Raw genomic sequence first — 72,089 nt, forward strand, 5'->3', positions numbered from 1 at the left:
AAACAATCAAATGATCAATAAAATAATAAGAATAAAGAACTGTGAGAAATTTTATATAGTTAAAAACAACAAATTATTATATTTTCTTAAATGTATTAAAACAAACATTTAGATTTTTTCCTCAGTACATATAATTTATAGTTTGAGAAAACACATGAAAGTGCTAATTGTTCAACTTGCAAAAAAAAAAGAGCAGTTTAAAATCAGATGAAAAGATGTGAAGCTTCTTTCAGCTTTTTGTATTTTTGGGGGTCACTCACAGGAACCACAGCACTAAATACACTGCAAGTTCTTAAGATGTTTTTATAAACACAAATCAGGTATATATACAGTATATTGTTCATGTTTTTACATATGAGGCAGCATAAAACACCTTTAACAAAATATATTGGCACTTTGTAATCTTCAGACAGTCGCCTACACAGAAACCAACCTCACTCCCATTGATCTGTTCATACCTCGCTCTACCAGGTGAGCTACGAGACTCGACACACAGCCTTCACAACTATCCGTAATTAGCCATGAAACTAAAACTATATTGATTCGATAAAAAAACAGTTCCTTCATAAATACAACACTCAGCTTGTTATAAACACAATATCGAGCAACTAAGAGAACTAGTTGCTTATTTAACTATGAAGAAATCAGTTCTCATTTTCCTACACATAAAATGTGTACAGCAGCAATAATGTGTAACAAGTTGGCATATAATTCGGTTAAATTCTATCTTGATTTTTCCTTGTTGTAGTTTGATGACATTGACATCAGGAGGGACTGAATCCTAAAAAGCCTGGTCATCTATTTGAAAGAAGACATTCAGAGTCATTTTTCAAGGAATATTTGGTATGTTTATTACAATTTACATGTACAGTATGTGCCAAGATATTATGCAAAATAGATATTCAAGATATTATCTCAATGACAGGATTCCAGTGAAAATTACACCATGTGTTGTTTACAAATTAGTGGTCAAAATTGTTATGTGTAATGTAATTGGAGAGATTAATCATTTACCAAAATATGCACTTTCACTAAATCTGTGCAATAAGAGTGAAAGCAATAGTTTCATAACATTATAACGGCATAAAAACTAGGTCCATACTTAGCCTGACCCCTCTCCTAGTACTATGAAGGAATTTATTGTTGGCCTGTTGTTTGTAAGCCCATGGCCGGAGAAAAGTCACAGAGGGGTGGTAGGGAGGTCCCTGATTGGTCTGTTGATGTATTCATTGTCAGATTAGATGAACAGTTATGTAAACTAGGCAATTTATGGAGGCTAAGCGTAAATGCTATGAGCAAGAAATAACATCTCAAAACTAGAATTGACAAGCTGGAGTCAGCGTATAAAAAACTGCAACAAAAGCATCCGACAAATTTGAAGGAGGAGAAACTAAAGTCAAATCAGGCTGTAGTTCCCTGTAAACCTACACCAACACCAGGTAGTCCAAAAATATATCCAGATTTGAGGGCTAGTGATAGTCAGGATAGTGAGTCAGGACCAGATTCTGATAATAATGAACCATCTTAAATGAAGTGCTCCATTGGTGAGGACAGTCACACATTTAGCCACAGGGGGAGGATGTGTAAAAGACCAACATATACCCCTTAGTTTAGAACAACTTGATAAATTAAGTAAGGATTTTAAACACCCTTGGGTTATGGGTACTCTTCCTTTCATTAGTATGTTGCATTGTAAAAAGACAATTATATAACTTGCATCCATTGGATGAGGTGTTATTTTATCTCAACATATTGCTGAGAGATACAATAATTGCACGATGAACTAGTTGCAGACGAAAACTCATAGATGAGCATAGAAAAGTAATTGAGGCTTTCATTAAGGATCATGGGTCAGATGTTGCTTCCTGAGCTACAATAGCTGAGTGCAAACAAGAAAAAGGTGAATCTGTACCTGCTTATACTACTCAATTTTGTGAATGTTTTCTGGCACATTCTGGGCTGACAGAATATGGGGATGATACTTTGGACAGAATTACAGGTCCCAGTCCATTACACCAATGTTTGTTTGATGGCTTAAGTAACACAATTAAACAACAGCTGCCCATTGCTTATAGAGACTGGAAAGTCAGGAATTTTAGAGACCTTGTGACCTTAATGTCAGATTTAGAGCATGACCTATCTAAGACCCATAAAGTGCATGCTAACCATACCAGGGCAACAGGTCATCGCTAAACAAGGTAATGTTGCAACACAATCCAATGCTCATAGGAGCTATTGTGGGGAAGTAGAACACTGACAGAAAGATTGTCATACAAAAAGCATGCTCAGGACCGTACTGTAATTATAACAAGAGCCAGAGCAAGGCCGCTGCTGTTTCTCCTGAGCAAGCAGGTGCAATCCTAAAATATGTACAACAGCATACCATACAGCCCACAGCTCCTCCAGCAGGGTCTTTAAACTAATAGACACTGTGCAACACAATTTGGGCACTCAGTTAAATGTTAATCCTTATAATGATCATTTATTTGTAACTTGACCATATGTGGCACAGGTGTTGATTTTTTGTTTGATACGGGTGCCCAAATATCCGTCTTACCCCTTAACACTGGCAAATTCATTAAAAATATCTTTGTCAAAAGAAGAAAGTTTAGCTTCTGGAGTTACTGGTCAGACTCAGTTACACCTGTGTGAAACATTAGAGATACAATGGGGTCCACATAAATTGTCAGTGCCTTTGTGGGTAAACTCATATTTTAGGTATGGATATAATTTCCCCAAATTCTGTGACTTGATTATTAGCTACAATTAGTTTGTCTACCATTAAAGAACACCCTATTTGGTCCAAATATCCCACAGATTGTGGCTTACTAAAAGTTGAACCTGTCAAACTGACTGGTATTCCTCCCCCATTGTGAAGCCAAAAAATGCATTACAAAACTTGCACCTATGGTAGCTAATCCATCCACTATTTTTAATGGATTGCATCCTGAGCATTGCGTTTTCCCTGTAATTGATATGACAAATGGATTTTGGTCAGTACCTTTGCATGAAAATTATCAACCATGGCTAGCTTTTACTGTAGGTTCCCAACAATACCAGTGGATCAGATTACCGCAAGGCCTTCATAATTCACCTACTATTTATCATCAAGCCCTACGTAAACAGCCTCATCTGATGCTCCAACAATAACTAGTATGGTTGTACAATATATAGACAACATTTTGATAACTTCCTCAAATGCAGAGGAACAAGAACGTGACTTGCTAGCTATGTTAGATTACCTACACTTGCTAGGACCCAAAGCTTCTTAAAAAGGCCCAGATTAACCAATCCTCTGTTCAGTATGTAGGACAGCTGTTTTCAGAGACTAAGAGCTCAGTTTTACCTGACCGATGTGCTGTGGTGCGTGCTATTTCACCACCTGTTATGTTAGCACAGCTAGGGTCTTTTCAGGGATTGTGCAATTACTGCCGGCTTTGGATTGAAGATTATGCAAAAAACTGCTCAACCACTATACAATCTAACTAAAACAGAAAATACGAAACCTGAGTTTCAGCTAAATGATGATCAGTTACAAGTTTTTTGTTCTCTTAAAACTGCTTCATGCCCCAGTCCTAGGCCTAGTGAACATGGAACTACCATTCACCCTGTATGTTCCAGAATCACAAGGGTTTGTGTCTAGCTCTTTAATGCAAAATCATGGTGACAGAGAGAGGCCTGTGTTTTATTACTCTGCTAAAGTAGACATGGTTGCACTTGCCTGAGAGCAATTCAGGCAACCTATCGGTTTGTTTTAGCTGTTGCTCCTATTGTTTTGCATAAGGTTCTCACTGTGGAATTTCCACAATCAGTTTCCTCTTTGTTCTCAAATGGCAGGATTGTTTCAGTGACAGCACAAAGGTGGAGTAACTGGCTTGCAATTGTAATAATATAGTGATCAAAAGGGCACCTGTAAATGCTATTTCAGATCATTTAGTGATATTGGAGTATGATTCAGCTGATCATGACTGTGAAACCCTGGTGTCTAGTTCTGTGCAAAGTACACTATATTGCCAAAAGTATTCACTCACCCATCCAAATCATTGAATTCAGGTGTTCCAATTACTTCCATGACCACAGGTGTATAAAACCGAGCACCTAGGCATGCAGACTGCTTCTACAAACATTTGTGAAAGAATGGGTCGCTCTCAGGAGCTAAGTGAATTCCAGCGTGGTACCGTGATAGGATGCCACCTGTGCAACAAGTCCAGCCGTGACATTTTGTGGCTACTAAATATTCCGCAGTCAACTGTCAGTGGTATTATAACAAAGTGGAAGCTATTGGGAACGACAGCAACTCAGCCACGAAGTGGTAGGCCACGTAAAATGACAGAGCGGGGTCAGCGGATGCTGAGGCGCATAGTGCGCAGAGGTCGCCAACTTTCTACAGAGTCAATTGCTACAGACCTCCAAACTTAACGTGGCCTTCAGATTAGCTCAAGAACAGTGTAGAGAGCTTTATGGAATGGGTTTCCATGGCCGAGCAGCTGCATCCAAGCCTTACATCACCAAGCGCAATGCAAAGCGTCGAATGCAGTGGTGTAAAGCGGCGCCACTGGACTCTAGAGCGGTGGAGACGTGTTCTCTGGAGTGACGAATCACACTTCTGCGTCTGGCAATCCGATGGACGAGTCTGGGTTTGGCGGTTGCCAGAAGAATGGTACTTGTTTGACTGCATTGTGTCAAGTGTAAAGTTCGGTGGAGGGTGGATTATGGTGTGGGGTTGTTTTTCAGGAGCTGGGCTCGGCCCCTTAGTTCCAGTAAAAGGAACTCTTAATGCTTCAGCAGACCAAGAGGTTTTGGACAATTTCATGCTCCCAACTTTGTGAGAACAGTTTGGGGATGGCCTCTTCCTGTTACAACATGACTGCACACCAGTGCACAAAGCAAGGTCCATAAAGACACGGATGAGCGAGTTTGGTGTGGAAGAACTTGACTGGCCTGCACAGAATCCTGAACTCAACCCAATAGGACACCTTTGGGATGAATTAGAGCAGAGACTGTGAGCCAGGCCTTCTCGTCCAACATCAGTGTCTGACCTCACAAATGTGATTCTGGAAGAATGGTCAAAAATTTCCATAAACACTCCTAAACCTTGTGGAAAGCCTTTCCAGAAGAGTTGAAGCTGTTATGGCTGCAAAGGTTGGGCTGACATCATATTAAACCCTATGGATTAAGATTGGGATGTCACTCAAGTTCATATGTGTGCGAAGGCAGACGAGTGAATACTTTTGGCAATATAGTGTATGTATTGTACGTATTGTACAATATAGTGTACTATTCAAAGTATGTCCACAGCATATGCTATGATGTTGGCTTGTTATGGAGGCAGAGACTTTTTTCGACAGCAAATGGAGCACCAGTGAAAAATGCTCAGCAGGTGGCAGACCTTATGGAAGCGCTTATCTTTCCAAAACAGGTTGCTATCATCATATATTCACACATAATAGCCCATTCTTCTGCCATGTCTTTTGAACACTAAGGCAACTGTTTACTTGAAAGTGCAGCAAAAAGGACTTATCTCTTGCTTGCTGAATATATCCTGTCACCCTGTCAACAATCTGTTGTTAACAATTTTGCTGATCTGCTTGCTTTATACCAACAGGCCCCGGGTTTGGAAGTTTGGACTTGGGTTGAGCGTGGTGCGTCACTTCACGATGTTATCTGGGTTAAGTGGGTAAATATGTGGCTCCTGATGCCCTGCTTCCCTATTTGGTGGCCACCATACATAGTCTAGGTCAGGACTTAGTCTTTGGACTTGTAGGGGGACTGGGGGGGGGGCAGTGGTCCGTAGAGGGCATGTCATGGCACTTTGTCATAAAGATCAGTGAGAAAAAAATTATTGACTTAACAGTAAGAAGAAATCTAAAATGTTTTCAGAAAGTTAATGACATATCAGCCCCACAAAAACAGTGTACAAAGGTAGCTTCACCAATTTTATTTGTCCTTTGCCTCTAAACACCTGACCTTTCAGTTGTCCACCAATATTCTGCTGATATTTTATGTTCACTGATACACATTACATCTTGGAAGGACAGGCATGCTCTGAGGAGGATCTGTGATATGTAGGTCATGAGAGTTAACATCAGAGTGAAGATTCCCTAATTCCTCTTTTGCGGCTAAAGCTCTCTGACTCCCACCAGAGGCCAGGACCCATGTTAGGTAGGGAAAAAAGGTATCCATTACAAGGGCTAAACCAAACCTTTACACAGCAGCACATGACACTGTTTGTGTACTAAGAATATGATGCTGCCGCTGTGGCTGTGTGTTTTGTTTTTAGGACATGCCCCGAGCAGACCTGAGACAGTGACGAATAAGCAGAACATCAGGCTGGTTCCTGATTGGTGGCCAAAGAACTAACATCAAAGCCTATCTTGGTACCCGGACTCTGCTCTGTAAGCTATTTGGACACATCAACCCCTTTTCCCTAGATGGTATAAGTGAAGATAACTGGCCATTGCCCATTGTTAGATGTCTGAAGTCAAATAGAGCCGCCTGTTACAATCCAAATGTTGATAGAACCCAGATTGTTGGCTGGTAGTATACCGTTAGTTGTCAATACTAATTACAAATTTATGGTTAATTAAAACCATCAAAACCCCAGTGCATACAGGGCTGAGCCCTGCCCCCCCCCTCGGCTACTCAGACCTCATTTCCGTGATGCTCATTCCAGTGTACAGACCGCTCATCAGATGCGCCAAACCGGACCAGAAGCAAGTCAGAACCTGGCTCCCCAGGAGCTATCTCAGCTCTTCAGGACCACTTTAAGCACACTGATTGGGAAATGTTTAGAGAAGCAGCAACTTTCAGTGACTCCATCAACCTGGAGGAGTATACAGAATCAGTGACTGGCTACATCAGCAACAGCATTGATGATGTTACTGTCTCCAAACTCATCACAACAAAACCTTAATCAGAAGTCATGGATGACTGCCAAAATGCACGTGCTGCTGAGAACCCGCAATAAGGCCTTCAGGTCAGGGAATAAGACAGGCCTCAGAACAGCAAGAGCCAAGCTTTCATGGGGCATCAGAGAGGCCAAGCGCACCTGCACAAAGAAAATCCATGAACATTTTCAAGACACTGCTGACACACAGCACATGTGGCTGGGCATCCAGGCCATCACCAACTACGAGACACCTCCACCTGCTTGTGACAGTGACGACTCCCTTCCAGATGTGCTGAATAACTTCTATGCTTGGTTTGAAGCACAAAATTACTTGACTGCGAGGAAGACAACACCTCCTCCAAATGAACAGATACTGTGTCTGTCCACTGCTAATGTGCGGAGAACTCCACACAAGAGTCAACCCACAAAAAGCCCCAGGATCTGACAGGGTACCTTGCAGAGTGCTCAGAGAATGCGCTGAACAGCTGGCAGATGTTCTCATGGACATCTTCTACATCTCTGAACACTGAAGTTGTTCCAATGTCCTTTAAGTCCACCACCATCATCCCTGTGCCGAAGAAGTCTCCAGTGTCCTACCTCAATGACTACCATCCCATTGCACTCACTCCCATCATCAGCTCCCCCCTTCACTGGACCCACTGTAGTTTGCATATCGCCCCAACCGCTCAACAGATGATGCCATCTCCACCACACTCCACTTGGCTCTCACCCACCTGGACAATAAAGATACCTACATCAGAATGCTGTTCAGAGACTTCATTTCAGCATTTAACACCATCATCCCTCAGCAGCTGATTGGAAAACTGAGCCTGCTGGGCCTGACGCCTCCCTCTGTAATTGGGTCCTGGATTTCCTGACTGAGAGACCTCAATTAGTCAGGATCGGTTACAACATTTACAGAACCACCATACTGAACACCAGTGCCACCCAGGGCTGTGTGCTTAGTCCACTGCTGTTCACTCTGCTGACTCACGACTGTACTGCAAAGTACTGCTCAAACCACATCATCAAGTTCAATGATGACACGACTGTGGTGAGTCTGATCAGCAAGAATGATGAGTCAGCATAGAGAGAGGAGATGCAGTGACTGATGGACTGGTGCAGAACCAACAACCTGTCTCTGAATGTGGACAAAACTATAACACCAGTTCCTTGGTGTTCACATCACAGAGAACCTCTTCTGGTCCCTCAACACCAACTCCATAGCCAAGAGAGCCCAGCAGCACCTCTACTTCCTGTGGAGAAGCTCATCTTCCCCCTCCCATTTTCACCATGTTCTACAGGGGCACTGTGGAGAGCATCTTGAGCAGCTGCATCATCGTCTGGTTTGGGAATTGCAATGCCCCTGACCGCAAGACCCTACAGCGAATAGTGAGGACAGCTGAGAAGATCATCGGGGTCTCTCTCCCCTCCATCATGGACATTTACACCACAAGCTGCATCCACAAAGCCACCAGCATTGTGGACGACCCCATCCATCCTTCACACTGAATTTTTTCACTGCTGCTGTCTGGCAGAAGGTACCGGAGCATCCGTGCCATCACTGCCAGGCTTTGCAACAGCTTTGTTCCGCAAGCATCTGGAATATTGCTGCTAATACTGTGTTCTATTCAAGTACTGCATATTCCTACCTCAGTAACTGCTCACGTATGTTATAATCTGACTGTGTATATCTGCATACCATAGCATGTCAGATATCTCTGCACCTTATCCTCACTACCTCATGCTCAGAAGTGAGTGCTGTGTTGGCACTGCACTGTCGTGTCTGTTTACTGTGTCAAATGTTTTATTTATTGTACTTATTTATTGTATTTATTGTATTGTTTCTAGTTTAATGTTTGCACACTTACCTCTGCACATTTGCACTTTGTACTGTATTATTTTTGTTCCATGTTGCACCTTGGTACTTTTACACAGATGGAATGGCAATAAAAGCCTCTTGACTCTTGGCTTGACTAGAAAATATAACTATAGCTCCTGATTTTTTTGATAAATCTATCTGGAATTATGGACTAGCTGATCCCATTCCTGTGTGAGCTTCCTGAGGCTGGGTTTGTATTGACAAACCTTGTAATCCAGAGGACAGGTATCTTGGTAACAGTACATGTTCTGTTTCAATCTCTGCCTTCTGTGAATGAATGGCACATTTTGGTGTAAGCATTCTACCACCACAAATAATAACCCATGTTATATTTGGATGAGTGAACCACTTCCTTTGGATTTCTGCTGGGTTTGTAGGAACAAGGCTTATCCATCACTCCCAGTTGATTCATGGTGCGGTTCATGTTACATGGCTGTAGTCATACCTCCTACAGTCTGTACCAATCCATCGATCACATACATGGACCTCTACGTCATATGAAAATAGAATTTGGCATTACCATAACAGGTAAACAAACATGGAATGGTCAGTTGTAAAGGACCCTTGGTATTCCCGCAGGTTCATCCCAACACCATTAATGTCATCCAAATAAGATGTTGTATAACAGTTACATGTATTTTATAAAAATGTTCAAATATTTATAGTGTAAATTTAATGTTACAATTAATAAACTGAATAAGCCCATGCTTATCGCTCCTAAAGATGAAGAGCCCTATCACAATATACCACACTGTATACCACACCATCACTGTATACCACAGTATATATTGACAATATATCATTCAGTCCTAACTCCAAAAATAGGGGATTCTAATAAGTGGCCAAGCAGTGTACCTCCAGCACTAAAACTATGATAACTAAAATTAATTTTATTTGTCCATCTGAAGATCTACTGAAGATCTAATGTGGTCAGCCCTAATCAATCATCAATAATCAAATATTAATCTGATGTATTAATGTAGATGTAACACTCACTGAGCTTTGTTGCAGACAGTCAAAGCTGGAATCAGTCTCCTATAACCCTCCACTCATGTGGTGTATTTCTTCAGGTCCAGCTCATCCAGAACCTCCTCTGAGGTCTGAATCATATAGGCTAGTGCCGAACTGTCCAAGAGAGAGTTTCTCCTCTGAGTGTCTCTCTGATTTTAGATACTCCTGAATCTCTCTGGAGAGAAACTGGTCTTTCATTTCAGACAGACAGAGGAACAGATTGATGGATCTCTCAGTGGAGATGGGATATTGTTTATCATCTTTGATTAATCTCTTGATGTGCTTTCTGCTTCTCTCTGAGCTGCTCTGTGTTGGTGTCAGTAGACCCTGTAGGAGTCTCTGATTGGACTCCAGTGCGATGCCCAGTAGGAAACGGAGGAAAAGATCCAGGTGTCCATTCTGACTCTTTACAGCTTCATCCACTGCTCTCTTCAGCACCTTACCCAGTGGAACAATCTCAGACCACTCACTGTATTGTGGTTTAAATATTTGCAGTTCCTCCATGTTTTTCTCATAGCAGTGAAACACTTAAACAGCAGCCAGGCACTCCTGAAAGCTCAGATGAACAAAGCAGTAGACCTTCCTCTGGTAAAGCACACATTCCTCCCTAAAGATCTCAGTGAAAATCCCAGAATACACTGAGGCCTCAGTGACATTAATGCTGCTTTCTCACAGGTCCTCTTCATAGAACATCACATTTCCCTTCATCAGCTGTTTGAAAGCCAGTTCAGCCACTTTCAGAAGAATAGTTCTGTTGGACTCCAGCAGGTTCTTTGTGTTTCTCTTTTTCTCCTCATACTTCTCGTTCTTCATGTTTGTCTGAGTAATCAGGAAGTGTGAGTACATTTCAGTCAGAGTTTTAGGGATTTCTGTATTACACTGTTTCATGATTTGCTGAAGAACAGTGGCTGAGATCCAGCAGAAGACTGGAATGTGGCACATGATGTGGAGGCTGTCTCGCTGTCTTCTCTAGGCTTGGTTTTCATCACTGATCCTCTTCCTGAAGTACTCCTCCTTCTGTGGGTCACTGAATCCCTGAATTTCTGTCACATGGTTGATGTATTGAGGAGGGATCTGATTGGCTGCTGCTGGTCGGGAGGTTATCCAGATCAGAGCAGAGGGAAGCAGCTCTCCTTTGATGAGGTTGGTCATCAACACACCCACTGATGATGTCATGGTGATGTCAGATACTTTCTCACACTGTTCAAAGTCCAGCTGAATTCTGCTTTCATCCAGACCATCAAATATAAACACAGCTTTGATCTGATCATAAATCTTTGGGTCCAGATCTTTGAGCTCAGGATGGAAGTCACACAGAAGTCCATGAAGACTGTATTGATCATCTCTAATCAGGTTCAGCTCCCGGAACAGAAGCACAAACATGAGCTCTACATCCTGATTGGCTTTTCCTTCAGCCCAGTCCAGAATGAACTTCTGCACAGAGACAGTTTTTCCAATTCCAGCGATGCCTTTAGTCAGAACAGCTCTGAGCTCTGGCTCTTCTGGTCTGTTATCTTCTTTTCTTTCTCTGTGTCTGAGTCTGTCAGCCTCCACAGCTCTAATGATCTCTTCTTGTGTTTCTCCTTCAGGACCTTGTAGAGGTTTAAAGATATCTAAGCAGTTGATTGGAGAGTCTTGTAAGCATCTCCTGGATGTTTTCTCCATCTGTAGAACCTCATGTTCTTCACTCACTCCTTCACTCTCATATTATAGAATTGGATGTTTATGGTTAAGGGTTCACTAACACACACTGTGATCTGAGCATCCCAGAGAGGCTGAGTCTTTCAGAAGTAAAGATGTGGAGGGGTTCTCATATAGTGCAACAATTTAAGAATAACTTTCTCAACATAAAATAGCAAAGAACTTTTGCTTTTCATCATCTACAGTACATAATAACATTAAAAGATTCAGAGAATCTGGAGAAATCTCTGTATGTAAGGGACAAGGCCAAAAAACAATACTTGCTGGCCGTGATCTTTGGGCCCTCAGGCCGCACTGCATTAAAATCCTTTAAATCCTTTAAAAATATGGTTTACATGATTTGCATATCATTGCAGCACTGCTGTGTCTGATCCACTTGTACCAGCACAATGCACACTAACACACCACCACCACGTCAGTGTTACTGCAGTGCTGAGAATGATCCACCACCCAAATAGTACCTCCTCTGTGAGGGTCCATGGGGGTCCTGACCACTGAAGAACAGGGTAAAATGGGGCTAACAAAGTATCAGAGAAACAGATGGACTACAGTCTGTAACTGTAGAACTACAAAGTGCACCTATATAGTAAGTGGAGCTGATAAAATGGACAATGAGCGTAGAAACAAGGAGGTGGTCATAATGTTATGCCTGATCTGTGTCTTTATTTACATTGTGCACAGCGTCCCAACTTTTTTGGAAATGGGGTGGTGGTATAAATGAACATTTAATAATAAATAATAAGAAATATCTAGAGAACATAAAACTTAGTAGGTTCATGTGTAGAGTGTATTCTCTGGATTTTTAAAAACAATTCTGTGGGATGATACATGCATGTGTTTCATGACACCACATACACATAACACCACTGGTTAAACAGACTCCAGGTTAAGAGCAGGTCATCCACCCTTTCCTGCCTGTGATACCCTGATGTCCTGCCAAAGCCCAGACAGCACGAATACATCCCTTTGGGACCCAGTTAAATACTAGCAAGACTCAAACTCAGACAGTCCTTTATCCAGAGTCCAGCGGTGTGTCTCTGAAGAGTTTCACTCACTGTGGGTCACATCACTTTTTATAGACACTCAGCTGGACACTGGAGAAACTGCTCTTTGGGTTTCACTCCTGCTGATATTAAATATGTGAGAAACTCCAGCCTTTATAAACTGATCTACAGCCCAGAGCTCAGAAACATGTTTACAGTGATTCACTATCAGAACTGCTGTTTACTGGTAGCAGTTATTTACCCTGAGTCAGAGGATCCTCTCCCTCCACTGGGCTGTGCTGGTAACATCATGGACTGGTCACTCTTTGTAGACACACAGCTGGGTTCTCCTCCTCCTCTGCTGAATTTAGGAGGGTCCACCATGGACCGGTCACTTTTCGTAGACACACAGCTGGATTCTCCTCCTTCTCTGCTGAATTTAGGAGGGTCCACCATGGATCGGTCACTTTTCATAGGCACACAGCTGGGTTCTCCTCCTCCTCTGCTGAATTTAGGAGGGTCCACCATGGATCGGTCACTCTTCATAGGCACACAGCTGGGTTCTCCTCCTCCTCTTCTGAATTTAGGAGCGTCCACCATGGACTGGTCACTCTTAATAGACACACAGCTGGGTTCAGCTCCTCCTCTGCTGAATTTAGGAAGGTCTATCATGGACTGGTCACTCTTCAAAGACACACAGTTGGGTTCTCCTCCTCCTCTTCTGAATTTAGGAGCATCCACCATGGACTGGTCACTCTTAATAGACACACAGCCGGGTTCAGCTCCTCCTCTGCTGAATTTAGAAAGGTCTATCATGGACCGGTCACTCTTCATAGACACATAGCTGGGTTCTCCTCCTCCTCTTCTGAATTTAGGAGGGTCCACCATGGACCAGTCACTCTAAATAGACACACAGCTGGGTTCTCCTCCTCCTCCTCTGCTGAATTTAGGAGGGTCCACGATGGACTGGTCACTCTTCATAGACACACAGCTGGGTTCTGGATATCCCGCATGCTTCACTCTGAGAAAAGTTCATCCGCAATAAGATTTGAGTGCTGATTAATCATGTTCTTTACTAAGACTCATTTAGTCTGATCATAAGTCATGATTTCCTTTTTCCTTTTAATCAGATTAAGAGCTGATATAAAGTTACTCACTTTGGGTCAGACGTTCTTCCTCCACTCCTGGAGTGATGAAGCTCCATCACTGAGGTTTTACTTTTCACACACAGCTGGACACTGGAGATGCTGCTCTCTATGAAGAGTTCATCCATACACATGTATAGTTAGTCTTTGTTGAGTTTTTTTGTTAAAACAGCATGAAATATTTTTTTAACTAATGTTTTTATTAAAATAATCCAGTCCATATCTGTCACTACAGAGGCGGTTGAAGCAGACACCAGAATCTACTGGCACCATCACATCTTCTGCTGCTCCAATCTTTATTAATCATAATCAATCATTATATGATATTAATCTGCAGTCAGTGAATGCTGTGTAGAGCTCATACTGTCCATCACACAGAACTGCACACCAGTTTCTAGTCAACTGATTACAATGTTGTGGTTGATTGTGTCAAATGCAGCACATTTTTAAGAATTTTGTAGGGATGGGGTCAAGGCAGGCAAGTTGAAGATTTGCTCTGTCTTACAATCTTACAGAGTTCTGCCTCAGAGATGGTATTAAAGTTGCTCATAATTGCTGTCCTATTACAGGGCACATCATATTAGTTACTGCTCTTTCTGACTATACCTGTGCTAATAGTTATTATTTTGCTGTTATAGAACTTAGCAAATTCTTCACATTTTGAGGCAGAAGCCTAAAAATGTCAGAGGCTGGAGCTGGACTTAATAATCTGTTAATAGTTGAGACCAATACCCTGGAATTGCCACAATTCTCAGCTATAATATTTGAAAAATGGGCTCTTCCCTCCGTGTTGGTAGCATTGTTATAGGTGGAGATATGCTCTTTCAAAATGCTATGGTGAATCTCTAGTTTTTCTCCAAGCCTGTTCAGCTGTTCTACACAATCTCTTAAGCTCGTGGATAGTATTATTTATCCATTGAGATATTTTGTCGTATGGCCCCTTTTTGATTTTGACTGGTGCAACACTGTCCAATGTGTCGCTTAAATTGCTATTTAAGGCATCAACCGTTTCATTTAATGAAGACTGTGCATTACAAAAATCAACAGACTTTGCAAGTTCAGAGAATTTCCATTCAGCTGTCGCATCAAAGTACCTTTTTTGAGTTATAAATTCTTTTTTGTTACTAGCTGTACTTAATAACACATCAAACAGGAATATCAGACACTGAAACATAGTTGATGCCTATTCCATGTGTTATTACTAGGTCAAGCATTATTACCCAGATGGCTAGCTTCAGTAACGTGCTGAATTAGTCCTAGACTGTCTAAGAGATTTAGGAATTCCCTGGCCTTCGAGTCAATGCTATTGTTAATATGAATATTCATGTCTCCAATGATATGAATTACCCAGTCATAACTAGTGAGAATAATGGACATAATTTCAGAGAATTCCAGCAGAAACACTGAGGATTGCTGAGGTGGTCTGTAGAGTGTTAAAATAATCATGTCCAATTCAGGCTTAAGAACAATGGCTAGATATTCAACAGATGAAAATTAAGTAAAGTCAGTCTGAGTACAACTGAACTGATTAGAGAAGATAGCAGCTATAACAGCCCCCTTTGTCCTGTCTGACTGACTGAAGAAACTTTTAGCTGGGAGGACAAGTCTCAATGAGAGTTGCGGTGCCATTCTGAAGCCAACATCGTTCTATATTTATAAATTAATCTTAGTAACTTTTTGGCATTTTTCTTTTTCATGTACTCTAAGGTAATAAAATAGTACATGAGCTCCTTGTGAAATATGTAAAAAGATGGTGTTTTCATATACCTTAGTTTATTTATGAAAAAGTTTTCCTAACAGTAAAATAACATTCATAATAATTTTAGAATCTGTGCCTTGGAGAGGCATTCCATATATAATATCTGTCTTTGCAAACTCACTTAAACCCCAAATCTTTGGATATAAACAATAATGTAAATCATCCCAAAATGTGTTAGTTTACTTACAGGAAACAAACAAATGCTCAGTTGTTTCTGTGTCTTATTTACAGAAAGGACAAACATTTTCATCCAAATTAAACCTCTGTCTTAGAAATTCTTTAGATGAATATATTTCATATATTATCTTGAAATGAACATCCTTAGCTTTTGGGGGACAGGAAATGTAATATACATAACTCTGAGTTTACGTATATAAACTTTTGGGGGAAAAGAAGAACTGAATTTCTGAAACAAACATTTGGGTGCATTAGAACAGACTGTTTGGGTGCATTAGAACAGACGGTCTCAGAGGTGAAGAGAACGCTCTGATTGATGGAGCGACACATCACTCCATCCTCTTCAACCATTAAAAACCTTTAGCATTTCTTCCTGTGGTGGAGAACTAATCCAGTCCAAACCAGTTTAGAGTGAAAGTGAAAGTGGAGCCGCGTCTGTTCAGAGAAGAGAAGATCATAAACAGAGGAAAGCTCAGAGGGAATTACTGAAGATCAACACACAGTTCACTGAGGAGAACAAGGAGAACCACACTGATCTGAGAGGAACAGCTGCTGGGTTCTGTTTTAGGTTCTGCTGAAAGGTTCTGTTTGATAAAGTCAGATAACTGGAGCTAAGCTAAGCTAATGCTCAGGTAACCAATAAACCCAGAGACATGTTGGAGCTTTTGAAGCATCAGAGCTTCTTTCTGCGAGGAGAACCTTTAATTTATGTAAATCACCACATTCTGGTTATAAATAGTTCAGTGTGTGAGCTGCTTACAGACTTCTATTCTGGGTAAAAGATGCTAACGGCTAACAGCTAAATGCTAACAGCTGGGTGACTCGTTTGTTCATTCGTGCTGTAGTTGAACTGTGGATGACTCATTTGTGCTGTAGTTGCGCTGTGGGTGACTCATTAGTTTGTGCTGTAGTTAAGCTGTGAATGACTCATTTGGTTGTGCTGTAGTTGAACTGTGGATGACTCATTTGTTTGTTCATGCTGTGGTTGAGCTGTGGATGACTCGTTCGTTTGTTTGTGCTGTAGTTGAGCTGTGGATGACTCGTTCATTTGTTAATGCTGTAGTTGAGCTGTGGATGACTCGTTTGTTATGCTGTAGTTGAGCTGTGTTTGTTCGTGCTGTGGTTGAGCTGTGGATGACACATTTGTTCGTTCGTGCTGTAGTTGAGCTGTGGATGACTCATTTGTTTGTTCGTGTTGTAGTTGAGCTGTGGATGACTCATTTGTTTGTTCGTGCTGTGGTTGAGCTGTGGATGACTCATTTGTTTGTTCGTGCTGTAGTTGAGCTGTGGATGACTCATTTGTTTGTTCGTGCTGTGGTTGAGCTGTGGATGACTCATTTGTTTGTTCGTGCTGTAGTTGAGCTGTGGATGACTCATTTGTTTGTTCATGCTGTAGTTGAGCTGTGGATGACTCATTTGTTCGTGCTGTAGTTGAGCTGTGGATGACTCATTTGTTTGTTAATGCTGTAGTTGAGCTGTGGATGACTTGTGTGTGTTTTGTACACACACACACACACACATACACACATACACACACACAAATCTATACAACAGAGATATTAATTGAAAAAAAAAACACTACGCTAACATCACTCTTTTTCTTTGTGTTTGTTTTGTTTTTTGTATTATCACTGTTACTTATTTTTTTAACATTTATATCATTATTTCTATTATTATTGTTGTTGTTATTACTACTATTATTTATTGTGGTGTTTTTTTCAGCCACTATTTTTCTATGTGCTGTATATTACCATTAACAAAGTCTCATTGGTCCTCCATAGAGTTGGGGAGGAGGGTGGCAGGCAGGGGTAAAAGAGATAAGAAAAAAATGAGAAAGACAAATGTTAGTGTTTGGTGTGAATGTCGTAAAAACACAAAAACATCTAAAATGGGAGATTTTTGAGCTTTCTTTAGGTTTTGGCAGTCTGTGTAAAGAAAAGGGAAGTGATTGAATCACTGCAATCCAAGGATTCGGCAGATTTAGCTGTGAAGAAAGTAGGCTAGCCAGCTTACAGTTCTCCAGATAAAGGTTGTAATAACATACAAATATATTTACCAACCTGTTCACACACAACCAGAATATTCCCTGGTGTCCTTAAGAGAGTTCACCTCAATAAACTCTAAAATATTACTGTATATAGGTTATAAACTCCACAGTGTGTATTATATATATTTTCTACCTGTATGAGTTCAGTATGATTTTCTTTCATTGTTCCGTTTCAGACTGATTCAGAGATAGAGACCAGACTCACTTGAACTCAGCTAAATGAAGAATTAGTGATCCACCATGAAGATCCAGAGAGGAGGACGGTTCTACTGAGGTAGAGAGAGTTTACAGTATGAATGGTGCAGTGAAGTTTTCCTCACTTCCAGCCTCACCTGATTAAACTCAGCAGGTAGAGCAGAGTAACCTGTGCAGTTCTGTCATTCTACACAACATGGAGAGAGGAGCTTTGGTTCCACACATGGAACTCCTTTCATCTAGATAACACCAAACCTCATTAATAGGAACAGTATGAGATTTTCATGTTATGACAACCATCTCAGAAAATATCACGGTATCATGGTATAAGGTAATGGAGAGATCTGAGCCTGTATAAGCTCTGAGTAGAGTGGTCATCTGTACACGGCTGAATTACAGCCGCTCAGAGTCAAGGACCATTTACTGAGAGATCAAATTACTGTTCCACTCCAACACCGTCCACCTGAGAATGACAGCACAGTTCTGGAACAGTAGTACACATTTTATTATTATGGTGCTCAGATGAAGCTGAAATATGATTTACGTCTCCACAATGTCAACGCTTATCCAACACTCTGTTTCCATCATCATGTATATATAACATTTAGGAGTTTTGATTTGGCTTTTACATTGAAGTTTTCTAATGCCCAATCTCAGAATTCATGTACAAAGTGATAAAACCCTCTAATGTGAAGTTCTGTGTGATGAACAGTATGAGCTCTACACAGCATTCACTGACAGCACATTAGAATCACATAATGACTGATTATGATTAATAAAGAATAGAGCAGCAGAAGATGTGATGGTGTCAGTAGACTTGTGTGTCTGCTTCAACCACCTCTCTAGTAGTAGATAGTATTGAATTATTAAAAAAAAACCCTCCACTGCCCAAAACAATTAGTTACCTAGCATCCCATAATATTTTAGTTTCATATGTCATAGTTATATTCATTATCCAAGTGTTATTTCATGCTACATTAATGAACTGTTCACAGAGAGCAGCATCTCCAGTGTCCAGCTGTGTGTGGAGAGTAAAACTTAAGTGATGGAGCTTCATCACTCCAGCAGTGGAGGAAGAACCTCTGATTCAAAGTGAGTAACTTTATTTCAGCTCTTAACCTGATTAAACAGAGGAAATCGTTACTTATGATCAGAATAAATGAGTTTTAGTAAGGAACATAATTACTCAGCACGGAAATCTCATTGTGGATGAACTTTTCTCAGAGTGAAGTGTGCAGGATCTCCAGAACCCATCTGTGTGTCTATGAAGAGTGACTCGTTTATGGTGGACCATCCTGTATTCAGCAGAGGCGGAAGAGGAGGAGAACACAGCTGTGTGTCTATGAAGAGTGACCGGTCCATGGTGGACCCTCCTAAATTCAGCAGAGGAGGAGGAGAATCCAGCTGTGTGTCTATGAAGAGTGACCGGTCCATGGTGGACCCTCCTAAATTCAGCAGTGGAGGAGGAGAATCCAGCTGTGTGTCTATGAAGAGTGACCGATCCATGGTGGACCCTCCTAAATTCAGCAGAGGAGGAGGAGAATCCAGCTGTGTGTCTATGAAGAGTGACCGGTCCATGGTGGACCCTCCTAAATTCAGCAGAGGAGGAGGAGAACCCAGCTGTGTGTCTATGAAGAGTGACCGGTCCATGGTGGACCCTCCTAAATTCAGAAGTGGAGGAGGAGAATCCAGCTGTGTGTCTATGAAGAGTGACCGATCCATGGTGGACCCTCCTAAATTCAGCAGAGGAGGAGGAGAATCCAGCTGTGTGTCTACAAAGAGTGACCAGTCCATGATGTTACCAGCACAGCCCAGTGGAGGGAGAGGATCCTCTGACTCAGGGTAAATAACTGCTACCAGTAAACAGCAGTTCTGATAGTGAATCACTGTAAACATGTTTCTGAGCTCTGGGCTGTAGATCAGTTTATAAAGGCTGGAGTTTCTCACATATTTAATATCAGCAGGAGTGAAACCCAAAGAGCAGTTTCTCCAGTGTCCAGCTGAGTGTCTATAAAGAGTGATGTGACTCACAGTGAGTGAAACTCTTCAGAGACACACCGCTGGACTCTGGATAAAGGACTGTCTGAGTTTGAGTCTTGCTAGAATTTAACTGGGTCCCAAAGGGATGTATTAGTGCTTTCTGGGCTTTGGCAGGACATCAGCGTATCACAGGCAGGAAAGGGTGGATGACCTGCTCTTAACCTGGAGTCTGTTTAACCAGTGGTGTTATGTGTATGTGGTGTCATGAAACACATGCATGTATCATCACACAGAATTGTTTTTAAAAAATACTGTGAATACACTCTACACATGAACCTACTAAGTTTTATGCTCTCTAAATATTTTTTTTCAAAATGTGCAATTATAAGTGATTTGGAGATCATTTATACCACAAGAATTGATGTTTGACTGAATGCTTTACAGTTAATACTGAGCCAAGAAATAAGTAACATACAGAGAAATGTGTAAAAATAGAGGTAATAGTTCCTTAAACCAGCACTAAATACTGTTTGATCTTTCGGGTCTATAAGAAAGACCAAACAGACCTGCTTTTGATTATAAAGGAAAGTGATTGGAAGTTGATAGCTTATGTCTGCAAACATCCAGAATATGGTGTTCATATGGTAAACAATAATTCATAACAATGTTAATTTAATCAAAAGTTCCAGTTTGATGATGTTTATTGCAACAAAAACAATTTAATATTAGAGACAGGAAATCACAGTACATAATTTCAGGTGACTAAAGACATTTTTATAAGCTTTGTTTGTCATGAATTCATTGCTTTTATAGTTTGCAGTTATTAATTAATGTATTAGCTTAATTTGATTTATGCTTTATTTTTTAATATATTGTTAAATAATAAGAATAATAATAATATCACATTCGACATGCTCACAAACATTTTGCTGAGCAAACAGGTTGGTTATTTTCACCACACACTGATTTTTGTCATTAAGATGCCTGCGCAAGCACAATAGAGACCCAAACACTGCCAGGCGCCTCAGTACAGGTTAGATTCTGACTAACTGCTACTCAGCTCATAACTTAGTGAAATTTAATTATAAATAACCAATTCTTTAATATTTAAAACCAAGTTTAACCTCAATTAATGTTACATGTTTACGTTATATTACTACATTATTGCCTGTTAATATTTATAATTGTTCAGAACTGGGAATTTGAGGTAAACCAAAAAAATAACATTTTTAAATAAATAGCTCAAATCTAATGAAATATATGGTTAGAAGATTATTATGGGTATTTGTGTTAATGACGTTTGTGTTACTGTGTTTGGCCCTTATTAGGCAGCACTCCACACAAACAGCACTGCAGACAAACACTCTGGCAGATATTTACCAACCAGGTAAAATTCACAGAATTTTAGAGAAACACAAAACCAGCATGAGGAACGAGTACGAGAGCTTATTTGAGGGAATCAAAACAGAAGAGAATAAAACCCTCCTGAACAGGATTTATACACAGCTCTACATCATAGAGGGAGAGAGTGAAAGAGTGAATGAAGAACATGAGGTTCTACAGATGGAGAAAACATCCAGGAGACACTTACAAGACTCTCCAATCAACTGCTTAGATATCTTTAAACCTCTACAAGGTGCTGAAGGAGAAACACGAGAAGAGAACATTAGAGCTGAGAAGGCTGACAGACTCAGAAAAAGAAAAGATAACAGACCAAAAGAGCCAAAGCTCAGAGCTGTTCTGACTAAAGGCATCGCTGGAATTGGAAAAACTGTCTCTGTGCAGAAGTTCATTCTGGACTGGGCTGAAGGAAAAGCCAATCAGGATGTAGCGCTCATGTTTGTGCTTCCGTTCCGGGAGCTGAACCTGATTAGAGATGATCAATACAGTCTTCATGGACTTCTGTGTGACTTCCATCCTGAGCTCAAAGATCTGGACCCAGAGATTTATGATCAGATCAAAGCTGTGTTTATATTTGATGGTCTGGATGAAAGCAGAATTCAGCTGGACTTTGAACAGTGTGAGAAAGTATCTGACATCACCATGACATCATCAGTGGGTGTGTTGATGACCAACCTCATCAAAGGAGAGCTGCTTCCCTCTGCTCTGATCTGGATAACCTCCCGACCAGCAGCAGCCAATCAGATCCCTCCAAAATACATCAACCGTGTGACAGAAATTCAGGGGTTCAGTGACCCACAGAAGGAGGAGTACTTCAGGAAGAGGATCAGTGATGAAGACCAAGCCAAGAGAATCATCTCCCACATGAAGACAGCGAGGAGCCTCCACATCATGTGCCACATTCCAGTCTTCTGCTGGATCTCAGCCACTGTTCTTCAGCAAATCATGAAACAGCGTAATACAGAAATCCCTAAAACTCTGACTGAAATGTACTCACACTTCCTGATCACTCAGACAAACATGAAAAACGAGAAGTATGAGGAGAAAAATGAGAGAGACCCAGAGAACCTGCTGGAGTCCAACAGAACCATTCTTCTGAAACTGGCTGAACTGGCTTTCAAACAGCTGATAAAGGGCAATGTGATGTTCTATGAAGAGGACCTGAGAGAGAGCAGCATCGATGTCACTGAGGCCTCAGTGTATTCTGGGATTTTCACTGAGATCTTTAGGGAGGAATGTGTGCTTTACCAGAGGAAGGTCTACTGCTTTGTTCATCTGAGCTTTCAGGAGTTCCTGGCTGCTGTTTATGTGTTTCACTGCTATGAGAGCAAAAACATGGAGGACCTGCAGATATTTAAACCACAATACAGTGAGTGGTCTGAGGATGTGCCACTGGGGTTTTCCCACCCACAGTACAGAAAGTGGTCTGAGAATGTTCCTCTAGATGAGCTGCTGATTGGAACAGTGGATGAAGCTGTAAAGAGTCAGAATGGACACCTGGATCTTTTCCTCCGTTTCCTACTGGGCATCTCACTGGAGCCCAATCAGAGACTCCTACAGGGTCTACTGACACCAACACAGAGCAGCTCAGAGGAAACCAGAAAGCACATCAAGAGATTAATTAAAGGAAATGATTATCAATATCCCATCTCAACTGAGAGATCCATCATCTCCACCGAGAGATCCATCATCTCCACTGAGCGATCCATCAATCTGTTCCTCTGTCTGTTTGAAATGAAAGACCAGTCTCTCTCCAGAGAGATTCAAGAGTTTCTACACTCAGAGAAACACTCAGAGGTGAAACTCTCTCCTGGACAGTGTTCAGCACTAGCCTGCATGCTTCTGACCTCAGAGGAGGTTCTGGATGAGCTGGACCTGAAGAAATACAACACATCAGAAGAGGGTTATAGGAGACTGATTCCAGCTCTGACTGTCTGCAAAAAAGCTCGGTGAGTGTTACATCTACATTAAAACAGCAGAATAATATTTAATTATTGATTGAATAAGGCTGACGACATGTTAGTTAGACAATTAAAAATAGTTTTAGTTACTATAAAGGGCTGCAGATACACTGCTTGGCCGCTTTATTAGAAACCCATAATTTAGGAGTTAGGACTGAATGGAACAGGAAAATTGGAGTAGGAAACTAACTTCAGCTTTATATTTGTCACAATGAAACTGCTGCTGCACAATTTAGGGTGGAAAGGGAAAAGTAGAAAAAAAAGCTTGCAAATAGGACGCAGACTTCAGCTTCATATTTGCCAAGTGTAACTGCAGCACCATTCAAGGTGGAACAGGGGAATTCAAATAGAAAGCTGACTTCAGTATGATTTGTAACTGCTGCAATGCTAAGTATGGCTCTAGTTTTATAGCGTTATAGTGTTAGGGGAGGGGTCACGCTAAGTATGGTTCCCCTCTGGTCACACTAAGTGTGGCTCTAGTTTTATAGCGTTATAGTGTCAGGGGAGGGGTCACGCTAAGTATGGCTCTAGATTTTGCAGCGTTATAGTGTTAGGGGAGGGGTCACGCTAAGTGTGGCTCTAGTTTTATAGCGTTATAGTGTTAGGGGAGGGGTCACGCTAAGTGTGGCTCTAGTTTTATAGCGTTATAGTGTTAGGGAAGGGGTCACGCTAAGTGTGGCTCTAGTTTTATAGCGTTATAGTGTTAGGGGAGGGGTCACGCTAAGTATGGCTCTAGATTTTGTAGCGTTATAGTGTTAGGGGAGGGGTCACGCTAAGTGTGGCTCTAGTTTTATAGCGTTATAGTGTTAGGGAAGGAGTCACGCTAAGTGTGGCTCTAGTTTTATAGCGTTATAGTGTTAGGGAAGGGGTCACGCTAAGTGTGGCTCTAGTTTTATAGCGTTATAGTGTCAGGGGAGGGGTCACGCTAAGTATGGCTCTAGATTTTGTAGCGTTATAGTGTTAGGGGAGGAGTCACGCTAAGTGTGGCTCTAGTTTTATAGCGTTATAGTGTTAGGGGAGGAGTCACGCTAAGTGTGGCTCTAGTTTTATAGCGTTATAGTAGTAGGGAAGGGGTCACGCTAAGTGTGGCTCTAGTTTTATAGCGTTATAGTGTCAGGGGAGGGGTCACGCTAAGTATGGCTCTAGATTTTGTAGCGTTATAGTGTTAGAGGAGGAGTCACGCTAAGTGTGGCTCTAGTTTTATAGCATTATAGTGTTAGGGGAGGGGTCACGCTAAGTGTGGCTCTAGTTTTATAGCGTTATAGTGTTAGGGGAGGGGTCACGCTAAGTGTGGCTCTAGTTTTATAGCGTTATAGTGTTAGGGGAGGGGTCACGCTAAGTGTGGCTCTAGTTTTATAGCGTTATAGTGTTAGGGGAGGGGTCACGCTAAGTATGGTTCCCCTCTGGTCACGCTAAGTGTGGCTCTAGTTTTATAGCGTTATAGTGTTAGGGAAGGGGTCACGCTAAGTGTGGCTCTAGTTTTATAGCGTTATAGTGTCAGGGGAGGGGTCACGCTAAGTATGGCTCTAGATTTTGTAGCGTTATAGTGTTAGGGGAGGGGTCACGCTAAGTGTGGCTCTAGTTTTATAGCGTTATAGTGTTAGGGAAGGGGTCACGCTAAGTGTGGCTCTAGTTTTATAGCGTTATAGTGTTAGGGGAGGGGTCACGCTAAGTATGGCTCTAGATTTTGTAGCGTTATAGTGTTAGGGGAGGAGTCACGCTAAGTGTGGCTCTAGTTTTATAGCGTTATAGTGTCAGCGGAGGGGTCACGCTAAGTATGGCTCTAGATTTTGTAGCGTTATAGTGTTAGGGGAGGAGTCACGCTAAGTGTGGCTCTAGTTTCATAGCGTTATAGTGTAAGGGAAGGGGTCACGCTAAGTGTGGCTCTAGTTTCATAGCGTTATAGTGTTAGGGGAGGGGTCACGCTAAGTGTGGCTCTAGTTTTATAGCGTTATAGTGTTAGGGGAGGGGTCACGCTAAGTGTGGCTCTAGTTTTATAGCGTTATAGTGTTAGGGAAGGGGTCACGCTAAGTGTGGCTCTAGTTTCATAGCGTTATAGTGTTAGGGGAGGGGTCACGCTAAGTGTGGCTCTAGTTTCATAGCGTTATAGTGTTAGGGGAGGGGTCACGCTAAGTGTGGCTCTAGTTTCATAGCGTTATAGTGTTAGGGGAGGGGTCACGCTAAGTGTGGCTCTAGTTTCATAGCGTTATAGTGTTAGGGGAGGGGTCACGCTAAGTGTGGCTCTAGTTTCATAGCGTTATAGTGTTAGGGGAGGGGTCACGCTAAGTGTGGCTCTAGTTTTATAGCGTTATAGTGTTAGGGGAGGGGTCACGCTAAGTGTGGCTCTAGTTTTATAGCGTTATAGTGTTAGGGGAGGGGTCACGCTAAGTGTGGCTCTAGTTTCATAGCGTTATAGTGTTAGGGGAGGGGTCACGCTAAGTGTGGCTCTAGTTTTATAGCGTTATAGTGTTAGGGAAGGGGTCACGCTAAGTGTGGCTCTAGTTTTATAGCGTTATAGTGTTAGGGGAGGGGTCACGCTAAGTGTGCCTCTAGTTTTATAGCGTTATAGTGTTAGGGGAGGGGTCACGCTAAGTGTGGCTCTAGTTTTATAGCGTTATAGTGTTAGGGGAGGGGTCACGCTAAGTGTGGCTCTAGTTTTATAGCGTTATAGTGTTAGGGGAGGGGTCACGCTAAGTATGGCTCTAGTTTTATAGCATTATAGTGTTAGGAGAGGGGTCACGCTAAGTATGGCTCTAGTTTTATAGCGTTATAGTGTTAGGGGAGGGGTCATTTTAAGAATGGCTCTAGTTTTTATGAGATGAGTAAGGCAACTATCGAGGTAAATAAAAATAGGGTGCATGAAAACTGATATTAAATGAATGAAATGAGATGTACAGCTTGCAGTATTATCGCCATTGCAAAGAGATTCAATTCAAGTCATATTTTCCTGTGTTTTCTGCTCCTAACCTCAAAAAAGATACTTTAACTTGAACTATGAGCTCACAAATTAGCTAACGATGTCACTGCCCTGTCTGCCGCTGCTCCGCTCAGCTGCGTAGGTCAGCTTAAGATTCAGTTTAACTAGTAACTTTAGCCTGCTTTTGCCTGTTTCATTTTAATTAAGAGCTGTTTTGGGTTCAGCTGTAAGTTAGCTTTGTCTCCCTCACTGTTCACCAGCTTCGATAAGCTAATCCATGATTTCCTGACAGGTTTTTTACTTGCAATCAGTATTTTCTCCTCAGACAGTAGTTTGACAACAACGTCAAAGGAAGAACATGAGAAGGAGCTTCCAATGAAATTTCTCACTGAATGTATTATTATTGTGGCATTGAGGGTTCTCAGGATAAACTTAGACGACTTTACTGAAGACCAAATCAAAAGAACAGGTGCACACTCACTTTTGACTCCCAATGACCAAACTGTTAGCTTGTTAAGCTAAAAACACAGCCTCCCTTAGCTAGAAACTAAAAAAACACCCAGCTTTCCTCCCCCTAACCCCCCATATTAATGCAAATCAAAAGTCCTTGTCTAAACGAATCTAAAACACCCCAGCATGAACATTTTTTAAAATTGAACTACATACATACATTGATGTCACAATATAAATTAAAACAAACATTAAAGTACTTAAATATTAATTATCAATTAAAAATTAATATTAAATTCTTTAAGTTTTTTTAAAGAAAAAAAAATTGTTATTTCGTTATTTTTAGTTGGACAAATCATTACAGTATCAAGTCAAAATTTATTTATATAGTGCTTTTTACAACAGGCATTGTCACAAAAAGCAGCTTTGCAGAAAAATCTGGGTCCAAGCCTCCATGAGCATCATCAATAGTCACAGTGGCATGGAAAAACTCCCTAAGAGCAAGAGGAAGAAACCTTTAGATGAACCAACACTCAAAAGGGGAACCCATCCTCCTCTGGTCCAGACTAGATAGCATACAATAACACAAGAACAACATGAATAGAAATAAAGTTTTACTGTTAATATAAAATATTAAAATATAGAAAAGGGGAAAAACAGGTGAAGCAATGCCTATGATTAAATATTTCAAGTCTGTGCAGCATCATCAGGAGTGTCAGTTCATGCAGGTGAGGTTTGCACAGCATTGTACAGCAGGAAGCTCCATGGTGTCAAGATGGTCCAGAAGGTGGGTGAGCAGTGGGCACCCGATCAAGGCAGATGACGCAACAGCATCAGACTGCAGAGGATGGGCAGCTGTTCAACTCAGCAAAGAAACACACAGGCAGTTAGCTCTGTAAAGAGTGACCGGTTACAGTATACAGTGTAACAGTGAGCAGCAGAAACTCTGGCAGGTTGAGCTATTACAGCCTCACTAAAAGGGAGAAACCAGAAAGGTAACAGAGTCATGAGGCTCCCTGAGATGTAAGTAAGTAAGAAAGTAAAGTTTATTTATATAGCGCTTTTTACAACAGGTGTTGTCACAAAGCAGCTTTACAAGGAAATCAGCATTACAGAAAGAAATCCGGGTCCAAGCCCCCATGAGCGTCGCCAGTGGCGACAGTGGCAAGGAAAAACTCCCTAAGAGAAACAGGAAGAAACCTTGAGAGGAACCAAGACTCAGAAGGGGAACCCATCCTCCTCTGGTCGACACCGGATAGTAAACATTTTTAGTACAAAAACAGGGAAAACAGGTGGAGCAATGATTAATTTGATTAGTTTAGATCATGCAGCAGCAGTGGCAGCAGCATCAACATCAGTGGGGTCAGGTTGTGAGGGTGAGGTTTGCACGGCATTGTACAACAAGAAGCTCGATGGTGGCCAAGCCGGTCCAGAGGGCTGGCGAGCAGTGGCACCCGATCAAGGCAGAGAGGCAGCAGCATCAGACGCACAGGATGGGCAGCTGTTCAACTCAGCAAAGGAAAGAAAGAAAGGAAAGGAAAAACACAGAGAGTCAGTTCTGTAATGGGTGACTGATCACAGATTACAGTGTTAGCAGAGCAGTAGAGACTCTGGCAGGTATAGGACTGACAGGGAAAACTAAATTACCAAAAGCTTGACTATACAAGTAAGTTTTTAGCCTAGACTAAAACACTGAGGCTGTGTCTGAGTCCTGAATATTAACAGGAAGATTATTCCAAAGCTGGGGGGCTTTGTATGAGAAAGCTCTCCCCCCTGATGTAACTTTATTAATTCTGGGTACTAATAGTGAGCAGCACCTTGTGATCTAAGTAGGCCTGATGGTTCACAGTGAGAGAGAAGTTCACTCAGGTACTGAGGGGCGAGTCCGTTTAGAGCTTTGTAAGTCAGTAAGAGAATTTTATAATCAATGCGAAATTTAACTGGTAACCAGTGTAAGGTTGATAAAACTGGGCTGATATGGTCAAACTTTCGGGTTCTAGTAAGAACTCTGGCTGCAGCGTTCTGGACTAGCTGAAGCTTGTTAAGGCTTTTGCTGGGACATCCAGACAGCAGGGCATTACAGTAATCTAGCCTTGAAGTAATAAATGCATGAGCTAACTTTTCTGCATCCTGTAGAGATAATGCATTTCTTAATTTAGCAATACTGCGGAGATGCAGGAAGGCTGTTCTAGTAATATTAGTTATATGTGCGTCGAAGGACAGATCAGGGTCTATAATGACACCAAGGCTTTTTACAGATGAGCTTGATGCAACTGAGAAATTGTTAAGTTTAAGTGTTAAATTATACAGTCTGTTTCTAGCCGCTTTTGGACCAAGAAGTAGAACCTCTGTTTTATCGGAGTTAAGAAGGAGAAAGTTACTCGACATCCAGTCTTTAACGTCTTTTATACAGTCCTCAATCTTGCTAAGTTTAATTTTATCATCCGGTTTGCTTGCTAAGTATAACTGAGTGTCATCGGCATAGCAGTGGATGTCAGCGCCCCTCCACTCCACCATCAGCAAACCTGAGTGAACGCATGAGAGCAGTGGGACGACAGCACCAACACTCCCAGTTTACCATAATACTCTATAACCATGAACCCCCAGATCTGCACCTTTTATCTAACAGGGAAAACTAATTACCAAAGGCTCCACTAAACAAGTAAGTTTTTATTGAAACACTTATACTCCAGTCTCAGATGTGTCAACATCTACTATGAATGTTTCTTATGTTTCTTATATGGGATATTTCTTAGCAACTTGTTTTAACGCTCTGTAATCTATACAAGGGTGAAGGCCACCATCCTTCTTTTTTAACAAAGAAAAACCCTGAAGCTGGTGGTGACGTAGAAGGTCTAATAAACCCTTGCTCCAATGCTTCTAGTATATATGTGTTCATAGCCTGTTCTTCCTCTTGAGTCAATGGATAAATTCTAGATTTAGGAAAGGTAGCATTTTCTGTGAGATCAATGGTGCAATCATAAGGACGGTGTGGTGGTAATTTGGTGGCGTTTCTCTTATTAAACACTTCTTGGAGATCAGCTGGGATACTGCAAACTGTGTCTGAGTTAGGACTTTCTACAGGTGTTGAGCTGACTTGAATCGATGGAAAAGTGAGACAATTTTGGTGGCAGTATTCAGACCAGGCTATAAGCGAGCGGAAAGACCAAGAAATATGGGTTTTATGCTGTTCTAACCAGGGGAGGCCTAATATTACTGAGAATTCAAATAATTCTAACACTAAGAAGGATAACTGTTAATTGTGGAGAGCACTGGCACACATTCTAACAAGTTCAGTTCTTTGAGTAATGGCACCAGGTCCCACGGGCTCTCCATCTAGTGCCGCTATACGTAGCGGTACCTCCAAGGACATCACTGGAACTGCAGTTGGGTCACCAGTGTTGAGTGAATGAAGTTACCTTCTGCTCCGGAATCAGACAGGGCTGGAAAGACAGAGAAGAGATTTTAGCAGTAAATGGCCATAGGTATGAGAAAAGAGAATACTCACCGCATTAGCGTGTCAGCGCCAAAAGTCTAGTTGAGCGTGCCTGACACTCATGTAGAAAGTGGTCTGCACTGCCACAGTTGAAACACAGTCCTTCATTCAAACAACAACTACCTCCTTGGCAGATAAATGGGATGGATCACATTGCATGGGTTCTTCCAGATCTTGAACCACCCGAGGTAACACTACTGGTGGTCTCACTCTTCTTTTGGTCACTAGATGCTTATGGTCACGAATCAGCTGATCCAGATGATAGACTAATGAGTTCATCTAATTTCAGATCATCATCTCTACTCGCTAGCTCACTAAGAATCTCTGGATTGAATCCTTGACTAAACATGACCAGTAAAGCTGGCTCATTCCATCTACTCCCAGCAGCCAAAGTACAGAATTCGAGGAAGTACTCTGCTACTGTACAATTCCTTTGATGCAAGTTTGTCAAAAGTTCATCACTAACTTTACCATCATGATCAAAAATCATGCAAAAAATTTTCAAAAACTGTTCATAAGATTGGCTCTGGGCTTTAAGCCAAACAGTGGTTACCCACTTTAGGCTGCATTGATGGTGAGGTATTCTGTAAAGTGACAGAAACAGTCAGACGCTCAAGGTAAAATCCAAAAGATGAGGCTTTAATAGTAAAGAGATTGGCAAAAATCGTAGTGGGAATACATGCACGGGTCAAATCCAAAACAGCAAAAATGCAGAAGGGCAAAGACATAAGACAATGATCAGAAATCCAGAAAAGAGTTCAATACACAACAAGGACAACCTTCATGAACTGATAACTGAGCCATATTATGTAGAGTAGAATGAAAATTATCCTCTAAGCACTCGGTCATAATATCTATTTCTGTAGGTTCAGACGGACAGCTGATAGAAGCTGATAATTGTGAGAGGTTTCTGATAAAGTTACCAGCTGTGGAGGATGTTATAGTCCACTTAACACGGTAGCATGCTGATGAACGTACATTACAACTAAAGCAAATTTGATATGAGATTAGGTAATGATCTGAGACTCCTCCAAATGTCCCTTGTTCTGGGGGAGAGCGGCTAAATAATCGTAGTCAATACAGTGAATGTAATAATGATTGGGTCTCTTTATAGTTTGATTGAAACTAACAGACTCTTAAGATAGATACAAATGCCTTAGTTAGTGGATCCTGTGGTTTGTCAAAGTGGATATTAAAATCTCTGACAATTTTTATACTTAAGACCATTATTAAACTTGATAGAAAGTTTGATACCACTTGATTTGTTGTTTGGACAAATCATTACAGTGTATATACAATTAACAACGTACAGATTTATAGAATAGAATAGAAAAATGTTTTCTCTCTTCCATGCCACAACGCCCCCCCCCCTTTTTAGGGTCATCCTAAATGTGGCTCCAGTTTATATACCCTTATAGTGTTAGGAGAGAAGTCATGCTATGTATGGCTCTAGTTTTGGTACTATTGTAGAGTCAGGGGATGGTTCATTGGTTCATGCTAAGTATTTTTTAGTTTTTATACCATTATAGTGTTGGGGGTGGGGGTATGGTTCCAGTGCAGCATCAGTAGCTGTTTGGTTCTTAGTAAATTCCAGACCCATCCAAAAAACAAACCCCTTAACTGACAATCACATACTGACACCACACACGGAGGACTTGCAAGCTGTTACAGTAAATGAACATCAATAACAAAAACATTATTTATGCTTATTTTGTGTATTAGTTATTTGGCAAACTGAGAAATTCTACTTTGTGAAATACTCTCTGATCACATGTTAGAAAATTAAGCAGAAGCAGAAACAACATGTATTATAACTTGTGGAGTAGGTGTTTTTATTAAAATGGACAGTGAGCATCCGTAACCCCCCACCATCTAAAATAAAATGGGTGGAGCAGAAGCTCCAGTTGCTCTGTTGTTCATGTGCATATGTGTAACCCAGACTTCCTCATAGCCCCACTCTGCATTGTGCTGAATAAGACAGAACCACAAACATAATCTGCAGTGGTTTATTCTGCACAACAGTTTTCACAGAGAAACAGACAGACAGCACTAGACCAGCAGTAATCACACTGCAGATCTGTTGTTTTAGCCTCCAATTGTCCAGCCTACTGCTGCTTGAAGCGATTTTGAGCAAAGCAGAATTTCTCAGCTAGCCAGATAACTTAAACTCAGAGTACGCACTGTCCAATCAAAGGAGAGCTAAGGCACATTCCTGTTGGACAGTTCTCACATTGGGCTTGATTTAAGGCGTGATCCTGCTTAGTTGGATTGAAAACCTACAGCTACACTGGCCCTTTGTAGATAAGACTTAACATCCTTACTGTAAGTCTAAGCTAACTTGAACTTTAATCTGATGACTTAAAGCCTTGATATCTGTATGCTAGCTTTTGTAAGGTTTTGTTTAAAAAATACATTTGGTGTGAATTGTTATAAAAATAATGTTTATTTGTTTGTTTTGATGTTGTGGTGTCACAAATATCAAATCCTATCCAAGTTTTTAAATCACTATCCTATCCAAGTTTATAAATCCAATATTGTGACAGAACTCAGTTTTCATTCACCAGAGCCTGTCACGCATCTCTCCAGCCCTAAGCATATAGGGAACTCCATCTCCTAGAATCCTTGGGGAGATCATGTGCCTGATGATGCTCCACAGTGCTCCAATCATCGCTCACAGTCACCTGAATATTAATCTTTTTCACCTCTATGTCTTGTCATGTATACTACTACAGTTAGTATAAAGCCCAGGTTTTTAGCTTAGGTACTTTACGAGGTATTGCTTTTACTTGTGAGAGCTACTAAGCGTTTTGTCTGATTGTCCTTTGTCTGTTACAGTCTTGCCTTGGACTTTGCTTTCTGCCTTTTGCCCTTTGGATCTAGTTGCCTGGTTTTGTTATGTTTATCTTTCTGTGTTTTTGACCTTTCTGGATTTTACCCTTGCCTGTTCAATGACACTGAGCTTTGCCAAACCCCTTAATAATAAAACTTTATTTTTTACTTTTTACCGCAAGCGTCTGACTGGGTCGGCTATGTTACAGAGCCATGAACAACATTCTTATGTGGTTCGTTCCAGTGCTGTGGATCATTATAAACTGGACTGTGGTCTAATGGTACTATCTGTGTAGAAACAGCTGTATGCAAAAGTCTGAGCATAAAAAAAGTCTGACCATAAAAAGTTGTCTCCATGTGTGAAATGCCAATAATACAAAAAGAGGTGATTAGTGAATTCTGTTGGAAGTATGTTAAATTAAAAACAGCACAAAAGCTTGATATTTGATGTTTACTTTATGAACTTCATTTTTTAAATATACACTTATTCCGAATATGATGCCTGCATCATGTTTCAAAACAGCGAGACAGAAGTAGGTTTATCACCGTGTTACATCATCTTTCCTTTTAACTGCATTTACTCATTATTTCGGCACTGATAACACAAAGTGGTCCAGTTTTTGAAAGCAGTTGTTTTTCCATTCTTCCATTATATCAGTCTTCAGCCACGCAATCATATGGGGCCTTTGTTGATAATTTTGCTGTTCATAATGCGCCACACATTTTCAATAGTAGGCATAGTACCTATTCTGATAATGCAGCCATGCTGTTGTAGCACATTCAGTATTTTTTTGGCCTTGTTTTTTAAGTGTAACAGAGCTAAAAATCTATATATGTTTTAATGTTATAATTACACAAAATTCTTCTCTATAATATATTCTGTATTGGTGCTGGGCAGCTTACGCTGGGACACCCCCTCCCTTCCCCGCCTCCTCCCTTTTGACTTCTGTCTTGTATGAATCCTACATTTTTAGTTTATGAAAACTCACCAGGTTCAACTCCTCTTCAGAAACAGCAGATAGTGGTCGCATATCTTTGACAATAAAGCTGAAAAGCAAATTTGTTATTTGTTGTCTTCTTTCATGATGATAGCCTGCCTGTTTCCAGTTTGCTCCATCTTGCTACTAATTGTTAGCAGTTAGCACTGGATGCTTCATTTTGAGATGGTTATGTATTGCAGAAGCATTTTATTGTACTTAAGGATAGCTTTACACATTGTGCAGTTGACTGTAGAATCGGATTCATCTTTTCTGAAGTACTTCCAGACTACTGAAGTTTGTTTCGCAGAAGAGCTGCTTTCTTTACCGTATGCCTGGGTGCTTAGTAGCTTTTTTTCTCCTTCCGACTAGTTGACAGCTCCCCCTGCGGCAACTAGTGGATGGACTAGTCAACTAGTCGATTAGTCTATGCAATCCCTACTATATACATGTATAAATTTATTCTTTTATATTCTTTTCTTATAAGATGAGGAGAGAAGAAGCATGGGCTCGCTAACCAATACTAAAGGTTGTATTATTTCTGTTATCAAAATAAAATTATCATAAAGAAAACACAACACAGAGTTCCTTTTTTCAGTTAGTGGCAGTGGTATAAACACCGGATACACTGGGTGCCGTGACTGTCCTGGATTCCAAGATCATCGCTTGTTTGATTGCCTAGTTTTCTGCTGTTGTTCGCCTCACTCTGCTCTCCCTTGCCACAGAGATGAGCCCCTCCTCCCCTCCCAGCCCCAAGTCTGTGCTGGTGACAGACATTCTCTCAAATATGCTCAAATGCTCCAAGAAATCAAGATGGCAGTGTGGTGGTAATAGTACATGCAGCAGCCCCTTTGGGTCTGACAAGTGGTGCTATTTTTGTGTTATTAGTTCAAGTTTCAAGTTTTTTTCTGACACAAGTACATGGAAACCACCGTGACTGTTTACCACCGCCAGACCCTGCTACAGATAAAAAAAAAACAGCCTGAAACCAACTTTGAAGACGACCTGCTGCAGGAGCTACAAGAGCTTAGTTTGCTAAGAAAACCAAGCTCGCAGGAGTCAGCAGTCCTTGGCATTACCTGAAGAGGGAGGCCGGGGGCGGGGGAGTATCTGCCAAATGTGCTGCGTGAGGAGGCAGAAGCATGCGAAGAGGGCCACGGTCCATGCTAGGCTAAAAGTCGGCCGGTCAGCTCTACCGTCCATCCTATTCTCCAATGTCTGCTCACTGGATGATAAACTGGACTACATTAGGCTCCAACGGACTACCCAGCGAGAGTTCAGAGACTGCTGGGTTTTGGTTTTTACTGAAACGTGGCTTAGCAACAGCATTCCCGATGCCACCGTTCAGCTGGATAGGCTGGCTTTGTTACGTGCCGACAGAAGTGCGACGGGAAAAACATGTGGAGGAGGCGTGTGCTTACATCCCCACAGTGTGAATGCTAAGGAGTCACTCTGTGAGCCGTATAGAGCTATTGGTGAACTGCAGAACATGCATCCAGACAGACAGTTTATTGTCACTGGAAATTTTAATCATGCAAATCTCAGGTCAGTGCTCTCTAAATTACATCAGCATGTTGACTTTGCAAGAAGAGGGGCGAACATTTCCAACGCGTACCGGGCGGAGCCCTGCCCCCACATCAGCTACTCAGACCACATTTCTGTAATGCTGCTCCCCACATACAGACTGCTTGTCAGACGCTCCAAACCAGTCCAGAAGCAGATGAAAACCTGGCCAGCAGGAGCCATCTTTGCTCTTCAAGACTGCATGGAGCATGTTTAGGGAGTCTGCCACTGACAATGACTCTGTTAACTTGGAAGAATATACGGCATTGTGCTTGGCAAGTGCATTGATCATGTCTCCAAGACCATCACTACACGCAAAATGTAAAAGCCGTGGATGACTGCTGAGGTGCGTACGCTGCTGAAGGCCCATGGCTCAGCCTTTAGAGCAGGTGACAAAGTGGCCCTAAAAGCAGAGAGGGCCAAACTGTCACAAGCTATCAGAGAGGCAAAGTGTGCACACGCTCAGAGAATCCATGGACACTTACAGAATACCGGTGACATGCGGCGCATGTGGCAGGGCATTCAGGCCCTCAGCAACTACAGGACATCATCTCCCTCCTGTAACAGTGATGCCTTCCTCCCACATGCACTGAATAACTAATACATGTGGTTTGAAGCACAGAACAAGTGAGAAAGGCCACTGTCGTTCCAGTGTGCTTCAAGGCCACCACCAATGTCTCCGGGCCGAAGAAATCTTCAGTGTCTTGCCTTAATGACTACCGTCCCATCGCACTCACACCCATCTTCATGAAGTGCTTTGAGAGACTTGTAATGAGCCACATCAAGACCCAATTGCCTCCTTCCCTGGATCCTCTGCAGTTTCCATATTGTTCCAACTGCTGTATGAATGGCACTGAGCCTGCTGGGCCTGAAGACTTCTCACTGCAATTGGATCCTGGACTTTCTTGCTGAAAAACCTCAGTCAGTCCAGATCAAGTGCAGCATCTCTAACACCATCTCACTGAGCACTAGAGCCCACTCGGCAGTGTACTCAGTCCACTGCTGTTCACTCTGTTGACTCGCGACTGTGTGTCAGCTCACAGTTAAAACCACATAATTAGTGGTTGGTCTTATCAGCAAGAACAATGAGTTAGCATACAGAGAGGAGGTGCAGTGTCTGACAGACTGGTGCAAAGTCAACAATCTATATCTGAATGTGGACAAGACAAAGGAGATGGTTGTTGACTCCAGGAGAGCACAGAGTGACCCCTTTCTACTCATTATCAACAACTCTCCTATGGATATCGTTTCAAGTTCCTTGGTGTCCACCTAGCAGAGAACCTCACTTGGACTGTGAACACCAGCTTCATAGCCAAGAAAGCCCAGCAGCATCTTTATTTTCTGCGGACATTAAGGAAAGCTCATTTCCCACTCGTCATCCTTACCACCTTCTACGGAGGCACTATAGAGAGCATCCTAAGCAACTGGATTACTGCCTGGTTTGGGAATTGCACCACCTCCAACTGCAAGACCCTTTAGTGAATAGTGTGGACAGCTAAAAAGATCATCTGAGTCTCTCCTTTCTCTATAGCTTATAAGCTTCCATACCACACGTTCCTCCTGCTCACTATCACAAGCTGAGGGAAGTGCTGAATTAAATGGAAGAGAATGATATTAGCAAATCAGCAAGTGAATATGCCTCACCACTCATCATGGTCTGAAAGAAGAATGGAGATGTAAGGATCTGCACTGATTTCCATTGGCTCAATGCCAAGACTGTTAAGAATGCTCATCCTTTGCCACATCAAGAAGACTGTCTTGCTGTGCTAGGTGGAAATACTTATTTCATCACCATGGATTTAACATCAGGATTCTACAACATCCCGTTTCAGCAGGGAAATTTCCAAACACACTCCATACTGCTTTGAGATTAAGCATGTTCTGGACACAGAATGTAATGGCCAATTCCGTGAGCCAAGACCCTTTTGTTAAGCCTATAAGCAAGAGACCCATCAGAGCCTTACAATACACTGCTTGAGCAAGCATGCAGAATGAAGGATGAATGTGTCAGGAAGTTTTCTGTCTGTCATATCAGCCACAAATACTGGCTAGACTTCCTGTATGTGATCCAAAGTCAGTGTTCATGCCAAGAGGATGATGTGTCTTGTCCTCTCACATCTCATGAGGCTTGGGATGCTGTGCCTAGGCAAAGAGCTGCTTCTGGTTGTCCTGGTGTAACATGGAGAAAAACATCAGAAATTATGTCAGGTCTTGTCAGAGACTCCAGAGCCTGTGAAGATCAAACAGCTGCACACTGCCACACACGAACCCTACCATCAGCCTGTTTGCTACCATGACTCTTCGGACCACACCACATGTTGCCAGTCCTCTAAGGTCCAGCTAGCAACATCACAAGCCCAGGTGAGGCACTGTGTCCGGTGTCGTGCTGGTGTTAACAAAGGCACTCTGGTGGGTCTTCTGCTCCCATGTCCCACAAAAGCTAAAGAACACTGCACTGACCTGCGGGATATGCATGTGGGGTCTCCTGCAATGAATGTGGATGTGATTTCTGCAAGTGATTTGTCTGTTTGCATGGACAATTCTAGACAGATGCTGCCGATCACGATCATTAAGCGCCCATGGGCGACCACTGTGCTGTCCACTGTGGGTGGTAATGCCTTCTATGATGTATTCCTGGTACACACCTGAAACTGGATCAAGGAATGTTAGATGCCTGCACAACTTCGTAAATGGAATTTCCCATCCGTCTGGCACCCACTACCATGCCTCGTTCAAACTCTGATAATTCATATCGCCTGAGCACGCTGGCCACTGTTCAGCCTCACCCACAAGATAACGCCTCACAACTTTAACAAGTGTGGGCATTCCCAAGCCGTCCCCTGAGGGAATGCCACTTCATAATCTATTTACATACTGCTATCCCATGACTTTTGGCATATCAGTGTATATTTTTTTTTATATGCGGTGAGGAGAGGAGAGAATATGCATAATTTCTTACATAAACTTATTAAAGCCTGAGGTACTTTCTTAAAAACTACAGTTATGCAGTAGAGTGATGTCATTACTGTATGTGCACATCTTGTCTGCACAAATCCAAGTTGTTGTCTTTTGTAACGTGGCAGAATAACTCAGACGCTTGCGGTTAGAAAAAGAGAGTGAGGCTTTACTGTTTGAGTCGTAATCCAAAATCGGGGTCAAAAAACAGGCAAAGGTCAAATCCAGCAAAGACAAGAAACACAAAAAGACAAACATAACGAGGCGAACAAAGTCCAAAGGGCAAAGGCAAAAAGGGCAAAAGTCAAAACAGCAAACAGAGTCAAAAACCAGAAAATCACAATAGACGGAAGAAAAAACACTCTGTAGCTCTTGAAAAAGAAGCAATACCTTGCACTGGACTAGACTAAAAGCCTGGGCTTTATACTAAATGAATTATCTTAGAACAGGTGTAACCAGTTAGGTGATGAAGAGCGGTGATTGGAGCAATATGGAGGGCTGAGAATCATGTGATCCCCCTGGGGATTCTGGGAAATGGAGTCCCTAGAGACCTCTGAGCCTGAGGGATGCGTGACATCTTTTCTGTACTGTCTGTTCTGTCTTTTCATAATACAATGCACCACAGAGGGGGAAATCCTGTTTTTAAACAGTTGCACTATTTGCTGAAGCATTTTTTGGTTGTGAAAAGTCAGCCTCGACCCATCCTTGCTCATAAAGGACTGGGCATTTCTTGGATGCTCCTTTTATACCCTCGCATCATTACAGCTCTTCTTAGAAATTGTTTTCAGAACACTGAACAGTGATTATGGTTTTAAATTGCACCTGACCCCACCTTTTTTGAAACATGTTGCAGGCATCAATTTCAGACTGAGATTATATTTATGAAAGACAATTTAGTTGATACACTGAAACATAAAAAATCTTGCCTCTAGCCTGTACTACTTTTATTTAAATATCAGACATTTTCAATAGGAAATATTTAAAAGTCAAAGTTAATTTACAAATTATTCCTTTAAGTTTTTATCTGCATTTTTGCAAACCTTTTTGGAGTTAGGTTTGTACATGATTTTTGAAGTTAAAAGAAGTAAACAGCTCCTGCAGCAATCTATTTTTAAAAATAGTATTTTTCTGCAAACATTAGTGCACCGTTGTATATAGCTGGGTACTGGTGAAATAAAAATTGACGATTTGCTGCAGTCACTAAATGTTTTAATAAAAATTTAGCAGCATTTGATGAAAAGAATACCTTGCTAACAGTTATGTATATGGGTGGGTCTATTATGCTTTGGGGTTGTTCAGCACTTGCCTTGCGGCACTAGTGGTTCTTTTGTTGGTTTGGTCTTTCGTGTTTATGGTGTCTGTGTCTACAGCAAGTTATTATATACCAGGACAGTTGCTTAGCATTTGCTTCTATTACCATTTGGACACTGCTACGTATACATTATGTCAGTCACTTGGTATTTCTTGTCGCCCCATTACATTTACCACTCATTTAAATGTCACTGCAGCATTCCTCTTTCAACAGAGTGAGTGATTCCTGTTATCTGGTTAGTCAGAAGGGCCCAGTGAGTTGTCTCGTCCACAATCAGAGCAATTAACTTGGGCCTCCTCCACCCATTGCCTTGCACTGACTGTGTGCTTACCTAAGAAAAGTAATGAAATTTGTGCTCCTCAACTGTCACTCTCTCACTGACAAGACAAGTGTGCTAAATGACATTATAATTCAGAAAACTTAACCATGCTTTTGCTCACTCGGACTTGGTGACAATCTGGTGATTATCTCCATCTCAACATGTTAGTAGCTGATGGACACAGCTACAAAGATAAACTTAGTCCTCATGGTCAAGGAGGTGGATTGGCAGTTGTGTACAACACTGTTTTTTCTGTTGATGTCAGACATTTGCTGGATGTGTCATCCTTTGAGTTTATGGCCTTGAAATGAGCTGTTTCAGTCCCAGTGCTTTTTCTTTTGATTTATTAGCCGCGAAAATGTACTTATCTGAGTTAAGTGAACTGGGTCCACTTCTCTATGGCCTGCCATGATTGTATTTGGAGACCTCAATATCCGTGTTGATTCAAAATGTCCCATGTCAAAGGAGTTCATGTCTGTGATGAATTGTTTTGGTTTGTCTCCACATGTTGATTTTCCCACATATTCTTTAGGCATACTCATTACCTCTGTTACTGGATCTGCAGTCTCTGATCATAAACTGCAGCTATTGCTAATGTCCCTACTCCTCTGCCTTGCACAAAGTCTTCTACTACTTTTCACAACATTGTGCCTGTTGATCCTCAAACTTTCTCTGCTATTCTTCTTTCTTCTCCCCTCTCATCTTTGTCTCTTCTCACATGTCCTGATGAATCCTGTATGTCTATAACAGTTTTATTATACTAGATAAGACTTGAAGTGTTTAATGCTGTGTTATATATTCAGTTGTGTGTGTGCATATGCTGTTATTGTACCTAGAACATTTCTGTTCTGCATATTTTTGTCTATCCCTACATGGTCATGTTTGTCACACCTGTTACTTGTCATGCATAGACTGGACCTAATCTTGGCATCAGTCCAGCCTATAAAACAGTGCCAGTCCACTGTTTTACTGGCTGGCTAAATGTCCGGTATCTGCGCTCAAGAAACAAAACTTCAATTCTCCAGACATACAGCTGGTTTGTGGTGGGTTTGGATTATTCAGACTGCTTCTTTAAAGACTAGATTGGTTCCCTCTGGTCATTCCTTCCCTTGGTTTACTCCTGAATGTCTTACATTAAAAGGCTCTGGTTGGTGAGAGCAATTTCACAAGGAAACTGTCCTCACTGTCCACTTTTTAGCCTATTCTGACCACATGCATTAGTACAGAGCCACTCTTAATAGTGCCTGCTCTCAGTATTTTTCATCTCTCATTAATAGTTCTGGAAACAAGTCTAAAACACTTTTCTGTACCATCAGTAAGCTTTCTGAACCTCTCTCTGTTGTACCTTCCACGTCAGTAATGCAGTGTAATGCTTTCCTGGACCATTTTAAGGACAAAATCAGCCAAATGTCAGCAGTTCTCCACTGCCTCTTCTTCTCTAGCTCACGTTCAAACTATTCTTAACCCTTCTGTCTTACAATTTTTCACCTGCTTAGTCTGATTCCATTTCTAAACTTATTGCTATTTTTTCTGCCTGCCATCTTGATCCTGCACTTACCTCCCTCTTGAGGAAGTGTGTCACTATTATTGTCACTATCATTTCCACCACTATTTGTCATCTCATTAACACATATTTAGTTTCTAGGTGTATTTCTACTGTTATAAACTGTGCTGTTGTTTGCCCTGTTTTAAAAAGCCTGGACTTGACCCAACTGTATTGAACAATTAATGACTTTTCTCCATATTATCCTTTGTAGCTAAATAATACAAAAAGTGGTAACATCTTAGATGCAACTGTATCTATCTGATAACAACCTTTTTAAAATGTTTTGTTCTGGTTTTTGTATTTGGCACTGTACTGAGACGGCATTGTTACGTGTTCTCAATGATCTGCATACAGAGAGTGATTCTGGTGCCCTAAGTATTCTTATACTTTTTATTCATAGGTATCATTGTGTTGCTTTACAGCATCAAAGATCTGATATAGACACTGTCTTGCAAGGTTTTCCACAGTGACCAGTGCTAGGCCCTCTCCTTTTTTGTCATACATATGTGTTGCCCCTTGGTCAAATAATCCATCATTATGGCCTCAACCTTCACTGCTATGCTGATGATACTCAGATCTTTGTAGAAAAGCTCACACACTTCTCCCACCTCCTCACTTACTACTATACCTCCATGGGATTAAGCAGATAATGACTGCAAATGTTTTAAAGCTAAATACTAATAAATCTGAATTACTGCTCATTGGAGCTAAATACCTGGTTGTATGACACCCAGACTTTGGAATTTCTCTTGATGGGGTTTCTGTTACAGCCTCTTCTGTTGTTTGTAACCTCAGTATATTTTTGATTGCACCTTCTCTTTTGGGCCTCATATAGAAACACTTGTTAAATGTGATTTTTTTTCATCTAGGTATCACCCGCCTCTGCTCTATATTGAGCATTAAAGATGCTGAAACACTAATCCTCAACTTCATAACATCACTCTAGATTATTGTGATTATTTTTATTGGTAATCCAGCAAAAATATTTCAATACTTTCAATACATTCAAAACTGCTGCTCATTTATTTGTCTCTTCCAAAAAAAACTGCTCACATCAGCCAGTTCTCGGTTGCACTGGTTACCAGTTTTGTACACATCCAGTTCAAGGCCCTTCTCTTGACATTCAAGGCCCTGAATGGTCAAGCACCCCATTATATAGCTTGTCTTTTTCTCCCCTATAACCCTGCTTGTACAGTGAGGTCCTCTGATGCTGGCCTCTTGGTGGTCCCTGCCTTTAAATGCTCCACTTTTAGGGGCAGGCCGTTTAGTGTTATTTAGTGTTATAAATTCTCAATACTTTTTCCTCAAAGTTTATTTTTGCATATTGCGATCATGTGAAGTTCTAATTGTAAATTGGCTCTGGGTATGTAAAAGGCACTGCAGAAATTGAACTTATACATTTTATAACATTAAACCTCTGTGAGATCTGAAGCTAAAGATAAGTGACACTTAAAAAGCAATAAAAGACTATGAAAGATATCTAAACACTTCCTTTTTGTAATTTTCACTGCAATACAAACCAGAGGAATTTTGAAATCTAGTGCAGTGCTGAGATAAATTTGAACTCTGAAAAAAGCTTGCCAATTATTAAGCATGGGGTTGGATCTTTTATGCTTTGGGGTTGTATAGCAGCCACTAGCAGGGCTGCAGAGCTAAACTAGTATGTTCTGATTCATGCTCAGTCTCTTTCTGCTGCTGAAATGTGTTTATTATTTTTTGCAGACTAAATGGCTGTTATATCACCAAGGACTCCAGTGAAACTCTCTGCTCAACTCTACAATCAGTGAATTCCTCTCTGAAAGATCTGGACCTCAGCAACAATGCCCTGAAGGATTCAGGAGTGGAGATGTTCTCTGCTGGATTGAAGAACTCACACTGTAAACTGGAGATACTCAGGTGAACTTACAGTGAATTCATTTTTGTAAAAATAACAACTATAATAAATTGTAACCTTACAATAACAGTATTATGTATAATAATTATAATAATCATAATATTAATTTAACTAGTTTTTAGAATTCTGTCAAATCTCTTTCTGAAGCCATCTTTAACATATGAAAATACACAAAAAGTATATTGTGTTACCGAAACATGATATTTTAATCTGTTCAGAAATGTATTTTTCAGTATATCCTGAGATCTGTTCTACATTTAACTGTATAACATAGTATACTATGCTGTTGAAACATGATAATTTCTTTTTTTTTCTTAATCTATTCAGAATGCTTCTTTCAGTAATATTGTGAGATATTTTTTAAGTTTAACTTTATCATACATTGGCTGGATTGTTGTGGCAATTAACTTTATATGCTACTAAACAGGTAGCTTCTACTTATAGAGAAAAGACAATGGCTATGTTTTCTGTTTTAAATGGTATCCCATGGATGAATTATCAGGCTATGAATATCTCATGTACTTATTTCTGAATGGGGATCATCAATACCAGACTGGAGATGCATCAATACCAGTTTTTTCAGACCAAAAAAGGGCACTGAAGCTAAAAACCACACATGGATGTACATGGTGGGACAATATGGTCTCTCTACAGCCTATTTTACAGAACAATCACAGTATTAATGCTTATTCCTCACTATTGTATTCAGTGAAACAGTAAATCTATCATAGAGAAACTTTGGTAGAGATTGTTGACTTTTTTGCATCTCATACCTATGTGTCTCCACCAGTATTGGGGAAGCAGTTGAGATTGTGTTTGTGTGTGTTTAAAAGCAGACTAAAGTCACACAGCGTTTTCCTGGTGAGAATTTGCCCAGCCAGAATGTTTGAAATGATCTATGGCTTTGTGACCAGTTGTCATGGGGTCAGTAACTCTTTGCTATGTGAGCAGAGCCTCCTTCACTGCATTTATTCATTAGTGTGGCAGTGTATACTTGGCTTATGTCATAGTTGGTATTGAAATTTTGGTAAATGAGCATGACATCAGATCGATACCTGATACCAGTATTGGTATTGATGTGTCCTTTGTAAAAACAAAGTATGGACAATAATTATACTACAGTTACCCTGATTGCACCATGTACTGTATATACTCTGACTTTTACAGACTAGCTGGTTGTAGTCTCACCACAAACTCCTGTGAAAAACTATCATCAGCTCTACAATCAGGAAACACTTCTCTGAAAGTGCTAGACCTCAATAACAATGACCTGAAAAATTCAGGCGTGGAGCTGCTCTGTGCTGGACTGAAGGACGCACATTGTAAATTGGAGATACTCAGGTGAACTTTCTGTGAAGTAATTCCTTAATAGAAATAAGCTGATAAATCACAATAAATTGTTAACGTAAAGTAACATAACAGAATTATTAAGACCTATGATTTTATGTATTTTACTTTATTTGTTACTTTTTTATTTGGGATTTCCTCTTTGCAGACTATACATCTGTAGTCTTGGTGAGAATGCTTGTGAAAATCTGGGATCAGCTCTACAATCAGCAAATTCCTCCCTGAAAGAGTTGGACCTCAGCAACAATGACTTGCAGGATTTAGGAGTGAAGCTGCTCTCTGCTGGACTGAAAAGTTCGTATTGTAAGCTGAAGACACTCAGGTAAGCTCTCTGTGAATTAATTTCTGAATAAAAAAAAAGTTAAGGAAAGAATCAATAAGTTGTCAAATCAAGAAATTATTGTTATTTTTAGAATTCTATTGTATGTATTCCCATTCTTGTAACGAATGTGCAGTGAGTTGTTTAAACATGGCATATGTTCTCTCACATTCAATTCCGAAATCTTTCTTTCAGTCTATTATAAGAAACTAAATTAAACACCAGCAAAAAGAAAGCTAAGTTGTTAGAATATAGTGTTTTTATCTGTTTTCTAGTTTCTGCTTATAAGCTAATTAATATTTAGCATATGAACCCTGTCAGAACAAAACCTTGCATCTCCATTTTCATTTTTAAGTTGTCGACTAAGCTTAATCTCACTCCAAAACCTAACCCTTGCAATGTTAATAAATTAAACACAGGTAGTAGTCATGTGTTAATGCTGCAGTGCAACAAATCTGTCTGTGTACACTCCTCAGTAGCATGGAAATGTCACTATAACAGCATAAAAGCTCCCACAATTGCTACAATAACTCACTGCAACTTGCACTTGGGGGTTCACTACATTGTTGATCTTGGTGCTTGAGCTGCTTGTGTGCACCACCTAAAACCCTCAATGATCTGTGCTCCAGACTCAATTGATGTCAATCATGACTGCTGTTGTGACCAGAAGTCCAATCTGAGAATACAGGCCTCCTGTATTGGTGCGAGTCAGAATTGGTGCACATGGCTCAGACCTCCCAGCACAATAGGGAATAGCTTTCTATCTCTTATGTTGACTCAGCCACTGGCAACGGAGCCGAACTGGATGGTAGTAGCTTCCCAGCATTCTGGCATTGGGAAGTATGCAGAGAGATTGTTGAGCCTGTGTCGATGAGCACGGTGAGCTGTTCACCATTAATGCTGCACTTTATCTAAAGCCTGGGGTCGCACTCTCTGGCAGTGGCAGTGATGCTGAAGGTTACTGGGCTTACTTCTCATTTTCTGCTGGCTCTGGCTCGTGGCAGTGGCGAGTGCAATGTTGCTTTTTTCCACATCGCCAACACAATATCCACACTATGCGTGCCACCCCCTCAGCTTTTTCTGCTGTGTAGCACTGTTACTTGCTTTCAAACCCTGTCTCTGAGAATGAGTTTTTGCTTTTCCCAACAGCGGCTTGGAGACTTTGGTTTAGTGAGCCGTATTTGTGTCACCTCCGCTTTTCCTGCAGCAGTGTGTTCAGGAATTAGTCCAATGCCAAAACAGAGCATTTACTTACATACAGTTCTGGGGAAGTGTTTTCTGATTTTTTCTATTTTTGCAAATTTGTCCCAATGAATGGTTTCAGATCCTCATATAAAATGGAATGTAAAAGAAGGAAAGCATATTAAAACATGAACATGTTTTTAAGTGATCATTTCATTTATTGAGGAAAAACAAGTTACCCAACACCAACTGGCTCTGTGTGAATATGAAATTGTTCCTTTGGTTACTCAATCGATCAATAAACTATATTTAGTTGATATTATGGATTATACATATTCTTAAACAGAATCCTTCTGGCAATGTGAAGTAGGCTAAAAGGTCAACAAGCAGCACACTACACTGTGATCAAAATAATTTCCAGAAGAGATGAGAAAGCTATTGAAATAAGTCTGGAATGGAACAGTGGTTCCAACAGTGGCCTGCCTACCAAAATTCCACCTAAGATCACAGGGACAACTCAATCAGTAAGTCACTGAGAGCCCTGACAAACATCTAAGAAACTGCAGATAAGGTTAGTGTACATGGTGCCACTATTGGAAAGGGGTGGGGAAAAACTGACATCAATTGGAAAAACTATGGATAGCCAAGAGGAACATAGAGGCTTGCATCACTTTTGCCAAAAACACATTGATGAACCCCAAGCCTTTCAGAATAGTGTTCTGTGGATTATTGAGTCAAAAGTGGAACATTTTGGAAGACAGGAGTCCTATTACATCTGGTAAAAGCTAAGCCAGCATTCTACAATAAGAATGTCATACCAATAGTGAAACATGGAGGTGGTAGTGTGATGATGCATTGCTGCACTGGGGCCTGGATGACTTGCCATAATTGACAGATTGATAAATTCTGCTCTTTACCATAAAATCCTGCAGGAGAATGCAGAGTCATCAGTCATGATGTGAAACTCAAGCATAATTGAGTTGTGCAGCAAGACAACAATTCCAAGCACAAGAGCAAGTTCATCTTTGGATGGCTCAAAAGAAACAAGATTGAGTATTTGAAACCATTTAGTGTAACAGATATGCAAAAATAGAGAAAATATGTTTTCATTGCACTAAATCCAGGGAGAGCCAAATTAGCAGGAAAGTTAGAGAAGAGAAATTAACATGCTTAAAAGATTCTCCAAAAAACAGAAACTCCGGGTCACCCTAAGACGGATTCAAACTGCGGAACTACTAGAGGGAGGAGCAGAAAGAATACAGAGTAACATAGAAGTGTAGTGAGATTACTTTTTCCAGGTAGTAATAAGTAATGTAATCTCATTTAATTTGGGAGAAGTAATTAGCGCCTTGTAATATACTACTTTTTTGAGTAACTATCCCAATCCTGGTGGCCATAGAGTTCTATTTTTCATAATTCATCAGCCAACAGCACTTGATTCCAAAATGCCTCTGGTTTATGTTGTTTTAGATATCTCAGACATTGATTTTTGTGATGAGGTCACAGATAATATTTCTTTTCGATTAAATTCTCTTTCGAGTAATGGTGTTTTTGTAACTTCCTCCATGCCTATTTATCTATATCTTCATTCCGTAATGCTTCCAGGAGGAAAACGCTTTCTGTTTTGGAGTCTTAGTTCTTTTCAAAAAAAATTTTTCTAATCATAACTCTTGGAGCTTTGAAGCAGAATGAGATTTTTATCATGTTGTAATTAGTAGTGTGAAAATGTTGATTCAGTTTCATGTGTTTTCTTTTTGTCCTGTTTGATATCATAGTGTTTGAGTATATTTAACAGAATTTGGTGCTTGCTGTGTTTGTTCTGTACTGCAGGTGGTTTTTGCTGTGTGTAAATGCCATCTGTCCCTCTTTTTCCTTCATTTCTGCAGATTGTCTGGTTGTATGGTAACAAATGAAGGCTGTTCTTCTCTGGCTTCAGCTCTTAAATCAGACCCCTCCCACCTGAGAGAACTAGATCTGACCTATAATCACCCAGGAGTGTCTGGAGTGAAGCTGCTCTCTGATCTACTAGAGGATCCACACTGTGCACTGGAGAAACTACAGTGAGCTATACACAGACTGACTGTAATAATACATATTATACATACTGACAGTTTTACTGTAGATGTGTTGATCTTTGAGTTGTTCTTCTGAACATGGCAGAGGGTTGGAACTCTGTATTTTTGGATAGGTTTCATGAGATACAGTTTGCTACCATATTATACACACTACTACATCACTGAGTGCACTAGCTGAGAAGATATCTGTTCTGTATACAGTCTGCTTACTACCATACTATACACACTTCTACATTACTGGCTGCACTAGCTGAGGTGATATCTTTTCGGTATACAGTCTGCTTACTACCATACTATACACACTTCTACATCACTGGCTGCACTAGCTGAGGAGATATCTGTTCTGGCTGTATACAGTCTGCTTTCTACCATACTATACACACTTCTACATCACTGGCTGCACTAGCTGAGGAGATATCTGTTCTGGCTGTATACAGTCTGCTTTCTACCATACTATACACACTACTACATCACTGGCTGCACTAGCTGAGGTGATATCTGTTCTGGCTGTATACAGTCTGCTTTCTACCATACTATACACACTACTACATCACTGACTGCACTAGCTGAGGAGATATCTGTTCTGTATACAGTCTGCTTACTACCATACTATACACACTACTACATCACTGAATGCACTAGCTGAGGTGATATCTGTTCTGTATACAGTCTGCTTATTACTATACACACTACTACATCACTCACTGTACTAGCTGAGGTGATATCTGTTCTGGCTGTATACAGTCTGCTTATTACTATACTATACACACTACTACATCACTGAATGCACTAGCTGAGGTGATATCTGTTCTGGCTGTATACAGTCTGCTTACTACCATACTATACACACTACTACATCACTGAATGCACTAGCTGAGGTGATATCTGTTCTGGCTGTATACAGTCTGCTTACTACCATACTATACACAACTACTACATCACTGAATGCACTAGCTGAAGTGATATCTGTTCTGTATACAGTCTGCTTGTTACTATACACACTACTACATCACTCACTGTACTAGCTGAGGTGATATCTGTTCTGGCTGTATACAGTCTGCTTACTACCATACTATACACACTACTACATCACTGAATGCACTAGCTGAGGAGATATCTGTTCTGGCTGTATACAGTCTGCTTACTACCATACTATACACACTACTACATCACTGAATGCACTAGCTGAGGAGATATCTGTTCTGTATACAGTCTGCTTACTACCATACTATACACACTACTACATCACTGGCTGCACTAGCTGAGGAGATACCTGTTCTGTATACAGTCTGCTTACTACCATACTATACACACTGCTACATCACTGGCTGCACTAGCTGAGGAGATACCTGTTCTGTATACAGTCTGCTTACTACCATACTATACACACTGCTACATCACTGGCTGCACTAGCTGAGGTGATATCTGTTCTGGCTGTATACAGTCTGCTTTCTACCATACTATACACACTATGACATCACTGAATGCACTAGCTGAGGTGATATCTGTTCTGTATACAGTCTGCTTACTACCATACTATACACACTACTACATCACTGACTGCACTAGCTGAGGAGATATCTGTTCTGGCTGTATACAGCACAACAAATCAACTTAATACTCCTTAATACTCCACCACCCGTAGTTTGATCAGATTACCGTTTAGGACAGTATGTCTAATAAAACACAAAATGAAAAATAAATCTGAGCATGACAGAATTATTGTCCAGAGTTTATGGGGAAGCTGTATTTTATCACAGCCTTATACGGCCGTTTGCCTCCAAAACTATATTTTATTTGTGTTAACCTTAAGCTATTGGTGACACCTGTTACATAAAGTAGCTAGCGAGGCTAATAGGCATGCGATGCTGTTGCGATGCTGTGCAAAATGTAATGCAATGGTGTGCAAATTATTTAACTGCTATATTTAATTGAAAATAGTACAAAGACAACATATCATATATATATATATATATATATATATATATATATATATATATATATATAATTTATATATATAAATTATATGTCCATTTGAGTTTGATGCCAGCAGTATGTTTCAAAAAAGTAGGGACAACAAAGAATGATAAAGTTGTTTAATGCTGAAAAAGAAAAAAAAAACACCTGCTGGAACATCTCACAACTAATAGGATGAACTGGCAAAAGGTCAGTCACATGACTGGGGATAAAAAGAGCATCCCAGAGAGTCTTTCAGAAGAAAAGATGGAGAGGGCTCACCACTCTGTGCAAGATTACACAGACAAATGCAACAATTCAAAGTGCAACAATTCAAAAATAACATTTCTCAATCTAAAATAGCAAAGATATTGGAGATTTTATCATATACAGTACATACTATCAACAAAAGATTCAGGGAATCCAGAGAAATCTCTGTGTGCAATGGACAAGGCCAAAAAACAATATTTGCTGGCCGTGATCTTGGCACATCTTAGCAGACGGCACTGAATTAAAAACAGACACGATTCTGTGGTGGAGATCACTGCATGGGCTCAGGAACACTTGTGAAAACAGTTCTGTAAGGTCTGAAAGGTGTTTTATACCATAATGATCTGTTTTAGTCTTTATTTTAGTTTAGTTTTATCTGGACTATAAAGTCTGAAGGGTGTTTTATACTGTAACAGTCTGTTTTAGTTTTTGTTTTAGTTTAGCTTTATCTGGACCGTAAGGTCTAAAGGGTGTTTTATACCATAACGATCTGTTTTAGTCTTTATTTTAGTTTAGTTTTATCTGAACTGTAAGTTCTGAAGGGTGTTTTATACTGTAATGATCTGTTTATTCTTTATTTTAGTTTAGTTTTGATATGATATGAAGTTTAATGAATGTATAAATGTGGGTGTTTGTTCTTCAGGGTGGATCATGGAGGGAAGATCTGGATGAAAGCAGGACTGAAGAAATGTAACACACACACACACACACACACCAAAACACAAAAACTATAAACACACATACACACATTATACAATCACACCATACACACACACACACTATATACACACACACACACAGTCACTAAAATTAAGCATTAAAATTCTGTTTGTGTCTCCTCTTTTATATGTGTGTGTGTACAGATGCTGTTAATCTCACTCTGGATCCAAACACAGTGAACAGATATCTCTGTCTGTCTGAGAGGAACAGAAAGGTGGAGTGTGTGAAAGAAGATCACCGTTATCCAGATCATCCAGACAGATTTGATTACTGGCAGGTTCTGAGTGTGGAGAGTCTGACTGGACGCTGTTACTGGGAAGTTCAATGGAGCGGAGATGCTGCTGTATCAGTATCATACAGAGGAATCAGGAGAAAAGGAGTCAGGACTGAATGTGGGTTTGGATACAGTAATCAGTCCTGGAGTCTGAACTGCACTAATAACAGATACTCTGTCTGGCACAATAAACAGAGAACTGTCCTACCTGCCCCCCCCTCCCCCTCTAACAGAGTAGGAGTGTATCTGGACTGGGGGTCCGGCACTCTGTCCTTCTACACCATTTCCCCTAACACACTGACCCACCTACACACATTCACCACCACATTCACTGAGCTGCTCTATGCTGGATTAGGAGTTTACTATCCTAACTCCTCAGTAAGTCTGTGTGAGATAGAATAAGCTCTACACACAGAGAGGGAGAGAGAGTTTGTGAAAGGTTTGTAAAAATGTGTTTGTTGTTTATCAAACCTTTCTGTGGTTAAATTATTCAAAATAAATAAAAGAGAATAAAAATAATGTGAGTTTAGAAAAAGATTCACTAAATAGAACAGAAAAACATGGCCATGTGTTTATATATGAGATTTCAGATTTACCACACACACACACCAATCTTTTTACTTTTCACTATATTTCATTTATTTACATCATTCTAATGTGACGTAGATGTAAAATCGCACTGCTGAGATGAAATGGTTTTAAACACTGTATTTAGGGGCCTGAAACCTTTGCACAGTACTTTATTTACCCTAAATATATTTCTGTTTTCCAAATGCAGTAAAATTAATAAAATTCAGGTATGTGAGTGTAGCAGCCCTGTGTCACCTAAACCTTCTTCTGTGTCCGAGTTCAATAAAAAATCCTCAAATATCAGATTACAGTTTAGTAAAATCTAAATATCTGCCTGATGATTATGTTTTTATTAAGTAATTTTCTGCTGTTCCTGATATGATTCCAATATCATGGTGCATCTCCACTGCTGAGGTTCTGCTGATGTTCAGAATTCATTTTAACGCAAGATCACACTGAAAACTGACATTACACTCAAAACAGTGGAGCTCACTGGATTCAAACGTTTGACGTCTTTTTGTTAAATTTCTCTCCAACATTCTGCAATTTAATTATTAAAATAATTATTTTGTAATATAATTAAAGTATTTTCTTAGTATTTTCTTCTTCAGAAAGAATACAGTAATAAAGAACACCTGAAACTGGAGGAACTCGAGGAACATTTGAAATCCTGAACTTTCTATATAGTTTAGAATTTACTATTTCCCATTACAGAATTATGGGAAAATTAAAACTTAATGTACCCTGTGTTTGACTCTGTAGCCTTTAAAGCCATTTTACCTCCTTTGGACATCAAATTGGGTTCAGAAGAAAACGGTGAGGGTTTCTCAAATGGCCCAGCCGAGCACTTCCTCACTCATCTGAGAGTAGCTAGTTTGAAGCATGATGGGAAACATGATGGGGAGAAATAGTTAAACAAAAGTATATGATGTTCGAGCATATGAGCATATTAATCCTACTTCTGGACAATACTGATGAAACTCAATACTGTCATATTTCAACTTATACCCCAGAGTTCACTAAATCCCAAAGACTGTAAAACACATGGACAATGTGGCTGCATCCCCTTGTTCTATAGAAATGAAGCCAGACTTCCTCCGCCATGTAGTTAAATTTGGAACCAGAGCATGTGCAGTAGAGAGAGGAAGTGGGGCAGTTTGACTGTCCACTCTCTGCCCCCACCCCCTCCCCATGTGATGGTGCGCATGGCCACAGTAACTGAACCAACACAGCAGACAGTCAGGGTTCAAAGCAGCTCCGGGCCAAACTGAAAACGTTTTTTCTAAACTATAATGTTTTTCACAAGTATATTGATTTTATCATTTGAAAATTGTTTAAAACTTGAGTCATGACACCTGAGGAGCTAACGTTAGCTAGCTAACTATGCTTACTGTGTAGCTAGCTATGTAAGTTAAGCTTAGCTAATCTAACGATAATTACTGGAAACTCATGGTAGTTGATTTTAATAAAATAATATTAATGTTATTGAGTTTGATGATTGTAAGTGTGGGTAACTCAAAGTGTAGCAACCGAACTAATGCAGCAGAAAGCTACTAACACAGTGTAAAGTGATTTCTTCAATAACTATGCCCTCTAACATCTGGGGTTAATGTCCCTTTGTAACGTGCCAACAAGAGTCAGACGCTTGTGGTTTGAAAACACAAAAGAGGCTTTACTTTCAGAATCAAAGTCCAGGGTCTTAGTCAAAAAACATGCGGGGGTCAAATCCAAAAGACACAGCAGATACCAAATACAAACATAACACAATGTGAACAATGCAAAAAGGGGCAGGCAAAAGACGTAGTCAAAAAACAGGCAAAAAAGGTCAAAAACATGAACCAGAAGAATCCAGCAAACAATGCAAAGGGCAGAGCAAAAGGCAGAGTCAAAACAACAAAAGCAATGCTCATAAACAGAATACAGATAATCAATATAATGCTCAGTAGTTCACAAGTGGATACAATACCTCACAACCTTCTAAGACTAAAGCCTGGACTTATAAACTAACTGAATATTAGTATTCAGGAGATCTAGATCTCTGATTGGAGCGTGAGGAGCTGCCAGGAGTCAGGTGATCTCCCAGAATGGAGTCCGTGTAAGTCTCTGAGTTCGAGGGAAGTGTGGAAGTCATGTGATCTCCCAGAGGAGTCTTTACTGAGTTTATGAGTGTTGATATTTATTTAATCAAAATCACAATAACTAAGCTTTTAGTAACATTCTTTTACCTCTGTTTCCACAGTTAATCTTAAACTATAATGAGGGTAAGCTGGAGACATGGATTTGTTTCAATCATGGTTTGTTAGAATATCAGCACTAATTACACTCATTACACTTTGCATTATATCTCACCATTTTGATTTCAGTTACGGTTTGCTTATAAATAATAGATATAACTTAAGACATCAGTTAAAATTAAAAAAAAATAATAATTGATTTGCTCTTAGAGATATGTTTGAAAAAGTCTTGCAAAAGGAGGTCACATACCAAAATTAAAAAATTCATAACCATTGGACTACAGTAACACTTATACACACCCTCAGCCAGTGTCACCATCTTAATGAGTACATACACAATTACGACAGTAATGTCACAATTTAAAATTAATTAACATATGATTTAGGCAAGGCAAGTTTATGTAGCACATTTCATGTGATGTGTTTAATCTTTATTAATAAAGATTGAGAAGATGTATTTATTCTTTAATAATAAAGATCTAAAGAGAAACCTGTGATAGAAAACTCAGACTGATAAGGCTGATAACACTTTATAGATTAAACATGCTGTTAGCTGATGTTTGTTCAAACATTTCAGAGTAACTAACATGCAGTTTCATTCTGAACAGAATATATTCATTATTGATCATAATTTTATTGTTATTAGATCAATGTTTCACATTCATTAAATTTATTTGTGTGTAGTCTTTAGCACACACACAATAATTATTATTTACACATTTGTATACATGTTTAGTTGTTATTATTTGGTTATATTAGTAATAGTGACACTAAAATATGCCTGCCAGGGGGACTGCAGGATCAAAGCCATGAGACACTAAAAATATACTTGATAGGGGAACTGCAGGATCAAAGCTGGAAGCTACTAAAAAAATGTACCTGCCAAGGGCACTGCAAAATCAAAGCTCTGAAACAGTAAAATATATCTGCCAGAGGGACTGCAGGATCAAAGCTGGGAGACGCTAAAATATACCTTACAGGAGGACTGCAGGATCAAAGCTGGGAGCTACTAAAAATATACCTTACAGGAGGACTGCAGGATCAAAGCTGGGAACTATGAAAAATATACCTGTCAGGGGGGCTGCAGGATCAAGGCTGGGAGACGATAATATATACCTTCCAGGTGGACTGCAGGATCAAAACTGGGAAACACTAAAATATACCTGCCAGGGGGACTGCAGGATCAAAGCTGGGAGACAATAAAATATACCTGTCAGGGGGACTGTAGGATCAAAGCGTTGAGACACCAATATATACCTGCCAGGGCAACGGCATGATTTCAGTTGGGAGACGCTAAAACATCCCTGCCAGAAGGACTGCAGGATCAAAGCTGGGAGACGCCAATATATACCTGCCAGGGGCACTGCAGGAACATAGCTGGGAGACACTAATATTTACCTGCCAGAGAGACGGCAGGACCAAAGCTGGGAGACGCTAATATATACCTGCCAGGAAGACTGCAGGGCGTTATAAAAAATCTCATCAGAATCTTCCAGCAAAAATCCCTCCAAATCAGTGAATTAGTGAAAATACAATGGTTTTCCCATACTCGTGACCATACTTCTTCTGGGATCTTTACCAGTGTGTCTTGTTCTCAGCGAAGTCTGACATAATTAGTAGAATTTTTATTCATTACATAGACGGATTTGTGCAGTTTGCCAGTAAACCCTTTATTTCCTTCACCCTCATATGCATCCATGAAAACCTGAATGAGTCGTGAGAAAGGAACAGGGTTGGGGCCTTTAACCCCTTTCATATAGAAGTGACGAATCCGTAAATATCAAAATAAAATCCTGTTTACTAAGTTCAAATGAGCGGCATAATTTCTGGAAACTGTCAAATTGCCCCATTTGACATCATTTTACAGAAGGCAGTAATGCCACCTACAGCCAAAACATTAAAAAATCATGTCTTTATACTTTGTGAGTTAAAGGTTCAAGAGAATGGCATCCAGAACATGTTCTGGGACTAAGCATACATCATCTGGTACCCTCCACATGAACACATCTCACAGACAAACACAGAAATGCAGCAAGGAGAGAAATCACTACTGCTCAGAGTGTGGACAGAGGTTTTACTGTTCTGAGTCATCTCAAAATACACCACCACATCCACACAAGAAAGAAGCTATATCACTGCTCAGAGTGTGGGAAGAGTTTTACTGTACAGAGTAATCTCAAAAATCACTAGCGAATCCACACAGCAGTGAAGTTGTACCACTGCTCAGACTGTGGACAGAATTTCAGGCATTCAAAGACTGTAAAGACACACAAGTGCACTAAGAGCAGTGGTGGAAATCAGCAGTAACGAGTGTAAACTTAACATGGTCTGAGAGTAAAAGTCTGCAGGAAACGGTGATTCCAGGCCAGATTTCAAGAAAATGTTAGGGTAAAACCATCTACTGTTGTATGCTGTTTATAAAACATAAGCATAAAATGAAGTGTAATTTCCTGTGATGAACACCAAGTCAAGCCTAAACTTAAGGTGTGGTGCTTCAGATTCCGCCAAAATGAGTTTCATTTGTATTAGCAGTGAATAACAATCAATAGGCTCTACAAGAGGCTTTTCACTTTCTAATTTAGTAGATCTAAATTAGTGTAGTGTTTCTGATGACAGATGTTTTGACAAACATTTGACAGTGTGCTTGGCTCTTTATCCTTCTCTCTCTTTCTGTCTGTCTCTCTCTCTTTCTCTCAGCCTGCTGATTTCTTTCTTTAAACCTTTGTTTAGTTAAGCTTTGCATTTGAGGTGTTTTTGTGAAATTGTTAACAGGTTGATAATTTCTTTCTCCATTTTGCTATATTTTTATACTTTACATAACATTTCTAATGTTCCTTTAAACTGGGAAAAAATCCTATTAAATTTGATCTGTTCTTCTTTTGAAATTCACTGTGTACTGAAGCACTGCCCCATTTTGCTGTCACATTTCAAGCTTATGTCTGTTTATTTAAACCACCACACTCTATGGAGTTGACCTAGGCACCAACGAGTCTGCCTACATGGCATCAGAGAATAATACATTTTTATGACTACTTTTGGGGGGCATTCACCCTTGTTCCAAGTCCCCCCCCCTCCATCTTCACACCATAAACACTCCAGAGGCTGTTTTGCTTATCCTTTTGATCTTTCATTCAAAATATGAACAAAAATATAATATTTCTTTGAAGTACAGTAATTGAAAAAAAAAGAATCAGAAAATAAATGTTTTTCTCAAATGTGTATGTGCCACAATTATAGACACCCTATCGGTTTATACTTTATGCAGCCACACTTTGCAAAGATAACAGCTGTGAGTCTTCTCCTATAATACTTAATGACACTGCAGAACACATGGCAAAGTATTTGAGACTGTTCGTCCATACAGAATGTCTCCAGATCCTCCAGATTCTGAGGTCCACACTGTGCACACTCCTATTCAGCTCAGCCCACAGGTTTTCTTTGGGGTTTAGGTCAGGGGACTCGGGTGGGCATGGCAAAACCTTGATTCTGTCATCAGTGAACCAATTTGTTTTGATTCTGAGGTGTGTTTTGGGATAAAATGAAAATTTCTAACATAATAATCAAACATGATTTAAGAGAATATCATTGATTTCTCCTAACAAGAGGTAAGACACAGGAGGCTTGAAAGTACCCATGATTTCTATAAGAAGTATACATATGAGTGGAAAGCACCTGAGGCTCTGTATAGTCTGTGCAAAGTTCCACAGAACTCTAAGCTGAGGCATTCAAGTGAAATTTTGAACAATAAGCAAGTAAGTGGGCTGGTTGTATATGGGTTTGTATAAGTGTTTATGTGAGGGTTTGATGTAGCACCAAGGGATGCACAGTAGTGCAACATCAAAAGAGGCAGGAGTAATTATGTCACCCCTGAAAACTACATAAAAAAATTTAATCATGTGCACTGTATTTTTGGCATGGTTTCCAGAGGCTGTGTCCAGGCTGATATGCTTTTTGCTAAGCCTTAAAGAACAAAGCCTTTTTCTCTTTGAAGAACCCAGCTTCTGCAGTCTTTTGCAAACCTGCAATAGAATATATTGTTAGATGTAGGCAAATTGTAAGAATTAGAGTAATTATTCAACAATAATCTGATGTAGGTGATTGGTGTCACTTCAACACTACAACAGTTGTATGGCAGCCAGTGGCAGGGCTGCAGAGCTGAAATATTATGTTCAGTTTCATGCTGTCTTTTTCTGTGGCTATGCTGTGTATTATTTTTACAGACTAAATGGCTGTTATATCACCAGGGACTGTTGTGACACTCTCTATGCAACTCTACAATTTGTGAACTCCCTTGTGAAACAGCTGGATCTCAGTAACAATGACCTGCAGAACTCAGGAGTGGATCTGTTCTCTGCTGGACTGAAAAACTGGAATAACTCTGGTGAACTTCCTGAGAATTAATTCTTGAATTGAAATAGGTTCAGATAATAAAATACAATAAACATTGTACATACAATATCTTCCTGTCATTTTATTTATTTTGATTATTTATTTTATTTATTTTATTTCCAGGCATATTAGAATTACATTGTTTCTATCACTTTAACCATACCTGTAATAAAAAAGTGTGTTATCTAAACAATATGATATCTTTCTGTTAATCTATTCAGAAATCCTTTGAGTATATTGTAATACCTGCTTGCAGACTATACATCTGTAGTCTTGGTGAGAAAGCTTGTAAAAATGTGGGATCAGCTCTACAATCAGCAAACTCCTCCGTGAAAGAGCTGGACCTCAGCAACAATGACCTGCAGGATTCAGGAGGGGGCTGCTCTCTGCTGGACTGAAGAACTCACTCTGTAAATTGGAGATTTTCAGGTGAACCTCCTGAGAATTAATTCCTGAGATGATAATGATGATGATGATAATAATAATAATAATAATAATAACTGCAAAAATAATAATCCGCTGTGACACTCTCACAAACAAATAGCCTACTTACATATATGTGATATAAAATGTGAACAGGCCTGTCCTGATAACATTTTTCAGGGACCTCCACAGGGTGCACTGAACAATTGATATGAATTGTTGTTTCTTTAGTGCCCTGTAATAGACTGTCGACCTGTCCAGGGTGTATCCTGCCTTCCGCCCAATGGCAGCTCCCCCCGGGACCCAGAAGGATAATCGGTTTAGGAAGTGTGTGTGTGTGTGTGTGTGTGTGTGTGTTTCTTTAGCTGCTTGGTAATTATTCATCCTTTTTAATCACTCTAGTGAATAGTTTTCCTGAGCTGAAAAAATCTGCTTTTAAAACAGTGCATGAGTGAACTAGAATATATTCCAGAAAAATGTAAAGCTTTGCTTGCTGGTGTCACTCAACCATTTTAATCTTTTAAACTCCAACTACCTCCATTCAGCTTGCAACTATTTGATCTGAATTCAGTACCTTTACTGTTTAAATTTTATAATTAAGTAACACTTCATTTGGCCTGGTATTATGAGAATCAATGGAGGTGCTGAAAGTATGTGAGAGATCTTCAGACTTTTGTGGTAAGGTCACAGGTAATGTTTCCTTTTGATTCAAATTTTTGATTCAAAAGGTTTACTTTAACAGTGTTTATGTAACTTCCTCCATGACTATATGTCTGTATTATCACTTTGTGGTGCTTCCAGGAGGAAATTAGTTTCTGCTTTTGAATCTTGGTTCTTTTCAAAATGTCTTCCTAATCATATTATCTCCTGGAGCTCTTGGAATGAGATTTTTATCATGTTGTAATTAGTAGCGTGAAGATGTTGAGTCAGTTTATTGTGTTTTTGTTCCGTTTCTTTGATATCAAAGTGTTGAGTATATTTCACAGAATTTGGTGCTTGCTGTGTTGGTTCTGTACTGCAGCTGCTTTTTGCTGTCCATAAATGCCATCTGTCCCTCTTTTCTCCTTCCTTTCTGCAGATTGTCTGGCTGTATGGAAATAGATGAAGGCTGTTCTGCTCTGGCTTCAGCACTGAAATCAAACTCTTCCCACCTGAGAGAACTGGATCTTACCTATTCCTACCCAGGAGGGCTTGGAGTGGATCTACTTGGAGGATCTGTTTATCTAATGTGAAGATGGTGATTTGGAGTTTTCTGTGAACAGGTAATGGAGCTAAAGCCCTTAAATACCTTATGTTAGTTCACTGAATTAGTTTATAGATGGTGATTCAGAGCATTCTGTAAACCGGTAATGAAACTAATGTGCTTAAATATTCAACTTTATTTCACTGTATTAATGTAAAGACCCTTATTTGGACAATTAAGTAATCTGGTAATGGAGCTAAAGTGCTTAAATATCTAATGGTAGTTCACTGTATTAATGTGAAGACAGTGATTTTAAGTGTTTTATACCATAACGATATGTTTTATTCTTTTTTTTATTTTAGTTTTATCTGAACTGTAAGATCTGAAAGGTGTTCTATACCATAATGAAATGTTTTTTATTTATTCATTTTACATTAGTATTGATTTGATATGAAGTTTAATTAAAGTATAAATGTGTGTGTTTGTTCTTCAGGGTGGATCATGGAGGGAAAATCAAGATGAAACCAGAACTGAAGAAATGTACCATACACAACCCCAAACACCCTATATACACACACAATCTACACAGACACACACACATTAAAATTCTCTGTTTGTGTCTCCTGTCTATATGTTTGTACAGATGTGTGTGATCTCACTCTGGATCCAAACAGGACCAGCAAGGTGGAGCATGTGGGACAAGATCAGTCGTATCCACATCATCCAGCCAGAATTCATCAGTATCCTCAGGTTCTGAGTGTGGAGAGTCTGACTGGACGCTGTTACTGGGAGGTTCAGTGGAGTGAAGGAGCTGAAATATCAGTGTCATACAGAGGAATCAGGAGGAAAGGAGACAGGACTGAATGTGTGTTTGGATTCAATAATCGGTCCTGGAGTCTGAACTGCTCTAATAACAGATACTCTGTCTGATACAATGAACAGGACATGGCCCTACCTGCCCCCCCACCCCCAACAGAGTAGGACTGTACCTGGACTGGGGATCCGGCACCATTTCTACACCATCTCCCCTAACATATACACACTGACCCACCTACACACATTCACCACCACATTCATTGAACGGCTCTACGGGGGATTCTGTATTTATTCCAACTCCTCGGTGAGTCTGTGTGAGATTCAATAACATCTACAGAGAAAAAGAGAAATAGAGAGAAAGAGAGACAGAAAGAGAGAGACAGGCAGACAGACAGACACAGAGAGAGCAGGTTGGTGAAAATGTGTTTGTTTATCAGCTTGATCTCAGACTGTAAATATGAGAGAAATCAAACCATTCTGTGGTTAAATTATTCAAAATAAATGAAAAGAGAATAAAAATGAATTGTTTTCTTTGTTTTCTCTTTTTTCTCGAAAATGTGAATCCAGAAAAAGATTCACTAAACAGAACAGAATCACACAGATTAACTGTTACAGAAACACACACATTTATCACATGGAGAGATTGGGAGTACACAAACACACTACACAAACACACACAATACACACACACCTTGATATTTTTTACTGTATTGATGTTTATTTGCATTTATTCTAATTATATGTTTGCACTTTTCTTAACTTATTGTGATCAGACACCTTCAATGAAGTAACGTAATGAGTAATAAATAATGGCACTAAAAGTTCTGCTGAGAAACACGGCTATTTCACAGATTTTTGTATTTGCATGGCTACTTAGGAAAAATGGTGAATGCTACGTGTGGAGACTCGTAGCTCACCTGGTATGAGCAGATCAATGAAGTGAAGTTTTCAAAGTGCAAAATATACATTTTTTTAAAGGATTTTTTTAACTGGGAAAAATAATTTATCAAATATAGTGAGAAATGTAGTAAAGTCAGACTTTTCTTTCCCAAATTATACTTTCTCAGATGATCCAATGTGCTGCTCTATATGTGAATATATGAACAATATACTGCATTGTTACGTGTCAGTGCCTGTGCACATGTGTGTTTGTTTTTTTGTTTTCTCTCCTCTCTGTTGCTCTTCTCCTGCTCTTTTGGCTGACTCTTTTCCTCATAGGTTGCGAGTTTGTCTTCAGCCCTGAGCATCATGTGACTGCTGTCCCAGCTCTTGGCTCATTTGTTTGGTTTCTGGCTTGCTGTTGTCTTGGCTCTCTTAGCCTTTGCTAGCTTTAGCCTTTGCTAGCTTGCTTTAGCCTCTGCTTGCTAGCTTTAGCATTCGTTAGCTTTTTTTGTTTGTCTGAGTGTACTGGCTTTAAAGTCTCTTAAACTGGTGCTTTTCTCCCAGGAAGAAGGGCAGGTTAGACTGTGTGTGCACCTACATTCACATCAGTAGGTATATGATTGTCTAAACACACTAGATTAGAGGCAGGTACCACTCCCTGTATGTTTTAGTAGTTTAGACTAGATCCTTTTGGTTTATTTCTTTTCTTTTGGTACTCTCTGTAGTTCCCTCCTGGGTAGATTGCCCAGCTTGCCAGTACCACTGTAACAACTTTACTTCAGTACCCTGTTAACTTGTTTGTGTGTGTTTTTTTGTCTGTATAATTAAACTGATACAACTTTAGCTGCTTTATACTGGTCTCTGTACCACTTTATTGTGCTCCTCCATCCTTTAGTTACTGTCCCTCCCTCCTCCTAGACCTGAGCCTATGGTTGGGATGTAACATGCATATATACCTGATATGTATTTATAAAAAAATAAAAATAAAAAAAACTCTGCAGTGTGTATAGTGCTGTGGTTCCTTTGAGTGACTCCCAAAAATACAAAAAGCTGAAGGTCAGATTTGATCCAGGAACCACCTCTTTTCCACAGAATTAACACAATGTAGTGAGTGAACACACTGAGCTACAGTGATTGTGTGTTCAACTTACACTTCTTGATGTGCAATCTTCTTTTCTAATGGGATTGAAATAAAATTATTGAACTTTGAAGCAATATATTTAATATGCAAACTAAATATTTAAAGGTATTAAGCCAAGAATTAAACTGATGTAGCCCAACTTCAATGCTGTGGCCTAGACTGGCATTTGTGTGTTTTAGTTCATTTTACTTTTCATTTTTTCATAAAAGCTTAATTTTCGCTCTGCTTCATGATGCAGTAAGTTCCACTTTATCTACTGAAATTACTGTTAAACTTTATTTTGGCAATTTAATTATTTAATTGCAGACAGATTAAACTTAATCTTAATAATGTAACTGCCTTGGGCTATTTGCTAACTGTCATTAGCAAATAACAGAATGTCTATGCAGGTGGAGTGTTTGTAATAGCAGGTGATTTCAACCAAGCAAATTTCAAGGCGATGCTCCCCAAATTCTATCAACATGTCCAGTGTCCCATGAGGAAAAAGACATATTGGACCATGTATATAGCAACCTCAAACATAGGTTCAAAGCATCACCTCTCCCACATCTTTGTTGGTCTGACCACATCTCTCTGTTTCTGATTCCAGCATACAGACCGCTTATTAACATAATCAAACTAACTGTGAGAGACATTCAAGTGTGGCCAGAGGGAGCTTCTGAGCAGCTCCAGGACTGTACTGTTTTATATAATAAACTGCTTGGACCTCACCAAAACAAAACAAATCCATGTCATTCCCAACAACAAGCCATAGATGACAAGGGATGTTGAGCTCCTTTTAAGGGCCCGCAACAAGGCCTTTCACAACAGCTGTATAGTGCAGCCAGATCAGACCTGAAGAGGGGCATTAGAGATGCCAAAGCAGCCTACAAGCAAAAAATTGAGAGCCACTCTGACAGCTCAAATCCTCGCTGTGCATGGCAAGGTATACGTCATATCATCAACCAAAACAATAATACCAACCCAGCCACCAAAAGCAGCAGTTTCTTACTGGCAGAGCAGTTCAACCGCTTCTTTGGCCACCATGAGAAAGTGAGACCAGAGACTACCATGACCACCACTCATGCTCCAGATGCCAACAGCAAGGTACTCATAATACAGCCTGCTGACGTCATAAGCACACTCTTGGAAGATCAACATGCGGAAAGCAGCTGGCCCAGATGGTGTTTTGGGACGGGTTCTCAGAGACTGTGCTGTGGGACTAACTGATGTATTTACAAATATATTCAACTGATCCATGTCACAGTGCACTGTCCCTACCTGCCTAAAGACATCCACCACAGTGTGAGTTCCAAAGCAGGCTGCAGTAACCTGCCTGAATGATTACAGGCCAGGGGCATTAACACCAGTAATCATGAAGTGTCTGGACAGATTGCCTGAAGTACATCAAGGCTGCTCTCCCGCCTACACTAGGCCCTTAACAATATGCATACAGACCCGACAGGTCTACAGATGATGCCATTTCCACTGTCCTCCACGCTGTACTGCTCCACCTGGAACAGCGAGGAAGTTTTTAAACACGGTGTCCACTCACTTTCCACTCTATTAGAAACTCCTACCTTGTCGGTCCACCTTGTAGATGTAAAGTCAGAGACGATAGCTCATCTGCTGCTGCACAGTTTGTGTTGGTCATCCTATTCTCAGTCCAGCAGTGACACTGAGGTGTTTAAAAACTCCAGTACCACTGCTGTGTCTGATCCACTCAGACCAGTGCAACACACACTAACACACCACCACCACATCAGTGTTACTGCAGTGCTGAGAATGATCCACCATCCAAATAGTACCTGCTCTGTGAGGGTCCATGGGGGTCCTCACCACTGAAGAACAGGGTAAAAGGGGGCTAACAAAGTATGCAGAGAAACAGATGGACTACAGTCTGTAACTGTAGAACTACAAAATACACGTATATAGTAAGTGGAGCTGATAAAATGGACAATGAGCGTAGAAACAAGAAGGTGGTCATAATGTTATGCCTGATCGGTGTATACGTATGTATATATTTTGAGCATCATTTCAGGTAGTGCACCTGAATTTCGTGGTAGGTAAACATGCAATGACATTAAAAGTAAATATAAACTAATTTAAACAAACTGGGATGGCCAGAGGGGTGACCAAGCCCCAAACATTTGGCATAATACTCTGTGCATTGATGAGTCAAAGATGTAACTTTTGGTGGTGTAAAGCTAATACTGCATTCCACCATAAGAACATCATACCAACAGTCAAACATGGTGGTGGTAGTGTGATGGTGTGGGACTGTTTTGCTTCTGCAGTATCTGCACAACTTGTCATAAGTAATGGAACAATGAATTCTGCTCCCTATCCAAAATTCCTGAAGGAAAATGTCCACCCATCAGTTTGTGACCTAGGGTTCACGTGCAGATGGGTTATGCAGAAGGACAATGATCCAAAGTATGCAAGCAAATCCACCTCTGAATGTCTCAAAAGAAATGAAATTAAGGTTTTGGCGTACCCAAGTCAAAGTCCTGACTTGATTGCCATTGAGATGCTGTGACAAGACCTTAAACAAGTAGTTCTTGTTCGAAAACCCTCAAATGTAGCCGAATTAAAACAATGCTCCAAAGAAGAGTGGGCCAGAATTCCTCCACAGCTGTAAAACACTCACCGCAAGTCATCACAAACATCTAATTGCAGTTGTTACTGCCACAGGTGGCACAACGAGTTATTAGATTTAGGGGGGCAATTACTTCGACACATGGATGATATCATATTACTACAGTTCACATAATTTTTTATGCAAATACACTCTACTTACGAAAAAGAGTATGTAAATGTCCTCCCATTAATAGTTTTGTAAGTTGATGCCTTTATTCTTCTGACTGCCTGTACGCAGACTTATTGGCGGTGGTTTAAATAAACAAAGCTGTGCTTGCAGCGTGACATGATCTATTCTTTTTTCAAAAAAAGAATAGATCATGAAATTTAATAGGACTTTTTTCAAGACCATAAAAAATAATCTCAACAGGTTAACACCTTCACAAATACATACATTACCTCACATGCAAAGGCTTAACAGAAGCTAAAAGAAAATAAATCAGCAGGCTAAAAGATAAAAAGAGAAGGATAAAGAGCCAAGCACACAGTCAAATGTGTGTGAAAGCATCCACCATCGCATCAGAAACACTATAATAGCTTAGATCTACTAAATTAGAAAGTAAAAAGCCTCTGATAGTTGAATGTGGGGCTCAATCGTTCTCCACATATAATACAAATAAAACTCATTTTGGGGAGAATATGCAGTACCACTGCTTTAGGCTTGACTTGGTGTTCAGCTCAGGAAATTCCATTTCATTTTATGCATACATTTTAAAACAAGTGTAAAACAACAAGAGGTGTTTTTCCCCAAATACAGAATCACCAAATCATCATTTCCTGCAGACTTTTATACCCAGAATGTATTAAGGCTACACTCCTTACTGCTGATTTCCACCACAGCTCTTAGTGCACTTGTGTGTCTTTACAGTCTTTGAATGCCTGAAACTCTGTCCACAGTCTGAGCAGTGATACGGTTTCTCTCCTGTGTGAGTGCGCTGGTGTGTTTTGAGAGAACTCTGTACTGTAAAACTCTGTCCACACTCTGGGCAGTGATACGGCTTCTCTCCTGTGTGAGTGCGCCGGTGTGTTTTGAGAGCACTCTGTCCAGTAAAACTCTGTCCACACTCTGAGCAGTGATACGGTTTCTCTCCTGTGTGAATGCGCTGGTGTTTTTGGAGATTACTCTGTTCAGTAAAACTCTTTCCACACTCTGAGCAGTGATACGGTTTCTCTCCTGTGTGAATACGCTGGTGGTTTTGGAGATTACTCTTTTGAGTAAAACTCTTTCCACACTCTGAGCAGTGATACGGTTTCTCTCCTGTGTGAATTCGCTGGTGTGTTTTGAGCGCACTCTGTACTGTAAAACTCTGTCCACACTCTGAGCAGTAATACGGTTTCTCTCCTGTGTGGATGCGCTGGTGATCCTGGAGAGTACTTTGTCGATTAAAACTCTGTCCACACTCTGAGCAGTGATACGGCTTCTCTCCTGTGTGAATGCGTTGGTGGTTTTGGAGATTACTCTTTTGAGTAAACCTCTTCCCACACTCTGAGCAGTGATACGGCTTCTCTCCTGTGTGAATGCGCTGGTGTTTTTGGAGAGCACTCTGTACATTAAAACTCTGTCCACACTCTAAACAATGATATGGTTTCTCTGCTGTGTGAATTCGCTGGTGTACTTTGAGAGCACTCCGTACAGTAAACCTCTTTCCACACTCCAAGCAGTAGTGATTTCTTCCCTTGCTGCATTTCTGTGTTTGTCTGTGAGATGTGTTCATGTGGAGGGTGCCGGATGCCATATTCTTATATAATCATCCGTTTCAGCAGCTTAACTTTCCTGGTTGTGGAATGTCCTGATGTGTTTACGGAAGCAAATTTAAGCTAAGCAAGAAAGTGCAGGAGAAGTACTGAAACAGGACATCATTCATTTCTGGAAAAAAAAGAAAATATAAACTTAATGTGCATTGCAACAGCAAAGTGTAAAGAACGAATAAACTTTCATCTGATGTGGAAAAACCAATAGTCTTAATTACTCAAATTCCTTAAATACACACACAGACCACCACAGACCATAGAACACAAGTTGTGTCGCAATGCCAATATTGGAAATTATAGGGCAAGATCTGGAAGCAAAACCCCAACCTCACTACCATAGACCTGCAGGAAGATTTAGCTAACATGGGAACAGTGATGCATTGGCCTACTGTGCTGTATTGTTGCACAAACATCACATGGAAAGATGATCAGATTGTAATCTTAACTGTGATCTCATGACAAATTTAAACATCTAAAGTGTGCAAACAACTCGTAGATAAACCAGAGGCATTTTGGAATCAAGTGCTGTGGCTAAATGAAACAAAAATTGAACTCTTTGGCTGCAACCTCCATTAACTGAGAAGGTGCCCAAACCAATTTCTGGAAAAATAAAAATAACAATCTTTGATTTGTTAATTCTCTTGAACCTTTAACTGACAAAGGTACAAAGAAATGATTTTTTATGTTTTGGCTGACTAACTGGATTGTGTTTTGTAATTTACAAGCAAATTTTGAAATTCCTGCCTGCAACAATTCAAAATTGCTGCCTGCACTTAAAAAAGTTGGGACAGAGGCAAAATGGGGGTGAAAAGTTTATAGAATTTAGAGAATATTCAAGTTACACCATTTTTGAAACATTCCACAATAAGCAAGTGAGTTAGTAACAGGTGAGGGTATCATGATTGGGTATCAGGTTCCACAAAAGGCTCAGTGGTTGCAAGTGAAGATGGGTTGTGGCTCACCACTTCGTGTCATACTTTGTGATAGAACCATGCCAGGCCTCATTCTGCACATGCTAAAACCGCATGGCTTCATAAACACAGAGTGTGTGTGCTTGACTGGCCTGCGTGCAGTCCAGATCTGTCTCCTATAGAAAATATATGGCATATCATGAAAAGGAGAATCACGCAACAACAACCACAGACTGTTGAGCAGCTGAGGTCTTGTATCAAGGCAAAAATTCCACTTGCAGTGCTGCTACTAATAATAGCCTCAGTTCGCAAATGATCAAGTGCAATAAAAAAAAGAAAGGTGATATAATACAGTGGTAAACATGCCTCTTTCCCAATTATGGGGTTCCCGAGTGGCGCAACCGTCTAAGCGTTGGCCCTATCATCAGGAGATCGCGAGTTCGATCCCTGGTGATGCTACAGCTATCCGTAGCCGGGAGTCCGAGAGAGCACAATTGGCCTCACTCTCTCTGGGTGGGTGGGATGGCCCCTCCATCACTCCCCATCACTCAGCGCGGGCGCAGGCGTCTGTTAACTGACCTAACAGATCTGGCGGTTGGCGCTTTCCTCCGAGCGCGTTCGGCTGTCCAATGATGTTGCGTGAGCGGCAGCTCGAAAAGATGCGGTGGTTGGCTTCACAGGTCTCGGAGGAAGCCTGTGTTAGCCTTCGCCCTCCTAGCGTTGATAGCACCGTGTGATTGGGGGAGTCCTAACTAACTAGCGGGTGGAATTGGAGACGACTAAATTAGGGAGAAAATCGGGTAAAAATTAAGACAATTATGTTGGCCAGTGAAAACTCTGGAAATCTTTTCTTTGTAATTATGTGAGTTGAATAAAGGTTCATGAGAGAATTAATTACATTCTTGTTTTTATTGCATTTTACAACACGTCCCAACTTTCTGAAAATGGGGTTTGTAGTAAATTCTGCAAATAAATCTTGCATTTAAATTTGTAGAAACATGTGTTTGTTTATTCCATGCTGGTTTTGTATTCATTTTTCATTTGGACAATCAAAAAATGTGTAATTTGACCAAAACTTTCCTAAACTTTCACATGACTGTTTAAAGGAAGATGCACATTGTGTTTGTTCTCTATTTCTCTTTTGTCTTCTGTGTTAAACATGAGAGATTTAGTATTGTGGACTGGAATTCTTTTTCCATAATCCAAAGTAATGTATGTAGATTCCAAAACCATTAAAATTAAACTGTTAAATGACTAATAGGCATAAATATAGATAGGAAATATTTCACAAATCAGAAAAGTAAATGTGTTATATTGATACATGATCAGTTATCAAATTTATATGCATTAATGTTCTTCATTTGCCCCAAAAACTTAACTCCTGTATTACTACACATTAAAATATGAGCAGAACTGTAAAAATGACTGAAATATACCAAACTATGTTTGTGAACGTTTTCACAAATCAGGTAATACCAACACTGCATGATTATTGGTAGTGTACATATATTAAATTGTGTTCAAAAGTTAAAACCACATATTTTCATCTTTATTATGCAAAAGCCTTTTAATCGATGACTGACAAAATTCTAGCCTGTTTTCATCTCCTTACATGTGTATTACTGGGTAAATAATAGAAATACTTAATTCTGAATGCACAGTAATGGAAATAGTTCTGAATAAAGCAATAAAGTATCACAAAATCTGTTTGTGAATAGTTTCACAACTTAAGCAGTACGTATAAGTGAATTTGCAGGGTTATTGACAATGTGTGTATATGAAATTAAACTCCAAAATCAGACTTATTCCTGAGGAGACACAAATCGAGTTCTGCTAAATCAAACACAGTTTCATCCATTTTAATGTCATTTGTATTGAAAATCACCTGATCAGTTTCCTTTCTCGCGGTCCACTCAGACCACGGAGCAAAATAAGAGCTGAGATTTTTCACTGATCAGTCCGGACAGTTTGAACCTGGTTTCATTCGTCTGAGAGCTCAACTTCTGAAGTTATAAGCTTTAGAATATTGGCGGGTTTTAGCGTGGAAAATGACGTCATCTGAATTCACAAAAATCAGGACTAACAAAACGCAGCGGAGTGTGCAGATGTGCGTTACTGCGTTCCGGAGTTCCAGCTGACAGAATCAGAACCACTAACCGACTTTACTGCAGCAGCTCCTCCTCTAAATCACTGCAGGATGAGCAGCGTTTCCATCAATGAGGCTCTAACAGACATTTAAAGACCCTCATCAGTCAGTTAGACCGACATATAAGGACTGAAACCAGCTTAAAGCAGCACTTACAGCTCTTTAATCTCAGACTGAGTCTCCGTTTCAGAGTCTCCCCCAAACACAACGCGCTGTGTGAAGACAACAGTAGCGAGCGGAGTCCGACCACAACCGGGAGGGTGTTTTTCAAAATAAAAGTTTCTAGCGTTAAATACGTTTTAGTTAATATTAATAAATAAACATTTTAGAAATTCATTTTCTAAAAATGTTTAAAACACTTTATGGTTTTACATTAAACAAGCGTCACTGCACATGTAGGAGTTTCTCATACTATGACTCTGAAATGCCAAAAGCTACACCCTCCAACCACTCCAGGCCAGTACCAAAACTCCCTCTTGCACCAAAGATGAATCTGGCTACCTGTTTTTTCGTCTTGCTTGACTTCTTCACCCTTGTCTTTAACCCTTTCTTACCTTCTACGGTGGGTTGTATTTTATCTATGAGACGATCATCATCATCATCTCTCCTTGCATGCTTGCCCTGACCTTTCTTTTGCTTCAATTTAGACCTTATTTCTTTTTAGACGTCCTGTCTCTCTTCTCTTCCTTTCCTGGCTGCTTGTGTTTTGCTGACTGCTGCTGCCTGAATGATGCAGATGCAACCGCGGTACCAAGAACATGGCAAATCCTCCTACCATTGAATGGAAACAAAGTGTATTATGTGGGTAAAATAGAAAAGTAATATGACATTGTTTACAGTGCTCCAGCAGGTTAGCACAGTCTGCAGCTGAAGAAAACCTTTTCCTGCTTCCTCAATCGTCCGGCTCCGGTTGTGACTGTTTTCTGTATTGGTAAACAGCAGTAGACAACATCTAGTTTGTTACTGTGTTTAAGTAGGTCAGGATCTACAATCCATTTCATTTTCTATCAGAGTGTTTCTACTCTAAAAATTTCATTGCTAACCATACAACTATGGTAACCTGGTGCTGTGAGGCAAACAAAGTCTGGCTCTCTCTCTGGAGTTTCAGCTTCAGTTTCCCTACAGAGGGCAGATGCACCTGGAGCAGAACTAAAGCCAAACTTTGTAGATGGGAATCACCAAACAGCATACCAAACTAAGAAAAAAGGTCAAATGAAAGAAAGAGGTAGTGTTGAAAGGATGAACTATTTTATACTGTCATATGCACAAAACAATCGTGCACAAACAGACTCTAACCATTGCAGTATATGGTTCTTTCCGCTTAGTGACTTTGTCAGTGTGTTTGTTTAACCATTTCCAAACCTCTGCTTGAGGAAACCCAGTGTTGTGGTTTTCATTCAGCACCCATTCTAGCTAAGCAGTACTTCATTAGCATATTGTTGTTGTTGGAAACAAACTTGTATCTCCAAAATAGTAGCTTTACAGGAGAAG

At 40.3% G+C, this 72,089-nt stretch overlaps 2 protein-coding genes across 3 annotated transcripts; one reads left to right on the forward strand and one right to left on the reverse strand.

Annotated features, from left to right (window-relative positions):
- The first annotated feature begins 15,972 nt into the window (after window positions 1–15,972).
- On the forward strand, window positions 15,973–51,942 carry LOC118817004 (NACHT, LRR and PYD domains-containing protein 3-like). The gene is made up of 11 exons (XM_036583646.1): window positions 15,973–16,179; window positions 17,771–17,868; window positions 18,785–18,881; window positions 19,014–19,631; window positions 21,098–23,119; window positions 43,218–43,391; window positions 44,557–44,730; window positions 44,885–45,058; window positions 48,124–48,297; window positions 51,182–51,228; window positions 51,402–51,942. Exons 3-11 carry the CDS (start codon window positions 18,835–18,837, stop codon window positions 51,932–51,934), a joined length of 3,963 nt encoding a protein of 1,320 aa, XP_036439539.1. The 5' UTR covers window positions 15,973–16,179; window positions 17,771–17,868; window positions 18,785–18,834; the 3' UTR covers window positions 51,935–51,942.
- Window positions 51,943–66,063: 14,121 nt separating this feature from the next.
- On the reverse strand, window positions 66,064–70,806 carry LOC118817016 (gastrula zinc finger protein XlCGF7.1-like). 2 transcript variants are annotated; one of them, XM_036583659.1, is made up of 2 exons: window positions 70,755–70,806; window positions 66,064–67,656 (listed from the first exon to the last, which is right to left on the reverse strand). In XM_036583659.1, the coding sequence occupies exon 2, from the start codon at window positions 67,523–67,525 to the stop codon at window positions 66,608–66,610; it is 918 nt and encodes a 305-aa protein (XP_036439552.1). In that variant the 5' UTR covers window positions 67,526–67,656; window positions 70,755–70,806; the 3' UTR covers window positions 66,064–66,607. The 2 variants fall into 2 exon arrangements, with proteins under 2 accessions (XP_036439552.1, XP_036439551.1); XM_036583658.1 differs by having other exon boundaries at window positions 70,338–70,806.
- Window positions 70,807–72,089: the final 1,283 nt, after the last annotated feature.

This window comes from Colossoma macropomum, unplaced genomic scaffold (assembly GCF_904425465.1).
Source record: "Colossoma macropomum unplaced genomic scaffold, Colossoma_macropomum, whole genome shotgun sequence".
NCBI classification, from domain to species: domain Eukaryota; kingdom Metazoa; phylum Chordata; class Actinopteri; order Characiformes; family Serrasalmidae; genus Colossoma; species Colossoma macropomum.

Bases quoted from the DNA above. Each gene is read 5' to 3' on its own strand.
- LOC118817004 (XM_036583646.1), top strand. From the start codon at position 18,835: ATGGAGCTTCATCACTCCAGCAGTGGAGGAAGAACCTCTGATTCAAA. The intron at 43,392-44,556 runs GTGAACTTACAG...TGACTTTTACAG, and splicing joins TGTAAACTGGAGATACTCAG to ACTAGCTGGTTGTAGTCTCA. The intron at 48,298-51,181 runs GTGAGCTATACA...TTTGTTCTTCAG, and splicing joins TGTGCACTGGAGAAACTACA to GGTGGATCATGGAGGGAAGA.
- LOC118817016 (XM_036583659.1), bottom strand. From the start codon at position 67,525: ATGGCATCCGGCACCCTCCACATGAACACATCTCACAGACAAACACAG.